Here is a 72,089-nt window from a genome sequence, read left to right on the forward strand (position 1 = left end):
GTAAGAGAGTCGAACTATAGTTCAACTGTTTTTTTTTTTTTTTGTCCAAATATATATATATATATATATATATATATGCAAACACTTACAGTAAAGACACCAAAAAACCAAACAAAGCAAACGACCAACACCCTTTTTTTTCCTATTTCTATCTTCTTTATATTCCTATACCTTTATACTATTAAGTATATGGATTATCCATCCTCTATCTTTACAAGTGTGTTTCCTGTGAATAATTTTCGAAACTCTGTATTGAGTACTGTCCATCATCACTCTATTCAATTGCTTGTTGGATGGGGTACCTTCATGTTCCATAAAGCATCATTTATGGCCATCCATATATTGTTTATAACAGCAGCTAATACACACCATACAAAACTTCTGCTCATCCTTCCCTTAGTTGCCTTGCCAATCCATATGCCTGCGCTTCCCAATTGTATATTACTATTCTTTAACTGTTGATCATCATAATAATACCTATTAATAGAGGAAAATGAAATCCAAGTAAAGATTCTTGGTTAAATTATTTAGACTTTCATATATTACGTAGCATTCTGTAATGGGATTATCACATACCATTTTTTTCTGTGACATTTTAAATATATCAGCCGAATTGATCCGTGTCTCATTTCCTCATATATAACATAACTCAAACATGAAATGAGATAATATATATATATATATATATATATATATATATATATGTGTGTGTATGTATGTATGTATATAGGACCATAATTTGTGCACTTACTATGATCCATCAATTTCAATAGTATCGATTCGCAGTTACACTGAGCATAGTACTAATTGTCACGTATAATTCATAAAAAATCATAAATTTATTTTGCTATTCTTAACAATACTATTTTTTTTCCTTTGTTATTCTTTTTTTACTAGAGAATATGCATATTCCAAATATAAATGTGATGGTTAAGTGATTATTTTTTCTTTTTAGTTAAACACGAGATCTCTTTTGTTAAGGACTAGGCAGTATTGGCTCGTGCCAGAATGGTTAGAAGTATCTGGAGATTCAATTGAAATTTTTTTTGTTTACGATGCGAGAAAATAGAGTTGGCTATTCGTACTTTAATGCTAAATGCATATAATTCTTGGAACTTACATTTTCATCTTGAGTTAAAAATGGTGTTGTAATTTACCTTCTTGAAGAGAAATACGGGAAAATTCTAACCCACGTCAACTTTCAACTTAGATGCTACTTTGAGACTTAATTATCATCAAGAATATGAAGGCATTTCTCAGCAAGGGAAGGCAGTTGAAGTATGACAAATAAGGTGAAAGTGAATGTATGTGTGAGAAGCCATGAGATGGTACTTTTAAGATGAAGTATCTATTCATCGATATTATGATTGGCTAGTTCTATATTGCCTACATCCATTACTACATTATTTACATCAAAAAAACCATTTACAGGCTATATTATCTACATAATGGAAAGGATGGTGCGTTTTCTGTTGCTTCTTTGTAACCTTCTTTTTGATAGAATTTGGTAAAAAGGTACATGCAGAGTTGTGAAGTAATGATCGATTGTTACCAGTTATATTTCAAAGAAAAGAGAGTTGAAAGACGATAAACAGCATAGGCATGAAGTACAAAATTGATTGCGTTGGTCTAACAATTGTATTCCAATGCGTGAAACTAAAGCTTATCCAGCTGTGTAAGTAGTAGTTGAGAATTTTAAGAAAAGTTAAAAAAGGCAAAGAAGAAGAGGAGAAACAAACATAAACAGATGCCAAGTCACGTTTTGCTACCCCTTCTTAGGAAAGAACAAAATTTTTTAGAAACCCATAAAACTTTTATACCCTTTTTGCTAACTCATTGTCACAAGTTATTTCAAGAGACGTGAATGTGACAAAAGTTATTGTATATTCTTATGTCAGTTCGAAAGTGTTATGGCTCGTCATTTTTTCTTGATATAAATTTCTTAACTTTGTTGACACTTGGTGTGAATGAGCTGAACAATGCCATTGCTACAACAAAGTATGGGTGTTTCATATTCAAATTTTTTGCCTCCACAAAATTTACACTAGGAAACCGCATTTAATATGACATAATTCACTGATGGCTGGACACTTCCCAAGCAGCGACCTTCTCTAAAATCATAACGTGCATGTGTAGACGATATCTTAAGGATATATTTAACATAATATGAAGATACAATCATTGTTATTTCTAACATAAATGTTTTAAACAAACTTAAATTTCTACTTATCTAGCCTGTTTTTGTCATAAGCAATGACTCTCTCGTAACAAGAGAACTTGCTCGTTTGAAACAGTCGCTACCTCGATGAACGATGCATTAGCTGATTCAATAATACTTGAGCTGGCAACAAGATGTCTGGTGCTAGTTTCAGCCTTGTTTGCCTCGTACTCATGCTAGAAGGGCCTCTATTTATGAGATTGCATCATTTTGTATAATTCACATTTTCTGCCCTTTTTGTTTTCAAAGTTCTAATTAGTTTATTATGTTTGCTCGACATTTTCAAAACACTTTTTTATTCCTTGAACATGAGATATAAATTACATCTTTAATTTTGCACTCGATGCTATTTCTTTCTACTATAATAGCCCAACAAAAAATCACAGCAAGAGTAAAAACAATTCATACAAGTGGACGATAAAAAATTACATTCTTTCATGACGAAGAGAAGTATGCACGAAAAAAACGCGAATGAAGAAAAGAAAAATATGACTGAAACTAATCAAAAGCCTCACGTACATGTGGTTCCAACACTGATGAAATCAATTCAAAAACCCCAATTTAATACTCTAGAACAAAATTTGAAAAACTTCAAAAATTAACCGGGAAACCTCAATTTAATACTCTAGAACAAAATTGCAAAACTTCAATTAGTACAATCAACCAAAAAAAAAAAAAAGATTTCAATAACATATAATTTAACGTAAAACTATTAAGACAAACCAAAGCAAGAATCTCGAAAAGCATGAGAATTTACTAAGCAACGTAATAGTATACCAAAAAAAATTCAGCTTGATTAGGTCAAAAACTCAAATCATGGTCACTACCGGGTTGAGATCGAGAACCCCACAATTATTGAAAGATGAATTAGCAAACACGGGAAAGACTCAAAAGAATTCTCTGAGAAAGAAGGCAAAAGTTAGATAAGAATGAAGAGAAAAATAGAGTAATAACATTGAAAGAGAACTAAGAAAAGCAACAATAGAGACCTAAAATAAATTGTTGCATTCAGTTGGAACTTCTTGAAATTGAAAAAAAGGAGAGAAAACTAAAGTTGGAGATGAATGGATTGTTCTTATATCTTCAGATTTAACACACAACCATTAGATGGCGAAACTAGTTCAAGGAAAAATAGATTAAGGAAAAGAGGAAAACTATAAAAAAGAAAGATACATGAAGCTAAACTCTGTTGAAATCAAGAAGAGAATCGAACAAAGTTTTGTGTATCTACATGCAGAAAGCACTAGAAAATGCTAATAAACGGAAAACCTTGTTTCCATTTACAAAGACAGTTGGATACATATTTAGTTTACATATAATGACTTGATTTAATAAGTGAAAGGCACGTAAGTAATGAAATAGACGATAATATAGACAGCAATCGGAAGACAAAAATGTCCTCAATTCTAAATTTATAGACATGAAGCATCCACGTAGAAACAAGGCTCTTCTAAATTATACTAAAGTTAAGTGTTCCGATCTCATTTCTTTTAATAAAGGAAGTTGTTACTAAGTAAGAACTTTTTGGTCAAAGTAGAACCACAGCAACACTGAAGTATTTAGCTCAAATAAGTTCCTTAAACATAGATATATTTTAGTTCTCATATTGTAGTATTAAGTATATATGATGATTAAAGCTTACAAAAAGTTAATATTTTTGTCCTAGTAAAAAAATAATCAGCTGAGTTTATTAAAATTTTAAAAAAGTACATTAAAATTTTGTTTGTGTCTTCATTTTTTCCAATTATCTCCGGCAAGATAAATATTTATTGGTAAGTCTCAACATATCCATTACATAGAAGAATTTGATAATGAGAATTCTAACTCATCATATAATCATTATTAAACATCCTTATCGCTACCATTTTTATTTACCTAATACGTTAATTTTCTTCATTGAATTTAATACACGTTGTTTGTCATATATGAATAAAAATAGAAAATATGTTGATTACACACCTTAGAAGAAAGTGCAACAATATTAAGAGTATTATTCTAATTAGGAAAATATAATTTTAATTACGAATAATCCTTTTGAACCTTAACTTCTTCTTGGTAACCAACCATATTTTATCAGAACTTTAAAGCATACATGCTTTCAAATTGACATGATAAGAATGAACGTTTTAGTTATTTATATTTATGTAGTTTGATTAGAACATATTTACATGCTTTCAATGATGATTTTTGTGCTTTTAAACTCTATACTTTGTCTCCTTTGCAACAGTAATTAGGTTGAGTTATACTATGAACTATGTTAAACCTCTATATTTCTTAAATTTCTCAATACATCCAATCCTAATATGATTAGCAATATTACACGAGATAGTCAATACAAGCACAAATCAGGTAGAACAGTCTTTGCAACACAAAGGAAGACAAAAGATAGCACAGAAGTGGCAAACATGGTGGAAACACACGGTACGGTAGGCTTTGTAGATTGCACAGAAGTTGCAAACACGGTGGAAACACATTGGAATCTTAACATTCATTTCCTAAATTATATGTTAGTTCACCTGGTTCTTTCACAATGGGTGGTATTAGTACTATTTTGTACTCATTCCCTCGAGCAAAAATTAAGGGGAATTAACATGAAACAAGCAGAAATTACATAGGGGAACCAATAAAAGCACAAATCAGGCAAATATCAACAACATTCTCAAGATGAAAAGAACGGTAAAAAGGAATCTACACATTTCGATTATGCTTAACTACGGCTGTGGAAGAATCATTTCAATATGGAAAAAGCATTCCTAGATCGAGTAAAATCAAAAGTGAAAAAAGAACAGGAAGAGACAAACAACAACATCAACATCACCATGAACAAACAACAAGCAAGTCAGAATCATGAAGATACAGAGAAGTCAGAGCTTAGCAACATACCGTTTAGAAGATGTATTAATGCAACAGGATGAAACAAGAGGTTAATCAATCACGACATTAACGTTCTTCAATTTCAAGCCTACACCGACAAGATCTAAGCTCACTGAGATGAAAATACACACAAAGAGGGGTTGATTTCATAGATAGAAACCGACGGAGAGACCTAGGAATGAGTGCATATACCATCTCCATCGAAACTTTACCAATTTGGAAGGCTTACTGTTTTATGTTTCGTGCGACACTATTTTGTTTTTGTTGGATTTTAATAAATCAATAAATAGTCATTGGGACCCACCCAGTGACCTTGCTTTTGAAAAAAAAAAATATGATTTGCAATTTATATGCATCCAAACATATAGGTTTTACTAGCTATCTTTCGATATATCGATGCTCACTTCTCTTATTTTTTAATATCATACCGTTCTTTGATTCGTATTTTTTTTTTTTTTTTGCTTTTAACTGCCGAGACCACCCCTCGCCTCTAATAATTCTTTACCAGACATATAATCAGTATGGCAGAATTTACTGTCTACCTCATCAATTCTTACAAAAAAGAAGTTCGGTCCCCAAAATGAAGTCCACTAATGTTCAAATAACTTAGAAGGAACAGGCCATTTCTTTAAATTAGTCCTTACTACATTATCTCCCAAAATCAGGATTCAATCAGGGTGTTAATTTTAACACGTTTTTATTAGTTTCAATGAATATTTTATGGAGTTTCATTACCTGAACAAAAAGTGTTTGTCTTTTTGTGAACTTGAAGGATCAAACCTGTTCAACTTCATCCTACAAGAACAAAAAACAGACTTGCCTTTACAACTTAAACCGACAATTTTAGAGCCCGTTTGGATTGACTTATAAGTTGTTTTCAGTTTTTTTGAATGTTTAGCTGGCCAGCTTAAAGTCATTTTGTGCTTAAAATAAGTTCAAAAAAATAATTGTGCCAATTTGACTTAGCTTATCTAAAGCAGCTTATAAGCTGAAAACAACTTATAAGCCAAAAAAATAAATTAAACTACCCCAACTTATTTTTTTTAGGCATAAATCCATCCAAACAGGCTCTTAAACATTTGAGTTAAAAGCTTGAAGAAAGTGCAAGATTTATAGAAGTACAAGGACTTAAACGAAGTATAACAAGCGGGGGTTGCATTTGTAATGTTGCGAGTGAGCGTGACGCATGTATATCTTTCAATTGACGAAATTGCCACTACGCAAAACTTTCGTTTTACGGAGCAAACCAATAATATGTCCCCAATGTACCACACGTTAAGCTAAAAAGTACCATCGTTAAGACAGCATTAAGGACCAAAAGGGCATTTCAGTTCAATTACACAACCCTTGCAAACCCTCTCATTGACTCTCTCAAAGTGATAGTAATTTTAGAAAAATCTCTCTCACAAAATCTTCTATTTTATCGTTTCGATAATAGCGATGTTTAGTTAACAGGTACGAAAACAATTTTATATAGATGTGCTCTTTTTATGATTTAATTAATTTTGATCGGGGAATTAAATTATTCTTATTTGGTTTAATTCGATATGTTTAGCGTTGATTAAGTGATTTTTGGTTTGATTGAACTGATGTTGTAGCTTTTTGAGCTGGATCTTAGGTCTGAAAGGTCTGGGTTGGGCTGGCCGGGTTTTGATTTGCTCGGGTCGGGTCATGTGTACTCCGAATAAGTTCAGATCTTTTGGGAGAATGTTGAACCAGTTAGGAGACTTGTTTTGTACATTTACTAGTGTGAAGGATTTGATTATTTATTTTTGGGATTATATGAAGTATTTGTGTTATGGTTTATAGGTTAGTTGAAAATGTAGAAAATCTACTGTTAGAGAATTCTAAGTTATTTAATATTGAAATGGGAATGGTCCGGATGAAGGGAACTGATAGTGAGGATTCGTAAAGACAACTCTAAATAACTTGGGAATAAAGTGTATTTGTGATTGTTGTATAACAATGTTGTCAAAGGCGCGCTTCAGCTCAAAACATGTTGAGCGCTTCGCCTCGCTTTATGTGCGCTTCAGTGTCATCATCAAGCCTCTAAGACATACTCTTCCCTTGCCAATGAGCCTCTCTGGAAGAGGTGACACTAGATAATTGACATTTCGCTTGATCGTAATGTTTTTACAATTTCTTTGTCCATGTATTTGTTATCCATGCTTATTATTATTAGTCTTGAACTTAACATATATACACACACACACACAGACTCTTTTGCACCATTGCGCCTTTTTTCATTAAAGCTCACGCTTCATTTGCGCTTAAAACCCCAACTGACCTTAGAGCTTTTTTGCGCTTTTCGCTTCTGATAACTCTCGTTGTATTTGTGTCATGATTTGTGATTGAATAGCGGTTGCTTTTCCGTTAGACCGCTGGAGTCATTTTTAAATGCCTTTGCTGTACTTTGGATCAGTCATGTCAGGCGTTTATTTTTCCAAATTAATCTTCACAGGCCAACTTAGTATGATTCCATTAATGAGAATCACTTTGAAATGTCGAAATCACTGCTTAACTACTATGTTTTACATTACTTTGGACATGGATAATGTTGAGCGTTCTCTAACCTTTCTCGTTAAACATGCTCTGATAAAGCATTGCTTTCTGTGCTTGCAGCTTCTGTTTCCTTACCCAACTGCAAGATCAAGGTATGACTGTAGAAGTTCTACGGGAATGTAGTGTAATAAGGAATCTGTTCCTGCTCTCTTTCATTACAAGGATCAGCTGTTAAAATGTGATCATGATACACCTGTAAAAAGTTCTGTAAGGGTGACTAAATAAGAAATTAGCTATATCTCATTTCTTTTTGGAACAGTCTTTTTAGGCTGTGAATGTTGAGATTTGTTTCATATGGATAGAAATGTTGGCAAAGGCATGATGGGACAGCAGAACTATGAACAAGGCCGCTATAGCTCTGTAGAGACTAGAAATGAGGTTATTGGTTCTACAAATCAGAGATTTTTTCAGGATCCATCTGGTTCTATTAATACAAACATAAGACCACCCGATTTCACTGCACCTGTTGGAGCTAGGCCTGTAAATTATTCTATTCAGACTGGTGAGGAGTTTGCTCTGGAGTTTATGCGGGAAAGGGTGAACCCTAAGCAGCATCTCGTTCCGCATGCTTCTGGTGGGACTAGTGGTGCAACTTCTTATATGGACCTGAAGGACATACTTGGAATATCTCATACAGGTTCTGAAAGCGGATCAGATATCTCCATGATTGCCCCAATGGAAAAAGGTCGAGATCAAAATCATGAGAGATCTAGGACTTCCGTAAATGATGAGAAGTCCTACCACCAAGTTGCACAATCTGTGCCCAGAACCTCATCAAGAAATAGCAACATCCGTGGGTATCAAAGCCACGTATCTTCTAGATCTAGCACATCAGAAAAGTTGAGGTTTCTCTGCAGTTTTGGCGGTAGAATTATGCCTCGTCCAAGTGATGGAAAACTTAGATATGTTGGAGGTGATACACATCTTATTCGAGTCAGCAAGGATATTTCTTATGAGGAGCTTATGCAGAAGATGTTGACAATATATAGCCATGCTCATACCCTAAAATATCAGCTTCCTGGTGAGGATCTTGATGCGTTGGTGTCAGTTTCTTGTGATGAGGATGTGCAGAATATGATAGAGGAATGTCATGTTCCAGAAGGTGATGGATCACAGAAAATGCGGATTTTTCTCTTCTCTAACAGTGACTTGGATGATACTCAAGCTGGGATTGAGAATGTTGAAGGAGATTCAGAGATGCAGTATGTTGTTGCTGTCAATGGCATGGACTTCGGGTCTAGAAGAAACTCAATTGCTCTGGCAAGCACTTCAGGAAATAATCTCGATGAGTTTCTTAGTTTAACAATTGGCCGGGAGAATGGTCGAGTTGCTGCTGATGCTTCTCATTCAGTGGCTGGTGTGCCTCTAACTGGTCAATCTGGTCATGTGATGGCGTCAGGTTCATTACCTGCCTCTGACTCCAACCAACAAGGGTACCATGGTCAAACTATTCATCACGGCGGTGCTGAATGGAGACCTTTACCCCCTTCCATGCCTGTTGACAACTTCCAAAATTTAGATGCCAAAAGCACTGGTTTGCCGCAGTACGGGCATGATCCTCATCCACCCAACTCCTCACAACTCACAGATAACTTTGTTGTTAGTTCTGGCCACAGTTACCTGAATGGGGAAGGAGGTTCAACTCACGAGCAGCCATATAGAAGTTCGCATATGAACAGCCAAGAAGCACCAGCTGAGGTGGTAAAAATGAAAAGAGACGTCTCTTTCCAGAAGAAAGTTGAACTTGCTAAAGATCAATCTCTGGAAAAGGAAGTGCTTAAGGACGCAAAGATGAAAAGAGAAAGCTCTGCACAAAAATTGAATGAGCCTGAGAAAATGCGGTGTGCGGAAACTGAGAAAGTTATTTCCTCGAATTCAGTTGTCAATTCTGCCCCAAGTCCTGTTTCCCGAGTTGAAGCATCAAATTCTGCTGCTACGGCAGTTTCTGGAAATTCTGTCTTGCCATCTAAACTGAATGGGAAGAGTCAGGAACAAGTGCAAGGCACAGTGTCTCTTGGAGCTGTTCAAGAAGAAAAACCCGATGGATATAGTGAAGATGGCCACTTTTCTGCATCTGGTAGAACTTTGAACGCAGTCTATGGCGATTGTGAAGCATACCCATATGACCTTAGCTATGAGCCACCTTCAATGCCTCCACGAGTTTTTCGTTCTGAACGTTTGCCCAGGGAACAGGCTGGCCTAAATCGCTTGTCCAAATCTGATGATTCCTCTGCTGCGCAGTTCATAATGACCCATGCACACTCCGAAGGCAGCCAGCAGATCCTGGAATCAGTTGATAAATTACATGATGGAAATGTGAATCCCTATACTGGGATGTTTATACCTTCTGATAAGAATCTGTCTGCTGATCAACCTGCTGCCGAAGAGAAAAAGGTTGAACATCAGCAGTCTGTAGAGTTAAGTGACAATGCCAAGGGAGTTAATTCAAAAGTTGGTGAAGATGTTTCTGAAGCAAATCTTGAGAAGCCAGAACTGAAAGCAGCAACTTATGCTGATAAAGTGAAATCGGGACCAAATAATCCTATCACTAGCAATACTGTTCATGACGTATCTGTTTCCAAGCCACCGGAGCTTCATTGGGGTGATGCAGCTGCAAATAGACCGGAGGAAAATAAACCTACAGGGCAAATACAGCCATTAGCTGAGAGAGAGCCTCAAGTTGCAGCAGTGGCCACAGGGAAGCCATCTGCTACCAGTGGCTCTCCTGAGTACGGGGACATTCTTATTGACATTAATGACCACTATCCCCGAGAGTTCCTCTCTGATATTTTTTCCCAAGCTAAAATAATGGGTGATTCATCAGTGCCTGTTCCACTGCGCGCTGATGGAACTGCTTTGAGTTTGAATATGGAGAACCATGAACCAAAGCACTGGTCTTTTTTTCAAAAGCTAGCCCAAGATGATTTCATCAGAAAAGACGTGTCTCTGATAGACCAGGATCATCTTACTCTCTCTTCTACTCGGGCAAATGTTGGGGATGAAACATCCATTGATTATGGTTATCCTCCTTTTAGTGGTGGAGCTATGATAGACCATATGGACTCCCGAATGAATATTGAAGGTGATATTCAACACCCATCACGTGATAATGTTGAACCATCCACCATGAATATGCCTTCAGATTACAATCCTTCTCGAACCACTGTCATTCAAAGCACACAGTATGATGGTGCAATGCATTTAAAAGTACCCGAACCCGATTATCAGGTATTCTTTTTAAATTGTTGCTTATAGCAGCGTAATTGTGCTCAGGTTATATTTATTGTCTCTTATTTTCTGAACTCGTACAAATGTGATTAAAAACCCCTTTCATTTAACTTGAAGGATGAGAACCAAGAAGTTCGGGATACTGGTTTTCCACTTATTGACCTCTCTATGGCAAATTTTGATCCAAACTTGTGGACTTAAGCCCTCGTAAATATCATAGATCAGGCATATCTTGTATGTATACTATTTGATAGTTGAGTCTTCAGTGAATGGGTGATGCATACAACCGAAGGTAGCATAGGTCACAGCCAGTAGTAACATTTCTTCATGCCCAAAGTATGGGATAAATTCAAGTTTTGATTTTCTGCTTACAATTTTTATATGACAATAAGTTTGACATGAAGGCTAAGAAATTCATGGTTATTGGAAAAAAAACACTCTGTTAGGAGCTCAATGTATCTTCACTTCTCGAGTCCTATCTGCGACATTGTTGCGTTGGTTGGAGAGGAGGGTGCTTTTGGTTCATATACTTGGCTTGCTCTTCTGTATCTTGAATTTATGCATTTATTTAGTGCAGATGTGGAGAGAGTATTTTTAACTTGTTGCTTTACTTAGAGATGGAGGGGGCTTTGCATTTATATGCATGGTGTGCTCTTCCGCTTCTTTAGTTTATGCATTTGATGTAGATATTGAGAATGCTTTTACCAATCAAGAATATATTAAAATGGAATACATTTTAAAACTCACCATTCCGTATTTCTATTTGGTCATTTGCATGTTTTGACTAGCCAGACAGATTAGACATCCTTTTATTTAAGCTGTGATAAGTACATGCAGCTGTAGTTTGAGTCAATTTACAGTTAACCTGTTTTACTTGCCTCGCAGATTATCAAGAATGAAGATCTTGAGGAGTTGAGGGAATTGGGTTCCGGAACATTTGGAACTGTTTACCATGGAAAATGGAGAGGAACTGATGTTGCCATAAAGAGAATAAAGAAAAGCTGTTTCACAGGTCGCTCATCAGAGCAGGAGAGATTGGTGAGCGTCTTTGTATTTGTATAATTCTGTCTGCCACAATATAATTAATCAGCACCAACCCTGATCAAAAAAAAATTAATCAGCACCAACCCATCCAAAAATAATTAACCGGCACCCGTTTTCCTGATTCATCAGCTTGAACTCCAACTTTGTAGATTAGAGTTGTTTGAGAAAAGTTGTATGAACAGCTTTTCGCTTGCATTTTTATTTTGACATAATACATAAATAAGCCCTTAAACTTGGCCTCAGCTGGCAAGTATGCCCTCCAACTTTGGGTGTGCACAAGTAGGCAACTCAACTTGTATAAAGTTGAACAAGTAAACACGAATGATGACATGTCACTGATGTGGCACATAATATTGGAGGGCCACGTCAGTGCCATGTCAACATTTGTGTTTACTTGTTCAACTTTATACAAGTTGAGGTACCTACTTGTGGACAGCCAAAGTTGAAGGGCATATATGCCAGCTGAAGCCAAGTTTAAGGGCCTATTTATGTATTATGCCTTTTATTTTTCATGCTGTAACTTTGTTAGCAGTATGGAAATAGATGTTGAGCAAATTTCATTGTAGTTCAGAAATCTAATTCTGTTTTGATCAAATTTAAACCCGTAGAAGCGTATTAGTTCATATATTTTTCATGCTATGAGATTTTTTATGCTAGCATTTTCATAATGGAATCATTGAACTATTTCCAGACTCATGAGTTTTGGTGTGAAGCTTCAATTCTTTCAAAGCTTCATCATCCAAATGTGGTGGCATTTTATGGTGTAGTGCAAGATGGGCCAGGGGGGACTCTTGCCACAGTAACAGAATTCATGGTGAATGGGTCTCTCAGACATGTTTTGCTTTGCAAGGACAGGTGTTATTTCTAACCTTTCAACCTTTTGTATTATTTCTTTTTGTATCTAGCTCTGTTTCGGTGTTTCCCCATGACGGATTTTCTTACTTCTGACTTACCAGACACCTGGAACGCCGCAAGAAGCTGATAATTGCAATGGATGCTGCATTTGGAATGGAATATCTGCATTCAAAGAATATTGTACATTTTGATTTGAAATGTGACAATTTGCTTGTCAACTTAAAAGATCCTTCCCGACCCATCTGTAAGGTGTGTAAAAGTATATAATGGTTTTTTATTTTTTTCTTTTAGAAATAAAAGGTCTGATGACTGTAATCACTAGCTGAGATATTTGGATCTAGGAGCACGTTTCCTCGGCTTCTTTTAATTGATCATTCATGTAATGATCTTAATAGTGCCTTTGAACTGTAAATAATTTCCTTCGCCACTAACTTTGTTATTTTCTCATCATGATCATTAGTACCAAGTTCTATTGGCAGAAAATTCATTTCTCCAAGAAATAAACAATAAGATGTGTAGTATCAAGCAAAACTAAAAAAGGTCCTGTCAATTTTATTATAGGTTGGTGACTTTGGACTTTCAAAAATAAAGAGAAATACGTTGGTCACTGGTGGTGTTAGGGGAACCCTTCCATGGATGGCTCCAGAGCTATTGAATGGTAGCAGTAATAAGGTTTCTGAGAAGGTAAGCTTTCAGATCCTAATCTTTACATTCACATATACAAGTCCGATATGTCAGTATATTTTTGTTTCTTTTTGTGGCATGGCGATGGGGAGAGCATATTTCTTGCTGATCAACTCAAATTTCTATTATTAAATTTTTATGCTAACCCGCCTTTAACTAGTGATGGGTAGGAAGTATGTTGATGCTTCTCTCCATCTGTTTTCCGAACCTTGGAAATCATTTGGATGGCCTCTTCTCTCTGTTTCGTTTTCTGTCTATTAAATTTCTGCAGTCAATAACCTGTGTCCTTTTGTTTTTCTATACTCCCTCTAATTTTCTTACTTGGTAATCTTTGTTTGACAATCAAATTGATAAGGACCTGAACCCATAGATACAAGAGATGTGAGAAATTAAATCAGAATGACCTTCCTCTTCTGAGTGGCATTACTGAAACTTTGCAGGTTGATGTTTTTTCCTTTGGGATTGTGCTATGGGAAATTCTGACTGGCGAGGAACCTTATGCTAATATGCATTATGGAGCAATTATAGGTTTGCTTTACTCAATCATCTTAGCTTTGTCTCTGCTGTTCAGTACTGACTTCTTCTTTTATTGCTTTCTTGAAATGAAATAAAGCTATCACCTGTCAAATCTTTTGTTTCCTAGTAACCTACAAATAGCTGCCTTTAAAAGTAAACGAGTGAGTGAGTGTGAGAGCTCATTAACAGCAAAAAAAAGCACCAATAACCGATTCTTTTGACTGGGAAAAAAAGCTGCATAAAAGTGTAATGCATCAAGTCAGGATGTTTTATTTTCATCCCCCTAATTACAGAATGATTGCTTTTATATTTAATTAAGAAATGTTCAGTCTCTTCAAGGAGCAACACATTAAATGATGTTGATACTATAGCTGAAAGGCACTCCAGAAAAGCAATTTAATGAATAAATAGAAGTATAGCAGGTCTAATTGCCTCTAGTTTCTACTCAGCTCGAGTGCCGCCAATCTTCTTGGGAGCCTCTTGGCATGTCTGGCTAAACATACAGTGTAATCTATAGTGGAACTCTATCTGCTTCCCTTAGTCCCACCCTCATAAATATCTTAATGTTGTCCAGTAAAATAGCTGGGAATTATAAGAGCCAGAGTTAGTTCGGAAATTCGTGCGTCTTGATATCTTGTGTTATATGCAGGTGGTATAGTCAACAACACCTTGAGACCACTTGTTCCAAGCTACTGCGACACCGAGTGGAGAATTCTTATGGAACAGTGTTGGGCTCCAGATCCTTCTGTTAGGCCATGTTTTACTGAAATTGCCAGACGCTTACGTGCTATGTCTGCGGCATGCCCAACAAGACCACTAGCTCATCCACCTCAAAACCAACAGTCCAAGTAACGACGTGGGCAATTTTTCTGCATTCCTGCCTCCATATTCTATAAGCTGTTTCTATAAGGATACTGGACATATCTGTATATCATATTTAGTGGGGAGAATTGCCTCCTTCAGGTTGTGAAATCACATTGTCAAAAAACTAATGATCGACAGAGTATATATATTATTACCGAGAAACATGAAAAAAAAATCATGATATATTGCAACTTGTAAAGCATCATTTGTATCTAAAAATGAAACCTTTTCCCTTTGAAAGAGACTGATGGTTCGTGTGATAAAAGAGTTTTCCTTTTTGCATTTTTGTACAGAAAGCCTAGATGTTTATCCCACCAATTATTTAGGTTCTTGATTTGTGTAGGAACTAAGGAAAATTCTTTTCTTTAGTTTGAGGGGAAGGAATAACAAAGCTAGAGAAATGTAGGTCTCCAGTTTTGGCAAATTTTATCCCAGAACAAATTTTCTTTCACTCTAGCAAGCTTCTCGTACGAACAGGGCTAATTCATCCAACATCATTGCCTTCTAATTGCCTAAATATTACAACCAGATTGAATGTACAAGCTTAAAATGAAAAACTGATTATTACAAACATTGCAAATGAATTTTTTAAACGGATAGAGGGTCAAAAATATCCCTGAAGTATGTTAAATTCACAACATTGCCCTCCGTTGCTAATTTGGTCTAATCATACCTCTACAATTACTTAATTGGACAAAAAATGACCTTATTCCGCACAAAATTTAATAGAGCATAATTAGAAGATTAATAAGGACATATATGGGCTTATAATCATACATTAAGGGCATATTTGGACATATATGTATATATTAATGATATATTTGGACCAATTTACTACATAACTGCAAGTTGCATTTATGAAGCAACTTGATTAAGCTATACTCCCTCCGTCCCAAAATTAAGTATTGTTTTAACTCATTTAACGTTCATTAAAAAAATAACAAATACAAGATATAGTTTATTAACTTTACCCTTATTTATTAGATGTTTCTTGAGAATTGAACACTATTAAGAAGAAGTAATTCTTTAATTTCAAAAGAGTAGTTTGGTTTTACAAAGATTGAGTTTTAATTTCAAATAAATAGGCTTCGTTTACAAGGCGTTGGTTATAGTTGCAAAGCTAAAGGGTTACTTTTTAAATGCAAATCTAAGCATTTTTTTTAAGTAGGAAGTTCTGCTTTCTCATTGCTCTTCTTGACTCGCTGCACCAAAGCAAGTAATAATTCAACTCTTCTGAAGTTTAAAGGATTTGTATTTAGAAAATCATGTCATAGTTATATTTATTTTTAGTTCAAATAACTGAATACAAAACTTCTGTATTTGCTAGGACATTCCATGTAGTACCTTAACAAAGATGTCTACTTCTATCTATTTATAAGACACTTTCATGTCCTTCCGGATTTGATGATAGACAAAGATTTCTCAAGGCGCTACTATCAAATTGATGTTTTCGATACAAAGTCTTCTACTTGGAGCGTTGTTGTGAAGTGTTTTACTGCACTCTATCATATGTGGATACGTGCCATGGAATTTATTGGAATAATGCAATTCATTGGGGTGAATCGATGTATTTTGACGTTGATAAGGGTGTGATTGGTACTTCTCCCAAGGTTCCGGCAATACACTGGAGGAGGCATAATGAAGGCTATTATATGCCTTTGGTTGTGGAATCTGGTGGCCATTTGCATTTCATTATTAGTAATTTCTCTAACCTGACTGTTTTGGAGCTGGAATTCTAAATGGTCTATCAAGTATCACGTTGACTATGCTAGAATTCAGGATGCCTTTCAGAATATTCGTCTGTTTGGTATTATTCGGAGACAGAATGAAGAACAATCATTCCTGCTATTTCATGTTCCAGGAAATTTGATGGCTTATAATGTAATTGATGAGAGTTTTCAGGAGCTTATTGAGTTGAAAAGAGAAGGATTTTATGATGAAAAATATTTGCAATATGATCGTCTCTATCTGCACCAGTTTGTTGAGACTCTAGCTCCTGTTCGATCTAGTCTTATAACTAAGTGCACATTGGTTTATCCTAGTTATTTCTGCTTGTTTTATCTAATGTTTATGTGCTGTAACGACTTGAATTTCTAGTGCACATTTAACTTGACGTTGCACCTTTCTCTGACTGATTACATAATTTTCATTCTGATACTTTTAAAATGTATGTTCTACATCTGTTCTTATTCTCTGTTTCCATGCTATAATCACTTCTCTGTAACTCACTAAATCTCTTTAAACGCATAAATACTCAGCTAATCGTAAGCTTAATTTCGCTGGTGCGGAGCATGTCTCAATATCTCAGCTTAGAGATAGTAGGCTGCATTTATCTGTAATTCCAAGTCTAGTTATTATGACTAGTCAGAATGATGCTATTTTTTGTATTACGACCATCAGATCAAAACACGCTTCTCTTCTTTGATAGTCTTGGGATATTTTATCCACTTCCCAGAACCAAATGAGTGGTCTGTGCACAATATACAAATAGTACAAACACAGAGGTCCCCATTTATATATAAGGAGCTAACAAACTCTATTGAAGTCATGTATCCAAAAAGACAAAAGATATATCTGTAGGCAGATTCAAAGCTATAAAATATACTTTCGACAAGTAAAAAGATCATTTTATTGATGTCTATGAATATCCCAGATTTAGGTATGCTGGGATTTCGCAGGAGTAATAGCAAAACCTCAGATCAGTAGTTACATTAGAAGTCTAACAAATTATCTACCTCCTGTAGCAATTTAAACCAATAAGTTTGCAAAACATACATTTATTGTTTCTCTCTTTCCATATAAGCTTAGAGGACACAAAAGGGAGTAGTATTCTAGACTTTCCTAATGCACCTATTGATTTTCTCTTCTTTAGCTATAAGAGGACTATTCAACAATATGATATCACCAAGTGAATGCTGAAAAGATTTAAAAACATACATCATGCTCTTTTACCCCAGAAAAATACAAGAGAACTGATTAACATTTCCTATTTCTTTCTCACAGATGTAGCATCTGTTACAAATTATGAGTCCCTCTTTACCATGTTAGCTTGAGTTAAGCAGCCTTGATGGTAATTCAGCCAAAATATGCAGCTCTAATGTGGGCTCTGGAATGAACTGCCATACTGTCAACAACAACAACAACAACAAACCCAGTGAAATCTCATAAGTGGGAGTCTGGAGGGTAGGATGTACGCAGACCTTATCATTGCCATACGACCAAAATATGCAACTGTTGGGGAGCCCATTGTTCAGAGCATTTGCTAGGACAATGTAGTAGTGATACTAACATGCTTGGACTGAGTTTTATAGCCAGTTTTACTGTATATATTCTTCTGTTGATTATTCAATCTAAATTACTCTGCCTCCTATCGGCTAGCCATTCCGTTTCCTCTAATTTGCAAATAACATGGTTAGACTTTTTAGGTCCCATTGCATTGATAAAAAGCTGAACAACATGGATAGTTCTCATTCGGAGGTGAATATGACTTAGCCATGATCATAACCTGAGGCCTGAGCTTCTGATGTGTCTACGTGGATAACGGACCAAACCATTAGAATGACCCTAGACTTCTAAATTTGAATACACATTTGAGTAATTAGATGTTGTATTAAGATTTGAATACCAAATAATTAAGACTATTTTTTTTCCCAAATGTATAAAACTTGTCTTTATGTAAAATTAATAAATATAAAATTCAAATAAAATACTAAAATAATATTATCCCATAACAACAAAATGCGGTTGTCACTTGTTTGAGACTAAGATGTAGTTATTATTATTTTTGATTATTAAAGGCTGGGAAAAAAGTAGAAGTTCATCCTTTCCAATCTTCTTCCTATGTCTCTTTTAACTAGAAACTTGACTTGGTTAATCCTCAGAACATGCTAATAGAGATTGGAACCTAATGCTCTATCTGCCAAAGGCAGATTGCAAAATTCAAATTTTGTTTAGGTGCTTTTGCTTTTTGCTTCTTCTTTCACAACCACTCATGAGCTCTTGGTAAGTCTGAATCATTCAGCTCTTGTATACAGTCATGATATCATTAAGTCGTTCCTTAGTTTTTTTTTTTTTTTTGGGTGACAATATATTTTAAAAAATTAGTACAAAAATAAACATTTTATATATGAAAAAAAGTTACACTAGAGTATATAATTGGTTTGATTCGGTTCACCCTTTGTTCTTTGGTTGATATCAAACCAAACAAATTACTATGGTGATTTTTTATTTATAAATTTAACCTCTCATTTATGAAGATTACCTTTTTTTTTCTTTAAACCTTTGATGTGATTCTTATTTTCCCATAAAGCCCCGCAAAGATCCCATTTGCTTTTAGCTATAATGACTACTCGATTTTCAGTATATAATGTCTCAGAACTAAGCCGAATGTTCTCTAATATTTTTAAAGCTAGGGTATGGAAACGAAAAACCAGGATGCCTTCTACAACTATAAACCAATAATCACTGCTTCAGCTCAATGCAATACATGAGGACTTGCAGCAAACTTTCAAGATGGCAGTTACACACTAGCATACATGTTAATGTTAAAAAGATGTCATGTAAAACTTCATTAATTTCAGTAACCATTTTGGTGTACAAGAGATCTCATGACCATACGCAAGGTTATCGATCAATAATATCCTTCGATTTGATCATTCATTTGCTGAAAAATAATAATTATACATAGAATATCTGTCCAACGTTTAACAGGCTCTCATGAGGTACATTGAAGATTACACTATTTTCCCTGCATATTTTCCTAAGAAACGCGTATATATAGTCGATAGCAATTTTCTTATAGAACCTAGAGTCCCTCCTTGCTCTAACTATAGTGTTTCCAAGAATGTGTACAACCCCAGCATCTCGACAACGATTCAAGAATTCCATTTCATCCACTTCTGCCTGGCTGCTCTCACGGCCTAATGATGTCACTGTGTTGTTCCCTTGATTAGGAGATTTTACAGGAATTATTGAGTCCACCGTCGAACATGTGAAGTCATTATTATTTCCTGTGGTTAAGTTTCCATTATTTCGCAGTAGGTAATCCATTGAATTCTGAGTTTGCTGTCCATATAAGCTGTACTCATCGGAGTCAGAACAACCTTCCATCATATTCTCCAGCCGGACAAACAGGAAGAGGTTATCAAATAGCTTTTTCTCGAACTCCTCATCTTTCTTATGTAGGTCTTTGTAACCATACCTCGCAACACAACGGAACATGTGAAAATTCTTGGGTCCTATGCGCTTCACAAGGAACCTCTCGTCTTCTGGAACTGTGTAAACTGGAAGATACTTCACACAGACAAATACGACAACTGAATGTACAGCTGGCAGATTTGTGATGAAGTGAGAAAAGATATGTGGAACTCCACTAGCTAGCTCAGTGTAGACAAGTCCTATCCCCGGGACACGTACAAGTCCTAAACTGGGGCCAAGCCCAAGAATCCATGCCATTGATACCTTGCTGTGCATTTCAAATTCATAACGTTTCACAGTTCCGTAATGCCAGACATACATGATGACAAAAAAAGCTGCAGCAATTACAAGTGGAACCCAACCACCCTGATCAACCTTAAATAGCACAGCGGAGAAGTAGGTACATTCAACCACCAGAGAAAAGACGGTGAAGAGGAGGACAAGTACCCAATGGCAGCGCCAGACTAGTAACATTATCAAGGTCATGAGGAACGTCGTCACCAACATGACTATCACGACTGCCGTTCCTGTTCAAGAAAATGCTATGTTAATATGTAAGTTTCAAGGTGAGGTGTTCCGCATGGGGTTAATGCAAAATGCAGGACTGTTTCAGCCATCCTATTTAATTTTGTGCTTTACCTCTTTCATTTAATACGTCATCCTACCTAATCTCATCTCAGCTTCATTTTTTTCTTTACAAGACAAAAGTTGGTAGGGTAGAGCTCGACGGGGGATAAGGGAATAAGGCAGGGTCCTGTCTTTAAAATTCAGATAAGAAAAGAGTTGGACGGGAGAATCCATGCTATTCAAGAAGTATTGCAGCAACTCCCCAATCCTAACGAAGTAGTTCCTCCAGCATCCAATGAACAACTCTAATGCTAATTAACCTTACAGAGCATATGTTATGTCTTACTTTTACTAGTTTAAAAGCCCACTCTCCAAATTGCTTGTCCACAGTTCAAACTTTTGGTTGACTTCCCTACTACTTTCATCAATTATATTATCTTCAATAGCATACACCATGAAACCCAATTGTATACTATCATGTCGATTCATCTATAATTAAGCAGCAGTCTCAGTACCCACAGAAACAACTGTATCACATTTATCTGTACTTTGCATCAGTAAAAGTCAAACAAAATCAAGCATTATTATATTCACCACACGTACTCACCATATGCGTTGCCAATTTGGCTTTGATTTCTGAATCCAGCAGTCACAGCGATGCAAAGGACCATAAGGATCCAATTTATATCAGGAATGTATATCTGGCCAAGGAACTTCTTTGATGTATGTACTACCTTTACTCTTGGGAAACAGCCATGTGCCAGAGCTTGCTTGATTATTGAAAATGTAGCAGAGATGGTTGCTTGACTTGCAACGATAGCAGCTAAAGTAGCAATAACAAAAACTGGCCAGTATATGCTATCTGCATTACCAAAAAGATGATCCGTCAAAGACGTTACAACTTCACACTTTAGCGTATGGTGTCAGCTTTACTAGTGCCACAATTTCCATTTTCTTTTAACCCTTGTTTTTCAAAAAAGGGCTGTAAATGGTAGTTCGTTCTAAAGATTGTAAAAAAAAAAAAAAAAAAAAAAAACCAATAACAAAAGTTCCTGCCCAAACCAGGGACCGACAACTATTCTTAGACTTTGAGCACTCATCAACGAAAAATAAGGGATTGTAGAATTGATGCATTATTACCTGGAATAGAGCAGGTCCTATGTGTCTTACACATCAATAGATAAAACGGATGGATTATAGTATTGGTATGAGTTTTCTAGATTCATCAGCTTCACTGTCAGAAATGGCAGTGGAATACGTTCTGACATTTGGTGTGGGAACTCAACTTGGAAAGACGAATTTTTCATAATCTACTTTTATTGCAACTGACAAGGAGGCTACAAGCAGATCTTCTCAGAAAAGATGGATGTCAAGTGTAATGAAGTATCTTTCAGAATACCCATCAACATTGGAGTTGGAATGATCTCGATGTCTTTTCTCCAGAAGATCTACAGTTATACTAGCTCTTGAGAAGACAGAATTTGAAAAGGGTCATCATCGAAGAACTTCTCGGTTAAGTTCTATTAAGATTGCTTACTCATGGGGGAGAGTTTTGTGGGAAGGGACTCGAGGCCAATGTGGAGACAAATATGGATGACATGAGTACCCCACGTGGAAGTGCTCTCCTAACGGCAGACAATATGAGAAGGAAGAAATGATAATAGTTAGTTAGCGCGGCTTCTGTATGGAAAGTGGGGAAGATACAATCACATATTGCTATACTGTAGCTTAACTATAGAGTTATTGTCTTAGGTGTTATTGTCATGTTTGATGTGGTCAGGGTGCTACCTAGAACTGTGGCAAACTGCTGGTGACTTGGAGATTGAGATAGGAAGCTAGGAAAAATGACTTGTGGAAAGTATCATGTCTCTGGATTTTTGCCTGATAATGAGAGAAAGGAACAGAAGAGTTTTGAAGGAATTGGAAGTCCGATGGGGAGAGACCGGGGAGTAGAGATCTCTTCTTTATTCCATCTGTACTTTTGATGTAGTAAGGATAGTCCATGTTATACAGATTAGTTTGATGGATTTGCTTTCAAAGCTTAATCTACTCTCAACATAGACCTTGATGTGACATCAACAAAAGCATCTTGACTTAAAAAAAGAATCTAGTTTCCATTAAAACGAAAACATGGAGTAGAATCTACATGTTATACAGATTAGTTGGATGGATTTCTTTGAAAGGTTAATCAACACTCAATATAGATCATGATGTGACATTGACAAAAGCAATTTTGACTTATAAAAAGAATCTAGTCTCCATTACAATGAAAACAAGGAGTGCAATCTAACATGTTAAACTAATTTCCAAAGGCAAACTCTAGTGGAGCAGGCACACCGAGGTATCTCTTCAGGTATAACTCAAGCAGGGTGCATTTTTCTTGGCCTAAGGGCACAGCTCCCTAAGACTGCCTCTCTTAATTTATCATTTTTAGGAGAAAAGGTTTTTAGCTTCAGTAGCATTCAGTGCATGATTCAAGATACCGCTTTTTGTAAAGGAACAAACTGGAAAAATATCCATTTGACAATAATTGGTCTTGGGTTCTCCTTTTCTAAACCAGTCTACCAACACAGTCTTACTTGCAACAAGTCCATTCTAGCCGTCTCACTTTGTGACCACAGTCCACATACTTTTCATTTACTTCTTCCAATTCACAAATAATGCTCTCTAACGACAAAATATAGATAAGCTAGGGACATATCAGGAATTTTTTTTAGAAAAGCTAGGGACAGTCTATTTTGATCTGAACTGACGGCTGACGATGAAAACATATTGTAAGCTCTATTGATATACAACTCATTAGCACTCACTCTATTAATCGAGTTTGACACAACCATGGACCAAAACCAATAAATATAACAGCATTTTATAAAGTTAAGACAGCACGCCATGCCTGGAATAGAACGGTAGAATGCATCGACAACATGTTCCTTATTTTGCATGAGGTATGCTGCTTGCCCCGTATATGTTAAAAGTAGGCAAGGGAAAACAATGACTGTGAAAGCAAGCTGTATTGCTGACACTGGAAAATGAGCGAGATCAGCAAAAAGTGCCTCTATCCCTGAAGTAGTCAGCAAGGTACTATCAGAGTTCAAACAGTCATTATTTGCCATCTAATAAACTATTGAGATATGACACCTAAAAGAGATGTTCGTTAAGAGGGAAGGGAAGAGGATAAAACCTGTGATGCTGAGCATTATTCCTCCCAGGGATGTCCAACCCTCTCTCTTTCTCCTCCTAAAATACCTATATATGTACACAGGGGAAAAGGCCCTCAAAACAGAGCTATCATATTTCCAGATGTTGAAGATGCCGATACCTCCTACTAAAAGAAACCAAAGCAGCACAACTGGAGCAAACAGCCAACCAACCCTGTCTGTGCCATAGTGTTGTAAGCTAAATAAGCCAACTAATATAATGACGGCAACAACCACTACAACATCTGCATCAAAGAACACCGAAATTAATTCTTTTTCATAGCATCAAAGGATGGATTTTAAAGTCATTTTGAAACAAAAAGATGGATATTAAAGTCGAGGTAAATGATCAAACAGAAGCAGCTAAGAATGAATCAACAAAGAAAAAAGAAAGGTGATATTAACAAGATAAGTGGAATAGTACCATTACTCATCTTTGGATGGTCCACCTTGATCCCACCAGAAGCTGAAAGAACTGAGAATTTTTTTCTGAATAAGTTCCTTTGTCACAAATTTAAAATGCAAAAACTAACACAAACATAAACCAAAATATAGAGAATAAATCTTCATAAGCTTTCTCATACTCTGTAAGACGCCATAACTACTGTTTTCCTTTTGACTAACATACTTTTTATTATACAGAAGTGGCATACAATATCTTTTATGTAATTTCTAAATGCATAAATTTTATTTTTTAAAGGATTAGCGTATTCTGAATTGAAAACAAACACTAGATAGATTAATTTCGTATTCTGAATCTCGTCATTCTTTTCGAAAGGATTTAAGTGCCTTGATCTCCGTACACAAATCCATTTACTTCCTTTTCTAATTCTGTGGCATTGGCAGGAAACATATATGGAGAGTAAAGATACCATATAAAGTGGCATGCTTTACTTAGCTGGTAGTGAAAAAGCTGCTCTAACCCAGGACAATCTAAGGAAAAGGGGTGTATCAATTTGTTCAAGGTGCTACTTGTGTGGCCATACAATCAGCCATTCGTTCCTATATTGCAAAGTGACTAGTCAGCTGTGGGAATTGTTCATCGACCTCAGGGTTTTTTTTTTTTTTTTTGATTAGCGCCGGGTGTCCGAGTCTCTTTGAGCCCCGACTAATCCCGGGGGTACACAGGCCCTCGGCAAGGAGTTTCCCGCAATTGCACCACGGGTAATTCAGGGTTTTCCCCAGTTCGATGGCCCTCAGAAATCGACCTCAGGGGTATTAGATGGGCAATGCCAGGAAGAACAACTGAACTTCTGATGTTGGAATGAAAGGGGGGGGGGGGGGGGGGGGGGGGAAGTACTACCAACAACGCCAGATGAAGAATTGCCCCAGCAGCTACTTGGTGGACTGTCTGGAAAGAGAGAAACTCAAGATGCTTTGAAGATACAGCTAGCGCTATTCAGAAGATCAAGAAGAACTGCATTCTCCTTTGTTGTTTTTGGTGTAAATCTGAATGTATTGATGATCTAGATTCTATTCTACAGGTATTAGATTCCTAGTAAGAAAAGCAGGGATTGTAGTTTGGTTTTTGTTGTAGTAAACACCTTTTGGTTTCCAGCACAATCTTTGTGCTGAAGATTCATATAATATACTGGAATATGTTACTCGCTCAAAAAGAAAAAAAAAAAAAAGAAAAAAAACAGTGGCATCGGCAGAGGACATTAGTCCTAATCGGATTAGAAACCTTTCTCTTTTGATCAGAATTACTAATGAACAACACTACCTTCAGTTATCCATCATAGGCTGTCTCATCTAGGTTGTCATCTTTATCGAGGGTTAAGCTAGTCCTTGATGGATTTAGGTCATTCATGTTGCAATCACATTCTACCGATTGGAAAGTTTTTCACCATAAACTAGAATAATGAACTTCCGTCAACATAGTAGACAACAAGTAAAAGACAAGCTTCAAACAAGTACCTGATATGGCCGGAGTAAGAATTCCATCACCTATTACCGTGCAAGTGCCAATAACTACAAGAATAAGAAGGGAGTTCTTCCTGAATGGATATGCCTCCAACCATCTTTTTGTTTTTGCAGCAAATGAATGCTCATGGAATGTGCTGCGACTATAAGTTGTCAGCTCTTCATCTGTCCGGTGTTGGTTGGGAATTGTCTTTATCTTAGCATGGCGACATAGCAAAGAATAAAGAGCAAAAGTCCCACCTGAAAAGACATAAAACTCAATTTTATCATCTCTAGCGTTTTAGAGCATTAATTAGAGAACACATCTTTCATGTTGCTCTACAGTTGGGTAGGTTGATTAATGAAAAATGTAAGCACAGAAGGAAAAAGGAAATTAAGTTGACTAAATAACAATATCAAATGAATGCATGCAAACTGCAAAGTCCTTAAATGTAATTGTAGAATGAGCTAAGTTTATTACCTTCATGACGTGTCTGTAACATTGTCAACATTAGAGTGATTGGTTTATCGCAGTAAATAAGATATACTTAGCAAACAACTATTATATCTAAAGACTTGAACTCTGAAATTAGCTTACCTTGGCCATTGTCGTTTGCTCTACAAACTATGAAAACATATTTGAGGAGAGGGATAAGTGTGAGGGAATATATGATTAATGAAAGTGCACCAATGACATCCTCTGTATCATCAATTCCATGGGGAAATGTATTATAGAAAACATACAAAGGAGACGTTCCCAAGTCTCCATAAACAACTCCTAGACTCTGAAAAGCAAGCCGCAGAAGCAACAACGCTGAGGTATTCTGAAAAAAGACAACTGAATCAGCAAACTGGGAGAATGAGTTGATCACAACTAAAACCGGACTCATAATTTACTCCAATCTGTAATCAGCCAAATACTCACCATCATGGATCATAAACTCATACAGCTAGTAAAAATGTGACTATAGAACATTTGCAGATAAGTACCAAATCAATTTTCATCTGTTGGTCATCAATAAGACAGCGTTTGCTTTTGAGTTCATCAAAGATGAAGTAAACAAGTCTTCAACATGAAAATTTATCTTCCCACAGCCTACAAATCTTCTTCTTTTTTCAGACTAGGATAGCAAATTAGTACTGGATAAGATCAAAAGAGTAACTCAACCAACATCAAGATGAATGAGAAGATAAAACTAACTATTCAATTACATACAACAAACTGGTCCCCTGACTAAAAAAATCATTAAAGCAAACAGAAAAAGAGAAAAGGTGCATCAATCAAGTAAACTAAAAGAAAAGCCACAGCTTACCTTTTCTCTATACATATTTTTTAGTCTTCCAGCCTCCTCATCCATAGGTTGATCAAGTTTTTGGTCTAAATCCCACATACCTCCTTTAGTTTCACCACTATCTCCATCAACTCCCATCCCAGAAATCCCAGAAGCCATCTTAAATACAAATATGATTTGCAAACTTAATAATTAGTACACAAAATGCAACCAACCAACCTTTCTAATCAACCAAAATGAATACTCAATTCAATTCAAAGAACTGATTAACTTCCAACCCACCAACAGACCAAAATTGGGAATGAAACAGTTCAAGAACACCAGTCATACATAAATCTAAAACCAAGATTCAATTTTTTTTCTCTTTTTTTTTTTTTTTTTTTTTGGTGTTTAAATTCAGCAAGCTAGTGCAAGAATTCTCATGATTAGAGACAACTCCAATCAATATTAAGCCACAGAAAATCAGAAAACACAACTCCCAAGTTTAGCTAAATACACAATTCTCCTTCTTTTTCACCCAAAAAAATGAATTTTGAACCCAAATAAATCCACTTCTGAGGAAATTAGCAAAACCCCAAATCTTGAACTGACACAACCAACACAACAAGATGAAGAAAAACTGAATTTATGTCTCCACAAAAAAAAAAGGTCAGTTTTTTGGGGCCTCTTTTTTTTTTTTTTTTTTGGTGGGCAGAGAACTCACATCCCCTTCATTTTGTCCACTATGTTTTTCTCTCCCAAAGAAGAATCATTTTTATTTTACAGAATTCCATGGCTTTAATATGCTTCATCATCTCTCTCTCTCTCTCTGTATATGTAGGAGAGATGGTCAAGAAAGAGAGAGAGATGTCATAAAATTTGTCTTTTTTTGTTATTTTTAATTTAATGGGATGTACTTGTTATGCTGACGTGGCGGACAGAGAAAGACAGACCAACGTTTTATAGCAATTTGTTTTGATTAAGATGACATAAGAATATCTACTGTAACTTTATAGTTATTATCATAAATTTATTCAATTAAAAAAACATAAAATAAGTAACCGTATGTCCGTATGTAGTTGATTAGGATCTAAAGAATGGCCTGGGGAAAATACCTTAGGGGCCGTTTGGTATGGGACGAGATATCTCATGGTATACTTTTATTCCATCTTCTATATGGAAAAGCAATCTCAGTATTTTAGTATAAATGATGAGATAAAATAATTTTAAGAGTAATTAATATCAATAACCAAACACAGAATAAATTAATCTCATGTCTTATTCTGTAATTACTATTCTTATCCCAACAATCAACCGCTTAAAGTTTTTTTTTTTTTTTAATGGCTTCTGATTTCAAGCTTCACGAAGGTGAATGTAAAAGAAAGAGAAAGTTCTTTTCTTTGGACATGATTTCATCTTATGAAATAAAATCATGTTTGGATATGTAATTTAGATTTCTTAAGTTGCAGTTTTTTTTATAAACATAAAAACCTCACAAGTTGTGAAACCATCAAAAAAATTTCAATTCTTATACAATCTTACCAAATGAGTAAATCATAGTTCATAATAAAATTAATACGCTAGTAGAAGGTCTTTCTAAAAAATACAACATCAATTGATCAAACTTGCAGATTAATATTTAATACAAATGGTTGGTAAACATGATTAGTAAATATATCTACCAACTTATGGGTCTTTTTTTTTACAAAATATAAACGTATGGGTCAAATTTTACATTTATATTTTTTGAAATCATGATTTCAGATCCCAAATCATGCCTTTTTGGATGATTTGAAATTTCATCTCATGAGATGAAATCAAAAATAAAATCGCATGTCCAAACACTGATTTTATCTTATGAGATAAAATCGCATGTCCAAACGCCTACCCAATTGTGTTATCTCATCTCTATCCTAATGGCTATATGCTATAGTCAATGGAGGTCAAGTATGCTTGTGATAGTTAAACAAATCAAAATAAGTTTTTTTGACGGATTATGATACGCTTAATATCAATCTTCTTTCATGTCCGTGAAAGGTATGAAGTAAACGAAAAACATATTGCTACGTCCGGTAAATTAAGAGTCTAATTTTATATTTATATAAAAGAATTTTTTCCTTTGAAATATAATTCAAATTATTTTATGGATTTGAATCAAATAAATTATTTCTAACTTTGTAATATTGTATTTATACAAACTTTCTAAATTATATATAGTTGTTAATAATCATCAGTAGTGAATGTAGAGTACCTGTAAGACTTGCAGAATTTACGAAAATTCAATAACTTTTGCTCATAATTTGTATATATAATTAAAAAAATATTTGAATATTTATAGATATTTGACTGTATACTCATTTATCGTTGTATATTAATTTTAGATTACCGAAGGAACCATAAATTTTGAATTTTGAATTTATCTTTGACAATCATGAGGGTATTTTTTGTTTCTTCATAAAGGACGCATAAGCCTTGGCATTTTATCAAGGAAAGAATACTTTTCTACTACGTACTGATTAATTAATTAAAAGATAGTACTCAATCACGCAATAGGGCAAAAAGATTTTGAATAAATATATTATCATCAGTAAAAGCACTAACTAGGTATTAAGAGGATGCATTTAGGTTTGATACGATTTGAAAACGGTTGATCATTTTTTTTTCCCCTTTAGCAAAAAGAAAGAAAAAGTACGGTCGTAGATTTTGGGTGTCCAATCTGGCAGGGCCTACCAATATTGTGCAATTCATGTCACGTTGTAGAACCTACCATTTTTGTAAAAATAATTCACGTCTTATTGCCTTCATTTGGTGGGAACATTTCTTCTCTAAATGGCCCTATCATATAATGATATACATGTTTTTGTTTCGCTACATTGGATTACATGTCGAATTCAATTTCTTCAAAATAGAAATGAAGAGAAAAGGTAGAGGCTTCGTTTGATATGCGGACTGAATTATTTCGGGATTGATACACGGACTGAATTATCTCGGGATTATAATCCTGGGACTAATTTATCCCGTCTGAGAGATGGGATAAAATAATCTCAAGGTTAATGGAATAAGGTGAGACATCTCATTATTAAGTTTGGACTTCATTTTATACTCTATTTGGTAGAAGATATAAATTAATCTCAGGATAAATTTATACCTGCTATCAAACATGGTACAAAATTAATCCCAAAATTAGTGATGGGATATCCAACCTTATACCATGCACTAAACGACCTCATAGAGTAAGATGTAAATATGGACAAATTAAAGTATACGACTCACAACATAGAAATTAATAAACATTTCAAATACATGTAAATTAAATATGAAGAAGGTATATCTTTGTTTCTTCTAAAGTTAACAGAGAAATTGGTGCTAGTAAGCAAATCATAAAACCCATATGGGTTGAAACTACTTTAGTTATTCAATATGATAAATGGTAGCAATAATAAAAAGAGGGCTTATCATGTTTTCATAATTTCATCCTATTAAATACAAAGATAAGAAAAAGACGTAGGTAGGATAATATAATATATACTAGGATGAAATTGACTGATGTTTACTAGAAACAGTATTGCCTTTCTCTCTTTGCTACACTTTTTCGGCAAAAGTCATAGACTACCCTGCTAACCTGTTACAATTTAATATTTAAATTACTTTGAATTTGTACCACATAAGCAGCTTTTTAACAATCAGAAACAAAAAATAAAGAGAGTGTAGTCCACTCGTGGATGATGTGGTAAAATTACGAATTAAATGAGGGCACATGAAATTTAGACTCAAAAATTGAATTGTGAATAAAAATAAAAATACTTTCTCTACACCCCACCCATCTCTCCGGCCATCCCCCATTCTTTTTCTCCATTCCATTTGATCCATTCACCGGAAACAGTGGAGTTTCGCCGGAAACAATGGGCTAGCCCCAAACCTCTTCATCCCGCTAACTTCATACAATTCGAACTCAAAAATCTCCATTCGTAACCGCAAAGGAAATTAGAAATCCAACCACGGTACAATTAGAAAAAATGGAAATCTATTTTGATATTTTTGTTCTTCTTGTGTTGTGGGTTATTTAAGGTTTGAATGCTTTGACAATTTCAAAGAAAATAACTTCAGAGTCGTACTTACATTGCCAGAAAAAGTGGATTTTTGCCAGAAAACTTTTTGACCCAATTCGATTTTTATTTTTCTGATGAACTTCTCTTCTGCGGCCTTAATGGAAATCTTTGCCAGTCTAACTCTTTCGATTGTTTCTATTTTAGCTGGCCAACTTTGTTTAATTGGTGCTCCATTTGCCTTAATTTATTCTGAATAAAAGGATGAATACGCTTCCCGTTTATTGCACCAAAATATAAAATGCATAGCAGTTCATTAGTTAACGTTTTCCGGTGAAGGTAACGACAGGATGATGGTTGGGAGAAGATGGGAAAGGGGTGTGACGTGGGGCAGTGGAGAGGGGATTTGGCCGGTGAAGAATTGGGGAAGACAAGGGAATTTTTCCCTTCTTTTTTTTGTAAATTCAGATTTTGGCTTTTTTTATTTGTTAGACGTGTCATTTTTTGATTGGCCCGTAAATATATAAATGCCCTTCACGCGCCTAGTTTGAGTGCAGCGCAGACGAGGTGTCATGTAGGCAAAAGGTGCTTATGTGATACAAATTCAGAGTAATTTAGATGTCAAATTGAAACAAGTTTGAGTTTAAATAGCCATGAGGGATATGTGGAAAAGTTTAGAGGCTGTCTATGACTTTTGCCTAGGGCTGAGCATAAATACCGAAAATTGAAAAATCGAACCGAACCGAACCGAAACTTTAACAAACCGAACTAGTTTGATTCGTTGTTTGGTGTCCACCGTCAAAAAATCGAAATAGTCAAATCGAAGTTTGATAAAATCGAACCGAAAAATCAAGCGCGCACCGAAATTTAATACATTACCCCAAAAAATAAAAATAGTCCAGGCCCATTAAGTTTAAAGCAAAAAAAATCCAATTGTAATAAGTCCTCTTTTGCATTTGTATCCCTAATTTTTTACTTCAATTGAGAAAATCAAATATCCTTAACAAAGAAAGGTAACTAGGATGTCTCATTAGGATTACTGTATGCCCTTTATGTGTTTTCTTAATTATTCTTACGGTATGTATATAACACCTAGTAATCCTATATCATGATTATAGTTTTATGTTCTTGTGTATCCTGTTTGTTTGATTTTGATTTCAATTTATCGGTTTTATGTTTTATTGCTTTTGAGAATATGAATTAGTGTCAATGGAATCGCTTCTAATATTATATCAAAAAAATCGAATTGAAAAAATCGAAACCGAACCGAACTTTAAAAAACCGAAACCAAAAGAACCGAACCGAACTAGTTTGGTTCGATATTCAGTGTTCACCTTCAAAAAACCGAATCCAAAATAGCCAAATCAAAATTTGATAAAATCAAACCGAAAAACCGATCGCTCAACCTTACTTTTGCCCACTTTTTCTGTCGTTGGAAATTCTGTTTTTCCATGTATTATAAGGTTGTGACAAAACCTTTCTAACTAAAAAAAGTATGCTTTAGAATTGTATATGTATTGTCTCTATAATTATTGTAGCTTAAAGAGTCCTATTCCTATAGCTTTTAGGCTCATATAGGTTCACATGCTTGGACCCACAAATATAAGGTTTTGATGATGAAAAATCATATGGTCGTACTTTTACATTAATTCTAGTTTTTTTTTTTTAATTTCCAAGTCTAAACCATATTTACTTGCATGACGTATTTGTTTTATATATGGCTACTTTCATTGTATTTGCCACATGACGATGTATGATGATGTATAGTTAGACACAAATCCAACTTTTTAAACCAATAATTTTCTCATTGATAAGATCAAAGTTTTCACTCTTATCTGGTCGAACTAAAATATTTCGTATGGATTTTCATTTTCTCTTTTCTCCATAAGGGAGGTAGCTTCTTTAATTAGTCTTTTCTGATTTCTTTTCTTTTGATTTCTTTTTTCTGTCTTTCTCCTTAAAACTAAGTAAGAAAATAACATATTCAAAAAAAAAAATTCAATCAGGAGCTGACATATGTTTGGATTACTGTACATGATTTTAATCCAATTTGCTTATTAAAACATTAATTATGTCACTTCTAATAACTTCATATCATTTCATTGAATTCGGAGCAGCACAAAGCTAACCATGTAAGTTAGTCTTGTTGGCTATTCGTGTGCTAATTGTATGCCCAATCACATTGATACTAATGTTTTGTAATTTGTACCAAAAAAAAAAAAAAACTAATGTTTTGTAATCATCCCAGATGTCACTTCGATTACCAACTTTTTCAAGGATATGATTGAGCTGCAGTATTAGAGGTCCCATGGTTGTAATGTTGAGGTTTAATAATTTCCTAATAAGTATTGACACCTAATTATATTAAACTTATGGATTCCTGTCCCTGAAGATACTAAAATGTGATGTATTTGTAAGAAAATTGGGCTTATTAAGAGCCTGTTTGGATGGGCTTAAAAAAAAGCAGCTTATAAGCTGAAAACAACTTATGTTGCTTTAGATAAGCTAAGTCAAATGAGCCCAATTATTTTTTTGAGCTTATTTTAAGCACAAAATGGCTTATAAGTTGGCCAGTCAAACACTCAAAAAAACTGAAAACAGCTTATAAGTTGTTTTCAGCAACTTATAAGCCAACGGTCTTCTCGTTCCATGAGGAAAAGGTCCGGACCAGACGGGCTCTAAATACATATATTTTTATACTTAAACAATCCGAATTTGATATAGTCCATAAACGTGAACTCAATCGTAAATATGATAACTAATTATTGGGCCATACACTTTATGTGCTTAGTGGATCTAGTTTGACGATGAGCGTAGGCTCAAACCGGTGATGCCCATAATTAATGAGATGCTTATAGCTAGTTATGTAAGTTATCCTTTATTAATTACAGCTAAGTTCGCTCGCTAGTCCTTTTTTCTACTATATTAAACTCGTGCTTCGTCGTCAGTCACTTAAAAAAAAAGAAAAAAAAGGTGGGCCCCAATCTTCTTTAATAGTAGAAAAATTGTTAAAAAAACAAAAATTAAGGTGGGGCCTAATCTTCTGTAATAGTAGGAATGGAAAAAAAAAAATTAAGGTGGGGCTCACTCTTCTATAATAGTAGAGATTAAAAAAATTAAGGCGGGATCCGTGGAGAATTAGGAGACAATTGCAAAAAAAAAAAAAAAAAAAAAAAAAAAAATTAAGATGGGGTCCCCGTGAAGAAGTAGGAGACAATCACTAGGGAAAAAAATAAGGTGGGGTCCACGTGAAGAAGTAGGAGACAATTGCAATAGAAAAAAAAAGGATATTTAAATAATGATAATAAGTTCAGAAAATGGTAAAGGTACGCTTAGAGAAAATGTAAAGAAGAGAAGTTCGGGAAAAAAGAAATAACGATTTAAATTTAACACAAAAATTGCTAAAGAAGTCATAAATCCAAAAGATTTACAACTAATACCATACGTCTAACACTAATAATGAGGAATAACATCAAGAAGGCGAGATATAAATGGTCTTCTATAATAGTATATTTAAAAAAAAAAAAAAAAAAAAAAGGTGGGCCCCACTCTTCTATAATAGTAGAATTTAAAAAAAAAAATTAAGTTGGAGCCCACTTTTCTATAATAGTATAAATAAATTTAAAAAACAAATTTAAGGTGGGGCCCACTCTTCCATAATAGTAGAGATAAAAAAAATTAAGGTCGGATCCACGTGAAGAATTAGGAGATAATTGCAAAAAAAAAAAATTAAGGTGGGATCCACATGAAGAAGAAAAAAATAGGATATTTAAATAATGATAATAAGTTCAGAAAATGATAAAGGTGCGCTTAGAAAAAATTTAAAGAAGAGAAATTTAGGAAAAAAGAAATAACGATTTAAATTGAACACAATACTGCTAAAGAAGTCATAAAACCAAAAGATTTAAAACACATACGTCTCACACAAATAATGAGGAATAACATCGAGAAGATGAAATATAAACGGTCAAGAAACGTATACACATATTTTCTTAAATTGATGAAGTTGGTCTATACTTAAAAATTTAAGACTACAGCAGATGCTGACACATGAAAGCGCTTTTCAGTGTTGTTGATTAGAAAGAGATGATGGCGTGAAACTCGGTAAGAGAAAGAGTATTTCAAATCTTTCAATTGGAGAGTCAAACAAGGAAAGTCATATATAGGAGAAGCGGACTAAGTAAAATAATTTGTTGATATTTTCAATTAATTGAATTATAATACTTTCTGTAATAAAAATTGCATAATTATATTAATAAAATGTATTCTCTCTGTTCTAATTTATGTGACTCGAAGTTTAAAAAAGAAAAGAAAGATCTTTGAAACTTGTGGTCTAAAACAAGTCATAGATATTTGTGTAAATTTAAATCATTTCATTTAAATCAAGTTAAATAATTTCTAAACATAAAAATATATCCTTCTTTTTTAGACGGTCTAAAAAAAAGGTGGTACTATTTTTTACCTCCAACTCATGTAAAAAAAAAAACGTGGACCCCATATTAAAAAATAAGCAATATCAAAAGAAAAAATGTGGACCCCATAATAAAAAATAAGCAATATCAAAAGAAAAAATGTGGACCCCATATTAAAAATCAAGCAATATCCATGTAATTATCAAAGTATCCCCTATTAAGTCAATAATGGTGGATTCATTCAGTTGAATTTCTATACCACGCGCTGCATTTGCAGCATTTTTTTATGATAGTCCAAAAAAAGTGGCCCCCTTTGTTGGTAGATCAAAGTATTCACTTTCTCTTATTATGTTGTTTTTCTAACGGTTTTATACGATATTCCATCTTTTATTTTGTGCTGTAGGTCCTACCAAAACTTTCTCCACATTTTTTAGGCTTATTGTCACTTATGCCCTTATTTTGTATTACTGTTTAATTTTTGTCCCTAAAAAAAAAATCTGGGGTATAAATTTATATTTCTGCATCATAATATCTTACAAGTTATGTTCCACACCATTAAAAACTTATTATCACTAGGCATAAAATTTAGGAAAAATAACAGCCTATGTCTATTTGGAAAAAATAGTTACCTGAAATGATTCATATTTTTAATATTACCCAAAATAACCCTTTTATACATTATTATACACTTTTATATAAGATCGATACATTATTTACAGTAAGTGTATAATGTTGTATATCATGTGTATAAACACTATTGTAAAAATAGTTGGCTATACAGATGTAAATTAAAAATATAACTACGTGGATATAATATTTTATGCTGGATTGTATAGTATTGAAATTATTCCTAAAATCAATTGCTAAAGGCAAAAATTAAATACTAGCCCATTTGAAGGACAATTCCTGCAATTTAATTTGTAATAGACAAATTCCCTTTTTTTTTAAACTAAACTATATAAAAATATGAGTTGAAGAAGTGGATCGTCGACCAAGGGCAACCAAGGGCAATTTGGTCAAAGCACTTGCCATTGAATAATTTCATTAGTTAAAAATAGAATCTTACTGTAGCTTAGTATTAAATATATTCGTACTTTTCCTATTTTGCCCCTTCTCATAAAAATTGCATCAGAACAGATAATATCATTTCAAGTGACAGATATTAATTATGTTTTTGGCCACGTGTCACTTTTACACTCCTTTTACTTTTCACTGTTTTTTCATGGTCACATAATTCCACTTAATAAACAAATAACATTTGTGTATATGTATTAATGTTCATCTATATATATGCATTGACAATGCAAATTTAGGTATGTTTATTAGCAGTATAAAATATATATATATACTATCACTATCCAATACATAAATCTTTATAATTGTACACAAACTACATACACATAGATACACTATATAATCCAAAGTATTGGGCCCATGCGCAGCACGGGCATACACCGTCTAGTATAAGCAAACAATGAGAGATTTTATTTTGGTGGTGGTATCATTGACACCTTTATATATTGTGAAAGATTAATAGAAAGGACGACTTAGTCCTTCACCAATTCACGGCATGACTCAGGCATGTATGCAATCATCCTTGTTGATCCACAATTCCACGTTATTTTTGTATCCTAGTATCATGTTTGGTCTTGATTTAGTGCTAATATTCTTACAACATTGACAAGAAAATTTATTAGCTTTATGATATATCATGGAAAAGCAATATTATTAATGCATCTAATAATGCAACTATGTTATAAAATGAAGCTAAAAGAGTAATAATATTAAAGGATGAAAATTATAAACATAGAGTGACAAAGAGGAGAGATTTTATTATTCTTCCAAAATGTGTTTCAAGTACATTACATATGAAAACTTATGCCTCTATTTATAGTGCTACATATGCATTCAATATATGAGATAATGGAAGAACCATTAATATGGTGGAAGATAACGGAAGAACTATTAAGATGGTGGAAGATAATGGAAGAGGCATTATATTTGTGTAGTGGACATCCATTCTATATTTCATAACACTCCCCCTTGGATGTCCATAGATGATGTGTATCGTTAAAAACCTTATTAGGAAAAACCCTGTGGAAAAAGCCTCAATGAAGGAAACAGAGTACACATATCTAGTAATACGCTTTGAGAGTTGCCTCATTAAAAACCTTACCAAGAAAACCCAATGGGACAAAACTTGGTTAAGGAAAAAATAGTACAACGCGTATTTCACTCCCCCTGACGAAGACCAATATTCAGATGTCGGAGTCTTCGCATTCCAATCTTGAATATCATCTTCTCAAGAGTTGAAGTTGGCAAAGATTTGGTGAACAAATCTGCAGGATTGTCACTTGAACGAATTTGTTGCACATCAATATCACCATTCTTCTGGAGATCATGTGTGAAAAATAACTTTGGTGAAATGTGCTTCGTTCTATCTCCTTTTATAAATTCTCCTTTTAATTGAGCTATGCATGCAGCATTATCTTCATATAATACTGTGGGTAATTTTTTATCACACTTCAAGCCACATCTTTCTCTGATGAAATGTATCACTGATCTCAACCACACACATTCTCTACTTGCTTCATGAATAGCTATTATCTCAGCATGATTCGAAGAAGTAGCAACAATGGACTGCTTTGTGGATCACCATGATATAGCAGTACCTTCGCATGTAAACAGATAGCCTGTTTGAGATCGAGCTTTATGTGGATCAGATAAATAACATGCATCTGTATAACCAACAAGATCTGTACTACTTTTGTTAGTATAAAACATACCCATATCGCTAGTTCCCTTCAGATATCGCAATATATGCTTAACTGCGTTCCAATGTCTTCGTGTAGGAGAAGAGCTATATCTTGCTAGCAAATTAACAGAGAACGCTATGTCAGGTCTTGTAGCGTTAGCAAGATACATAAGTGCACCAATTGCACTAAGATATGGTACTTCAGGACCAAGAAGCTCTGCATTTTCTTCTTGAGGTCGGAACGGATCTTTACTCACTTCAAGTGAGCGAACAACCATTGGAGTACTTAAAGGATGCGTATTGTCCATGTAAAATCGTTTTAAAACCTTTTCGGTATAAGCAGATTGATGGATAAAGATCCCATCTGTCAAATGTTCAATCTGCAAACCAAGACAAAGTTTTGCTTTTCCCAGATCTTTCATCTCAAATTCTTTCTTTAAATATTCAATCGCCTTTTGGAGCTCTTCTGGAGTTCCAATTAGGTTTATGTCATCAACATAAACAACGATTATAACGAACTCTGATTTTGTTTTCTTAATAAAAACACATGGACAAATGACATCATTTATATAACCTTCTTTTACCAAGTATTCACTGAGGCGATTGTACCACATGCGCCCTGATTGTTTTAGACCATACAACGATCTTTGTAATCTGATTGAATACATCTCCCGAGACTTTGAGTTAATTGCTTCAGGCATTTTAAATCCTTCAGGAATTTTCATATAGACTTCATTATCAAGTGAGCCATAAAGGTAAGCTGTAACCACATCCATCAGATGTATTTCAAGGTTTTCATGTACAGCTAAACTGATGAGATATCGAAATGTTATCCATAACGGGTGAATATGTTTCTTCATAGTCGATACCGGGTCGTTGAGAGAATCCTTGTGCAGCAAGGCGTGCCTTCTATCTCACAATTTCATTTCTCTCATTCCTTTTTCGCACAAAAACCCATTTATGGCCAATTGGTTTTACACCATTAGGCGTTTGGACTACAGGTCCAAAAACCTCACGTTTGGCAAGTGAATTCAATTCTGATTGAACTGCCTCTTGCCATTTTGGCCAATCATATCTTCGTCGACATTCTTCGACAGATTGGGGTTCCTGATCGTCAATGTCTTTCATAATATTTAGTGCAACATTATATGCAAAAACATTATCCACCATAATCTTCGATCGATTCAAATTTATCCCATCACCAGAAGAACTCAATGATAGTTCTTTATTTACTTGAGTCTCGGGTTCCCTAATATCTTCAAGAGTATCAGGATTAGTCAGATCTTGAATATCTTCATGATATTCTTTCATAGTGTCATTTTGATCATTTTTCGTGTTTCTTTTTCTAGGATTTTTATCCTTAGAACCCAATGGCCTACCAAGCTTCAGACGTGCATGAGATTCAGAGGCTATGACACTAGTAGATTTTCCCTTTGGGACATCAATTCGGATAGACACATTCTCTGCAGGGATATGTGACTTAGTTATCCTTTTCAAATCAGTAAATGCGTCTGGCATTTGATTTGCTATTTTTTGCAAGTGAATGATCTTCTGGATCTCCTGTTCACATATGGGGGCACGTGGATCAAAATGAGATAGTGATGGAACTTTCCACACAATTTCTCTTTTGATTTCTTTTCTCTCTCCCCCTAATTGTGGAAAATTTGTTTCATCAAATCGACAATCTGCAAATCGGGCAGTGAATAAATCTCCCGTCAATGGCTCAAGATAGCGAATAATAGAGGGTGATTCAAACCCAACATATATACCTAACCTTCTTTGGGGGCCCATCTTAGTACGCTGTGGTGGTGCTACAGGCACATATACAACACAGCCAAAGATTCGAAGATGAGCAATATTTGGTTCATGACCAAATACTAATTGTGACGGGGAGTATTTATTATAATGAGTCGGTTTGAGACGAATAAGAGATGCTGCATGTAAGATAGCATGTCCCCAGACGGTAGCGGGCAACCGTGTTTTCATAAGTAGTGGTCTTGCTATCAATTGTAGTCGTTTAATAAATGACTCGGCAAGGCCATTTTGGGTATGAACATGTGCTACAGGATGTTCAACTTTTATCCCAACTGATAAACAATAATCATCAAAAGATTGAGACGTAAATTCTCCGGCATTATCGAGGCGTATAGCCTTAATGGGATAATCCGGACACTGTGCCCTTAACCGTATTATTTGTGCCAATAATTTCGCAAACGCCAAGTTTCGAGACGATAGGAGGCACACATGAGACCATCTTGAAGATGCGTCTATTAGGACCATAAAATATCTGAATGACCCACAAGGTGGATGAATAGGTCCACATATATCCCCATGTATACGTTCTAGAAAAGCAGGGGATTCAATGTCAACTTTCATTGGTGATGGCTTAGCTATCAATGTGATGGCTTAGCACATGAAAATTCACCACTTTCAAGAATCTTCAGGTTCTTAAGTGGATGGCCATTTGAATTTTCAATAATTCGTATTGATCCAGGGTGACCTATTCGGTCATGCCAAAGCACAAAAGTACTTGAATCATTAAACTTCTGGTTTACGATCAAGTGTGCTTCAATTGTACTAATTTTTGCATAATACAGACCAGAAGATAAAGTTGGCAATTTCTCCAAAACATATTTCTGGCCGGAGACATTCTTTGTAATGGCAAGATATTCATCATTTATTTCGTTTAATGTCTCAGCGTGATATCCATTACGGCGGATATCTTTGAAACTTAACAAGTTTCTTGGGGATTTAGAAGAGAATAATGCATCTTCTATAACAAGTTTCGTCCCCTTAGTCAAAAATATAGTAGCTCTTCCGGAGCCTTCAATCAATTTCGAATTGCCAGAAATTGTATTAATATTTTCCCTTTTTCTACGCAAGTGAGAAAAGTATTTCTCATCTTTGAATATGGCATGTGTTGTTCCACTATCAATCACACAAATATCTTCATGATTGGTCATTGATCCAAATAAAATTTGAGGAATTTCCATAGATTCTTCAAAATGAAATAATAGATAAAGTGAATATCGAAGTAGATATTATGATTAGACAAAGCATTACACACATTTTATTACATATATTACTATTTAAACAAAACATTACACACACTTCATTTACATTAACATGGAAACATAACCACATACAAACGACAAGTATGAAATATCTAAGTTTTTACAGATCCATCACCGATCAAATGATCTATTTTCCCTTTAGGGAGTTCAAAGAAATCTGCCACATCTAGATGCATGGGCTCAACAGAAATAAAATTTGCTTCGGCATCCTTTTCTGCCCTTTTGAGAGAGGCTTGATACAACACAATTAGGTGCTTTGGCGTACGACAGGTACGTGACCAGTGCCCCTTTCCTCCACATCGGAAGCATGTATTTTCTGAATTTTGCTTTTGCACAACTTCATACTTTTCATCCTTCCTTTTACACTGCTGGTGGTGAAGGGTATTATTTGGTGCAAGGCGAGAATCATGATTAAAATTTCTTCCTCGACCACGGCCATGACCACGACTGGGGCCACGACCTCTTCCACGCCTAGAATGGCGAAAATTTGCCTCATTCACTTCAGGGAATGGGGCAGTACCAGTGGGTCGGCTTTCATGATTTTTCATTAATAATTCATTATGTTGTTCAGCCACTAGAAGATGTGAGATTAGATCAGAATATTTCTTGAACTTCATTTCTCGGTATTGCTGCTGCAGGAGCATACTCGAGGCAGGAAAAGTGGAGAATGTTTTCTTTCTCCAGCATATCATGATCAGTGATATTTTCACTACATAATTTCAACTGAGAAATAATTTTAAACATGGCAGAATTATATGATTTAATAGATTTAAAATCTTGTAGCCTTAAATGAAGCCAATCAAAACGTGCTTGTGGAAGTATGACCATCTTCAGGTGGTCATATCTATCTTTTAAATTATTCCACAGAGTAAGAGGATCTTTAACAGTGAGATATTCCATTTTCAAGTCCTCATCAAGGTGATGGCGGAGGAATATCATTGCCTTGGCATGGTCTTGGTTTGATGCCTCATTTTTATCTTTGATGGTGTCTGCCAGACCCATCGCATTAAGGTGAATTTCGACATCAAGAATCCAAGACATATAGCTATTGCCGGATATATCTAAGGCTACAAATTCACGTTTAGTAAGATTTGCCATTAGTAAAGGGAAATAGAAAGTCAATACCTTCGAGGCTTTTAAAGTATTTGCTCGGAACGGCAGAGTCTCGTGCTGATAACGTGTTATAAAATGAAGCTAAAAGAGTAATAATATTAAAGGATGAAAACTATAAACATAGAGTGACAAAGAGGAGAGATTTTATTATTCTTCCAAAATGTGTTTCAAGTACATTACATATGAAAACTTATGTCTCTATTTATAGTGCTACATATGCATTCAATATATGAGATAATGGAAGAACCATTAATATGGTGGAAGATAATGGAAGAACCATTAAGATGGTGAAAGATAATGGAAGAGGCATTATATTTGTGTAGTGGACATCCATTCTATATTTCATAACAAGCTACTATTATATAAGTAGTTGTTTAGTGCATACAATGTAACTCCAAATATTAGGAGAACGCTGAGACAACAGTACTGGTGCTCAAAGGAATAAGCGTATTAAAAAAGTAATTAATTATGTTAATTAGACAAATTGAGTCTAGTCAGAATACTACTAACTAATGGTGGATGAGTGTTTTACAATATTATAAATAACCAGTTGTCTGAATTAATTTAACATTGTTGGTGCAGTAACATCTAGATCTATATATTATAATGAAACCTTAATCAAGATTCTATTGAATAATTGATGGAAGATCTACCTAACTCTAAGCACGTTATTGCAAGATCGTGTAGTTTGACACTATGAATAATTAAGTCCAAAATAACATAATTTTAACCTTTTTTATTCTGTTCATGTTAACCAATCTTGATATCGTACATCGAATTGTTTTTTTTGTTTGTTTAATATATCATGATCGATGTTGATCTAATTCAATAAATGCCAAAAGCAGCCATAGGATCTTTTATCTATAAAAAATTTAGTTAGTCTTGGGCAATAAATTTGGGATTCGTATATATAGTACTACACGAATATAGAGCAGCAGTAGGGTTACACGTAAGTCACTCAGAAATTAAAAATGCTAGGTCAACTATTTAACCAAAAATAATTGAGAAGTAAAATGACGTGGTTTTTATGTCTTTATGTCCTATTGACTTTTTTTTTTTTTAATAAAAATTTTCTTTTAGCTTTTCTTACCAAATCTTTTTCTTTTCAGAATGACTTCCTTCCAAATATACACAATATTTTGATAGAAGAATACAGAACAAAAATAAAATAAAAACGCAATTGTTCTAGAAGTACCGAAGGTAACAACAAATTTTCTTTCTTTGCCAGAATTCAGTTATTAAGCAAATTTTAGATAGAAATGAGTACCTGTTTGCAGTTACAGCAGAAGTAGATGAGCTAATAGTGCATGGAAGAAAACACGTGTGACTCACGTGCTAGTAGAAAAGCCAAACAGATGTATGCCTCATGATGTCAGAGAAGAGCATGTGATAACTCAGTTCTGTTCATGCTTTGAACTCTCACAAGCCACACAACATGCAAGAATACAAATTTAAAAAAAAAAAAAGAGAAAAGAAAAGAATTATAGGTAAAAGAAGAAAAAAGAGCCCCAAAAATCACTTTGTACTTTTATTCAAGTTTTGGTAATTTGATTCTGAATGCATATTTTCCTTTTCCTTCTTTCTATTTCAAGTACATTTCCACTCTTTTCTTTTTGTATATTGAGCTAATTTATGTATTTTTCCAGAAAAAGAAAAGTCAAAAAATATTCTTTCTCTATCCTACTTTCTTTTATAATAGTCTATCCCAAAAAAAGTCCAACCGGAACAATAGTTGAGATGATCATCTTTATATATTTAAAATAATTTAATGTTAAAATTAATTTACTTTTAATGAAATAATTTGGCCATACAAATATTTAAGGTTTGTTTTAAATCACATAAATTGAAGCAAAGGAAATACTAAGATATTTCAAAAAAAAAATCAATCGAAAAATAGTGTATATAATAATAAAACTAATAATCAAACAATGAAGAAATTAAAAGTATTATCATTACTAGCTGGAGTAGTACTTTTCTCGCATTTATTTCATAGAAAAAGTTGGTTTAGTACAAAGGAATATCCAAAAAGGATCTAGATCCTCGAATAAGATTTAAGAGTGCTATTGATGTTGAAATGAGATGAAATAAGAGCAAGTAAATTTTGATTTTGCACGTTTGCTTTGAATACCAACAGGTAATTAAAAAATAATAAATTAACTATACATAGGCCATAGGCGTGATTTTATTCAAGAGATTTGGACGAATGGATCTTGGTATGTTTACATTCTCGTTAAATTAATCATGTCATTGCTATGGATTCAAAGGTAATCATGATTTCTGTTCTTAATTAGTTACTCTTAGTTGAGTCCTTGTTTTTAATTGTGAAGTTAGTTACACTAATTCGAAAATGAGTATCTTTTCCTTATGAATTTTGTAATAAATACCTTAACTGATTATGATTAGCAGAAAGTTTTTAAGGTTAACCTAGAAGCAATAGTGGAATATAATACATGTGCCTTGTAGTTGCTAATATGGGAGTAGTAATATCTTCCGACTTAGTTTTGGAATAAAAAAGAATGGGCCTTATGGTAGCTGAATTTTTAGGCCCATTTAGAAAATATCCCTCCGATAAAAATTTCATGCGGTACCCTATGTTGATCGCGCTATTTAAAATAATATCCGCCTTGTATTTTTTTTTTCCAATAGTACTCACTGCTCTTCTCGCTTCTTCCTTCTGAGGCGCACATGTTTGAAATTTCAACCCATTTTTACATGTAGTTCATGCATGTATGCTTGACTGAAGTTTAGTCATACTTGAAAAAAAGTGTGTTAGTTGGTTTGTTAGATTTGTTGTGTTTTCGATAGATTGAGGATTGAGGTTTGTTCTTTATGATATATGTAACTTATGTTTCAAATTTGAGCTTATTTAGAGTAGATTTGGGTGTTGAATCGTGTGTTGGATTGTTGAAATTCGAAGAACAAATTATTACTTTTTTGTTCACGTACTGTATGAAATTTCAACGTTTTAACATGTATTGCAGTTATGTATGACTGAGGTGCAGACATACATGAAAAAATTATTTTTGACAAAAACGATCCAGACACACATTACTGAAATTTTAGTCTATGAAGGTCAGTCATATGTGAGAAAAACAAACATGCATGACTGAAATTTTTAACCAATTTTTACACACTAAGTGAAAAATGTTTGAATTTTGTCTTGGCAAGCCGTAGCAAACAACAAGCGAAAACGTCTAATGTTTGGCCTTCACAAGGCCACACTTTCAGACGAGAATGTCTGAAGTTGCCAAGCTTCAGACACGAAGTGAGCACTTGTGCAAAAAAAAAAAACACAAGACGGATATTTCTTAAATGACGTGGCCAAAATAGAATATTTGTGTGCTTCCCACCCACTTTTGTTGGTAAAGCATATGGGTGACAGTTAAAAAATTGTGCCTAGATTATGGTAACAAAAAATAGCATATGTATAACTTATTGAATTAACCAACAGAAGAGCTAAGACGAATAAGCTCAAGGCTCAATTAGAACAGAGCATAGCCTACACAAGTGAATTAATAGCGTCGAGTCTGTCCTTTTTCTAATTATACTGTATTTATAAGATTAAAAATAAGAATTAAAATGTAGAGTAAAAAAATATTACTTGTTGGGGTTTCTCATAATTGTGACTTTTGTATTAGTAGCATAAAAACTTTGATGAATAGAAATCATAATTATGTGATCTTTTATGAAATTTACCTTAACTAAATATAAGTTTGCTTACTTGAATACGGCCAAACACCACAAAATTTCATTTTTGCCTTTTATCCTATGCCATTCTATTTGTTGTACTAGTATTAATTCTTTGCTTTTCTTTCCTTTTCCTCCGAGTCTCTATCAAACAAGAGACTATACATGCACAATACTCTGGGCATGTGATACACGAATTCAACTTTTTCATTCATTTTGGACACTAGTGTTAAATGCTCAACACAGCTGGCAATGAATCAAAATTAGTTGATCTTTTTGTTTGTATTTGGTGGATCACATCACAATTCTTTCTAGACTTTTAGGTCAATTAATAAAGTAATGTAATAGATTTAGAAGAAAATGAAAACAACAATAAATAGTAATAATTGAATGGTAGATGAATGAATCAGTACAAAGTTGGAAGGCTAAAGTCTGCTTGTGTTTGGGCACGATGACACCACCCTTCAAGTGGGAAGTTAGATTTAGATAATATAATGTAAAATCTTTGACTAATGGAGGCCCTATAGTGAGTATAAGATAAACGTTTTTTCTTCTTCTTTTTTTTGGGTGATGCAAGCAAAGAACGCGACTAGATTCAAACATACTGAAGTTGGCAACATGTAGTAGACAATGTCAACTATTACAGAGGTTATTATTTCAAGAGAATTAACAATATCTCAGCAAATATACCTCATTAGAGCTAAGTGAAAAACCATACTTGAGCTGGTTAAAACGTGCTAAATCAATAATTAAATGAGGAGTCATAGCTACCTCATTTTTTTGGATCAATTTGGGCTTCCCAGTGTGTAATGATAGTAAAAGTTTAATTGGATATCCTTTTATTGGGCCGATATTTATATTTTGTCATCTTTTTAAAATGAGGGTTATATGTTTGCCTTGGACGGTGAAGATGTAAGTGAAATAGGAAAAGAGAATTACGAAAGAGGAAGAGTCCCACCAGAATATTTCGTAGGAAGTTTAATCCAAACTCTTCTCTTCTACACCTCAACCCAAACTCTTCTCTTCTACACCTCAACACTGATGCTCCATTTTTTTAGTGTAAATACAATGTATTTGAGTGTATTCTTTATTTTTTGGGTGTAAATATGAGCTATATGTATTTGGTTGACTGTATTTTTTGGGCAAACTAGATGTATTCTTAAATAGATTTGAGTGTATTCTCCATTTTTTTTATTGTAAATACAGTGTATTTTGTATTTCACCCGAGATCCAACCGGATTTGATTATATTTTCCATATTATGAATACACTATGTAAATTTGGAAAAGAATACAATGTTATTTAGTAGACCAGATGTATTTCATTCCGATACATGTGTATTTGTATGTATTTATGCATTGCAGTATCTATGGAAGTCTGTATTTCATTCAGATACATGGTGTATTCTTATGCTCCAAATCCAAGTCCGATGATTTTAAGGGAAACCAACCTCCATTCAGTAAAGAATTGTGTGAAGCTGTTGATAAAACTTGCCCAACGGGTCTGATTGCAGGCTCTTTAAGGCATACATTGTTTTTTTTGTTGTTGTTGTTGGTAATCATGTGAATATTGCCATTAACAAACAAAACATTACACCTATAGAGCACCTACTCCCGTGGCCGTCTTCTAGGAAGGGTGCCATGAGCAATAAGCCTCCAACAAAAGAAACTAGTTCCAAGCAGTCAGTTGCCTATAGTGTGGTTCCTCTGAATAATTTGCAATTCCTGGCTCTCCATGTGTAATAGATCATAGCCCCTCCAAGCAGCTGCAATCACCTCTTTCTGAAAAAACTTCCAGTGCTTTATCTTAATGCTTTCTAGCACTTGTTTCATCTCCCCTACCTGAAGTTGAACATTGGTATTGATGAAGAGCAGCTCTCAGTGTAGTAATTCATAGACAGTCCACAAACAGATGAGAACTAGTCTCCATCACATGGTTCTCACATAAGAAGCAACGAATCCTCTACCGGGGTATGCAATTTGATCAATCTTCCTTTTGTCAATAACCTTCTATAGGTAGCCAACTTAATGAACCTATGTTTAGGTTGAGCCACTGAATTCCAAATGAGACCTGCCACTTCCAGTTTACTGTGTTATCCTACGAGTTTCAAATAGCTACTGGTGATTGAATATCCTCCACCAGCTGTAAAAATATACCATGTTTGTATATACCAGCTTTGCATCTGAGTCTTGAGTGAATTGGTCTTCCTCCAATACCAGCTACTGTCTTGAGAAGCCTTGTGAGCCCATATGTTTGGATCAGTTTTCATATATATGTCATGCACCCACCTCACCCATAATGATTCCTTTCGTATAATCAACTGCCATAAAACCTTTCCCATTGAAGCAATGTTCAAAGTCCTGCAGTATTTAATATTTAACCCCCTCTGCTTTAGGAAGACAGATCTGTTCCCATGAGAGTAAAGGTGTTTTTCTACTATCCTCTGATTTGCCCCATAGATACTCTCTGCATTTCTATTAATTTCCTTTAATATGCCCTGAGGAAGGATAACAACTGAGCCTCAAAAGCTATGTATTGAGAACAAAACAACCTTCAACATCTGCAACCTCCCTGCATATGAGAGTTGTCTTGCATAAGTAGTTGTTATCTTGCTTGTTATATTATCAACCAGTTGTTGACATTCTACTTTACTCCACTTCTGGAATGACAATGACAATCCTAAATATCTTATTGGAAATGTCCCTTGTGCAAATCCCATTCTATCAAACAATTGTGTCAGTCCAGCAACAAACATATGTGATTTATCTATGCTGCCTATAAGCCCTGCAGCAACAGTGAGATGATCCAATGCCTCTATCACTCAATTAACTGAATTATCATCCTCCTTATGGAACACGATCAAGTCATCAACAAAAATCAAATGGGTTAGGTTCAAAGGCTTACACATTGGATGATATTTAAGTAAAGTCAGGCAACAAACTCATACATTTCAGAACTCTAGTAAGATATTCCATCACCAATACAAACAATAAGGGAAAAGCGGGATCTCTTTGTCTAAGACCTCTCTTTCCATCAAAATATCCATGCCCCTCTCCATTTACTGTAACAGTAAAATTTGGAGTAGCAACACATGTCATGATCAGCTTAATGAATTTCTCAGGAAATCCAAACCCCTTCAATGCTTCCTCTAAGAATTCCCAGCTTATCATGTCATAAGCCTTCCTAAGATCAATCTTTATAAAACATCTTGAAGTGGTCTGTCTATTGTAGTGTCTAAGCAGATCACGGCAAGTATACATTATGGATCATAGATCTTCCTTGTACAAATGCAAACTGGTTTTTTGCAACTGTATGGCTCACTGCTCCCTTTAGTCTACCGCATAACATCTTTGATATACATTTATATAGCACTTTGCAGCATGCTATTGGTCTTTACTGACTGGAACTCTCCGGATGATCCATTTTTGGAATAAGAGCAATGTTTGTGGCATTCAATTGTCTGAGTAATTTCCCATTCTGAAAAAATTCAAGTACTGCCTCAGTTATGTCTTCCCCCTCAATATTCCAGGAAGATTTGAAAAAACCGTTACCAAAACTATCTAGTTTAGGGCTTTTATTTTTATCAATGCTAAACATAGCTGCTTTTACATCTGCTTCTGTGAACTCTTGTATAGGCTGAACCTGTTGTTCAATAGAGAGGGTGTTTCCTTTCTTGAGCAACTTTGGGTGAGCTCCTGTTCTAGTAGAAGACTTCTTCCTTAATAACTCTTTGTAGTAATCAACAAAAATGCTTGCAATGTTATCTGGTTCAGTCTGCAGTTCCCCCTGATCATTCTTCAATTGTGTGATTACTTGCTTAAGTACTCTGTGCTTAATAACAGAATAAAAGTATGAGGTGTTATCATCACCCAGATTTAACCAAGTTGCTTTACTTCTCTGTTACAGATACATTTCTGCTAAGTAACAGGATCTCTTAAATTTTAAATAACTGATCCTTCTCTGCAATCTGCAACTCTGTATCCAATGGATTGGCCTGCAATTGCACATGAGCTTGGTGCAACACTTTTCTGTCCTTTTCGAGCATCTTATTTCTTTTTTGAAATTGGTTTATTTTGTAGCTTTATTACATTAACCCACTTATTTTTAATTACTTCTGTGAAGTTTTCCTTATCGAATATTCCTTTTAAAAAGTATTAGTTCATCGTAGACTAATTTGTATTGTGATAAATTTGTAAAATTTAGTTTTCTTTGAAATGATTACCTTAACAAGCGAAGACAGTTTGGAAATTATTTTTTTTCTATAAAATTCATTTCTTTATTTAATATTTTTATGAATCTTTATTTAATTTTTCTGATCATATATATTGTCGTGAAAGTTTAATGCTGTTACATGCAATTTTTATTTATCACAATAATATTTTCTCATTTTATGTGATTTCTCTTATTATGAAGTTTTCTCCCCCACTAAAATAATGTCGAATCTTAATTTACGATTTTCTTATTCAATTTTATCTATATTGAGTTAGATTGATTCTTTCATGCTTAACCTACAATATTTTTCACGCATTCTTTCCGTCAATATTTTATACATAATTTTATGATTTGAATCATATTTTTAGAAAAATTATGATCGCGTGAAGCGCGAACAAATAAACTAGTATAATATATACTAAGATGAAATTGACTTTGATGTTAAGTAGAAACAGTATTGCCTTTCTCTCTTTGCTACACTTTTTCTGTTGTTGGAAATTCTGTTTTTCCATGTATTATAAGGTTGTGACAAAACCTTTCTAACTAAAAATAGTATACTTTAGAATTGTACATTTATTGTCTCTAATTATTGTAGCTTAAAGAGTCCTATTCCTATAGCTTTAGGCTCATATAGGTTCACATGCTTGAGGGCCCACAAATATAAGGATTTGATGATGAAAATTCATACGGTTGTAACTTTACATTAATTCTAGTTTTTCTTTTGCTAGTCTAAATCATGTTTACTTGCATGACGTATTTGTTTACATGGCTACTTTCATTGAGTTTTCCGTATGACGATGTATGATGATGGATAGTTAGACACAAATCCAACTTTTTAAAACAATATAATTTTCTCATTATAAGATCAAAGTTTTCAGTCTTATCTGGCCGAACTAAAATATTTCTTATGGATTTTCATTTTATCTTCTCTCCATTAGGGCGGGGACATCTTTAATTCGTCTTCTCTAATTTCTTTTTCTTTTTATTTCCTTTTTTTTTTTTTGTCTTTCTCCTTAACCTCATGTTATCTCCACTAGTTTAGTAAACTAAGTAAGAAAATAACATATTCCAAAAAAAAAAAAAAACAATCAATCAGGAGCTCACATATGTTTGGATCACTGTACATGATTTTAATTCAATTTGCTTATTAAACCATTAATTATGTCACTTCTAATAACTTCATATCATTTCAGTGAATTCGGAGCAGCACATAGCTAACCATGTAAGTTGGTCTTGTTGGCTATTCGTGAGCTAATTGTATGCTCAATTTGTCAATCAAATTGATACTAATGTTTTGTAATTTGTACCAAAAAAAAAAAAAAAAACTAATGTTTTGTAATCATCCATTCATCCCACATGTCACTTCGATTACTAACTTTTTCAAGGATATGATTGAGCTGCATTATTAGAGGTCCCATGATTGTAATGTTGACGTTTAATAATATGCTAATAAGTATTGACACCTAATTATGTTAAACTTATGGATTCCTGTCCCTGAAGATGCTAAAGTGTGATGTATTTGCAAGAAAATTGGGCTTATTAAATACATATATTTTTATATTTAAACAATCTGAATTTGATATAGTCCATAAACGTGAACTCAATTATAAGTATGAAAATTGATGATTGAGCCATACACTTTATGTGCTTAGTGGATCTAGTTTGACAATGAGTATAGGCTCAAACGCCCATAATTAATGAGATGTCTATATGGTATAGCTTGTTAAAAAGTTATCCTTCAAACCGATGAGGCCCATAATTAATGAGATGCCTATATGGTATAGCTTGTTAAAAAGTTATCCTTCATTAATTACAGCTAAGTTCGCTCGCTAGTCCTTTTATAAACAAACAATTAGAGTTATTTTATTTTGGTGGTGGTATCATTGACACCTTTATATATTGTGAAAGATTAATAGAAAGGAAACTTGGTCCTTCACCAATCCGTGACATGACTCAAACATGTATGCAATCATCCTTGTTGATCCACAATTCCACGTTATTTTTGTATCCTACTATCATGTTTGATCTTGATTTAGTGTTAATATTCTTACAACATTGACAAGAAAATTTATTAGCTTTATGATATATATCCATGGAAAAACAATATTATTAATGCATCTAATAATAATGCAGCTACTATTATACAAGTAGTTGTTTAGTGCATACAATGTAACTCCAAATCTATAAATATTGTAAAGTTAGACATAGAAAAAGTGATGTGGCACCTCTCTATGGCCTCCATTCATATTTATCTTTTTTCTATTTTTTTTGCATTTTTCACTCATTCTTTTCATTTAATTATTTTTTGAAAAATCCAAAATAATCCTTTATTAGTAAGAAACAGTTGGTTACCGAATCCAAAAGTCACTATCGAAGGTTACTAACGTTACTATAATAACCCAAAAAAGTCTATAGGTTTATGCTTTACTAATAGTTACAACCATTACTAATATTAACAAACCATTATTACAATTCTTTAACATTGGTTTTTAAGTCAGACCCACATTTTCAGGGATCATTATGCATGATTGGTTTTCTTCCTTATCGGAAAAGAGTAAGTTAGAAAGGCTTAACTTTAAGCCTTTGGAATTTAGCAGATCTTCTTCTCAAGGTTGAAAATGAAATCATCTAATAGATATTCTTGCTTCAATGTCTTTTACTCCAACAGATTATTTGTCAACTAATACCTCTTGATTTGAGTATCAATCTGGGTGTTTGAAGGAAAGAAGGGGACAACCGGACGGGACCAGATAGAGGGGAAGACAAGTTGGGTTACAATGGGACGGGACCTAATAGAAGTTATAATCTTTTACAAGTTTCTTTGACATGTAAGATTTTATCAATCTTTTCTTATTGAATTTCACACACATGTTTTAAACATAACAAATGCTGACAACGTCGTGAACTGGAACCGCAATCCACTACATCCCACATTTGAGTTTCATGTGATTATTGTCGATTGCATCAATTGTTTCCTCTTTATAATGTTTGTAGTTCACTGATAGTTGCATCAGCGGAGAACACAATAATAATTTTTTATTTGTATTTTTGCAATAATCATAGTATTTTGAATGGCTTGAAAAATATGTTTCCCTAAATTGAGATCATATATATATATATATATATATATATATATATATATATTATACTATTATATAAGTGCCAAAGTAATGATTTTGTCGTCCTTAGTCACATTCCAACCATCAGGTTGTGAAGTTTGCTAACCAAAGTGATTTGTTTTTTCACATATGCCCTTACATTTGCTATTTCTTACTTTGCAGACCAAAGTGTCTTTCCAGTAAATTGAAATGCTTCCAAACCCTTTTTACATAGCCCTTTAGATCGACTTTTTACAGGTTAAGTAGGACTATACTTTTTTATATGTTTTATTTTTATCCCTACTTTATTCCTTTATTACTTCAAGTTGTCACATTTTATTTGGTAAATATAGTAAACTTTGAGCCTCTTTAAAATGCTTCAAAAGTTATGAATAGTGATGATGTCATATAACATAAACACCAATGCACAAAGATAATAAAAATTACTATTATATATAAGAGCAAATGTGGGGACTTTTGTAGTCCTCACAATAATTTTTCAATTTTTTTAAAACTTTTTAATTAATTACTTTTAGGTCTTAATCTTATTTATTTAAGTTAATTTTTTTGTTTTTTGTTTTTAAGGTCTACTTTTCAAAAGCTATCGAACCTGGAGGACTTTTATAGTCCTCACAATAATTTTCAATTTTTTTTTAAAACTTTTTAATTAATTACTTTTAGGTCCTAATCTTATTTATTTAAGTCAATTTTTTTATTTTTTGTTTTTAAGGTCTACTTTTGAAAAGTTATCGAACCTCTTACCTCATTTTTCATGTTCTTTGATTTTCTGGTTGGTGCTCGATATCCGCATTTGAGCCCAATTAATCCAGATTTGGTAAGAAAAACTAAAAGAAATTTTTTATAAAAAAGAAAGTCAATAGTACATAAAGACATAAAAACCACGTCATTTTACTTCTCAATTATTTGGTTAAATAGTTGACCTAGCATTTTTAATTTCTTACTGACTTACGTTTAACCCTACCGCTGCTCTATACTAGATAAATACTGTATATACGAATCCCAAATTTAGTGCCCAAGACTAACTAAATTTTTTATAGATAAAAGATCCTATGGCTGCTTTTGGCATTTATTGAATTAGATCAACATTGATCATGATATATTAAACAAACAAAAAAAAAAAAACAATTCAATGTACGATATCAAGATTGGTTAACATGAAAAGAAGAAAAAGAAAGAAGTTGAAATTATGTTATTCTGGACTTAATTATTCATAGTGTCAAACTACACGACCTTGCAATAACGTGATTAGAGTTAAGTAGATCTTCCATCAATTATTCAATTGAATCTTGATTAAGGTTTCATTATAATATATAGATCTAGATGCTACTGCACCAACAATGTTAAATTAATTCAGACAACTAGTTATTTATAATATTGTGAAACACTCATCCTCCATTAGTTAGTAGTATTCTGACTAGACTCGATTTGTCTAATTAACATAATTAATTACTTTTTAAATAGGCTTATTCCTTTGAGCACCAGTACTGTTGTCTCAGTGTTCTCCTAATACTAGTGTACTTGTCCGCGGTTGTAAGAGATAATTATTTTACACATGATTTAATCTAAATATTCTCATGTTTTATTTTATGGGAAGGTTTACTGTTTGCGAAGTCAAATAATTTTTTCTACTACAATTTTCTCGATTGTTTTTAAATATGTGAAGCATTAGCTATATTGAATTATAATACTTTTCGTGTAGTTTTAATATGTAGATTTTATTTTAACACTATTAAAGAATCTATACCCAAATTCATAATAAAAATTAAATGTTTTAACCCCGAACCCCTGAACATTAATTGAGATAAGGAGAGTCTACCAAGAAAATAAGATATAACAATATAAATGCATAGAATATAGAACTAACATGCTACAAAGCATAAAAAAAATGAAGATATAGTGAAAAGTAAGAGAGAAATATGGAGAGAAGGAAAAAAAGTGAAATAAGAACAAAACACGTATTTATCAGCCTCAAATCTTTCTCTAAAAAGTAAAAACATCGGTGGGTACAAAGACAAAAACAAAAAGAAAAAAGTTAATATTCCACGGGTCACAAGATTTATAATGCAAAAATGGAAGTAACTGGTATCAACAGTAAGCTTCTCCTAAAACATATGGGAGAATTTTTGGAAATCTCATCAGAATAAAAAAGAAACACAAGATTTTCGGTTTTTTTTCAAAAGGCCACTCGTATAAGGACCACCAACAACAGTGTCACCATCCATTTTTTCTAACCACAACTAGATCAGCTATAAAAAAAAATTCTCTGCCCCCATGCCATGTGCCTAAAAAATAGTACTACTTCTTTCCAGAAGAATTTGATTTCCTACCTGTCAATTGCCTCATAATAATTCACCTAAGCATCATCATTACTACAATTTATTTACTCTTATATATACACTAGTTATGTGAGGTCCGTGCTAAGCCCGGACCAAAACTCAAGATATAAAAGTAAATATTTTAACTAAAGAAATATAATAATCTATACATAGTTAATGAACTTTTAAGACAAATACATAATTTAACTTGTGCAGCGGATAAAGTTGTTCATCTCTTAATTAGGGATTAGGGGTTCGAACATGGATATGGAAAAAATCTTTGGAGGAAGCGCTCCCCCCCCCCCCCCCCCCCCCCCGAATAGGCGCGATACAGTGCGAATTATCTGGATTAATTGGGCTCAAATGCGGATATCGAGCACCAACCAGAAAATCAAAGAACATGAAAAATGAGGTAAGAGATTCGATAACTTTTCAAAAGTAAACCTTAAAAACAAAAAATAAAAAAATTGACTTAAATAAATAAGATTAGGACCTAAAAATAATTAATTAAAAAGTTTTAAATAAAAATTGAAAATTATTGTGAGGACTATAAAAGTCCTCCAGGTTCGATAGCTTTTGAAAAGTAGACCTTAAAAACAAAAAACAAAAAAATTGATTTAAATAAATAAGATTAGGACGTAAAAGTAATTAATTAAAAAATTTTAAAAAAATTGGGAAATTATTGTGAGGACTACAAAAGTCCCCACATTTGCTCTTATATATAATATAATTTTGATAGAAGAATACAGAACCAAAAAAAAAAAAAAAAAAAAAACGCAATTGTTCTAGAAGTACCGAAGGTAACAGCAAATTTTCTTTGTTTTCCAGAATTCAGTTATTAAGCAAATTTTAGATAGAAATGAGTACCTGTTTGCAGTTACAGCAGAAGTAGGAGTTACAGAACATAACTCAGTTCTGTTCATGCTTTGGACCCTCACAAGCCACACAACATGCAAGAATACAAATATATAAAAAAAAAATAAAAAAAATAAAAAAAAGAATTATAGGTTAAAGAAGAAAAAAGAGCCCCAAAAATCACTTTGTACTTTTATTCAAGTTTTGGTAATTTGATTCTGAATGCATATTTTCCTTTTCCTCCTTTCTATTTCAAGTACATTTCCACTCTTTTCTTTTTGTATATTGAGCTAATTTATTTATTTTTCCAGAAAAAGAAAAGTCAAAAGATATTATTTCTCTATCCTACTTTTTTTTTATTATTATTTTTTATTATTTTTTTATAATAGTCTATCCCAAAAAATGGTCCAACCGGAACAATAGTTGAGATGATCATCTCTATACATTTAAAATGATTTAATTTCAAAATCAATTTACTTTTAATGTGATAATTTAGCCATAGAAATATTTAAGGTTTGTTGTAGATCACATAAATTGAAGCAAAGAGAGTACTAAGATATTTCAAAAAACAATTCACTGCAAAATAGTATAGAGAATAATAAAACTAATAATCAAACAATGAAGAAATTAAAAGTATTATCATTACTAGCTGGAGCAGTACTTTTCACGCATTTATTTCATAGAAAAAGTTGGTTTAATACAAAGGAATATCCAAAAAGGATCTAGTTCCTCATATAAGATTTAGGAGTGCTATTGATGTTGAAATGAGATGAAATAAGAGCAAGTAAATTTTGATTTTGCACGTTTGCTTTGAATACCAACAGGTAATTAAAAAATAATAAATTATCTATACATAGGCCATAGGCATGATTTTATTCGAGAATTAGGACGAATGGATCTTGGTATGCTTGCAGTTCTCATTAAATTAATCATGTTATTGCTATGGATTCAAAGGTAATTATGATTTCTATTCTTAATTAATTACTGTTAGTTGAGTCCTTGTTTTTAATTATAAAGTTAGTTACACTGATTTTAAAATGAGTATCTTCCCTTATGGATTGTGTAATAAATACCTTAACTGATTGTGATTAGCACAAAGTTTTTAAGGTTGACTAAAAAGCAATAGGGGAATATAATACATGTGCCTTGTAGTTGCTAATACAGGAGTAGTAACATGCTCCGACTCAGTTTTGGAATAAAAAAGAATGGGCCTTATGGTAGCTGGATTTTTAGGCCCATTTAGAAAATCGCCCTCCTTTTGGTAAAAATTTCATGGAGTGCCCTGTTTTGGTCGCGCTATTTAAAATTGTATTTTTTTTTTCGCACGAGTACCCACTGCTCTTCTCGCGTCTTCATGCTCAAGTGCACATGTTTGAAATTCAGCCCATTTTTACTTGTAGTTCATGCATGTATTCCTGACTGACTGAAGTGCAGTCATACTTGAAAAAAAGTGTGTTAAATGTATTTGTTAGATTTGTTGTGTTTTTGACAAATAGATGACTTGGATTTGTTCTTTGTGATATATGGAACTTATGTTTCAAATTTGAGCTTATTTGTAAACTTATACTAGATTTGAGTGTTGAATCGTCTGTCGGATTGTTGAAATTCGAAGAACAAATTATTGTTTTTTGTTCACGCACATGTCTGATTTCAGTCCGTTTTTACATGTATTTTAGTTGTGTGTGAATGAGGTGCAGACATACCTGAAAAAATTATTTTGACAAAAAAGATTTAGACATACATGACTGAAATTTTAGCCTATTTTACATGTACTTCAGTCATGTAGGATTCAAGGTCAGTCATATATCAAAAAATTCAGACATGCATGCCTAAAATTTTAACCAGTTTTTACACACACCTCAGTAAAAAGTATCTGAATATTGCCTGGGCAAGTCATCGCAAACATCTGGCGAAAACGTCTAATGTTTGACTTTCACAAGGCCACACTTTCAGATGCGAATGTCTGAAGTTGCCAAGCTTCAAACACGAAGTGAGCACTCGTGCAAAAAAAAAAAAAAAAAAAAAAAGACACAAGGCGAATATCACTTAAATGTCAAGAACAAAATAGGATATTTGTGCACTTCCCGCCCACTTTTGTTGGTAAAACATATGGGTGACAGTTAAAAAAATTGTGTCTTGATTATGGTATAAAAATTAGCATATGTATAACTTATTGAATTAACCAACAGAAGAGCTAAGACGAATAAGCATAAGGCTCAATTAGAACAAAGCATAGCCTACACAAGCGAATTGGTAGCGTCGAGTCGGTCCTTTTTCTAATTAAGACTATATTTATAAGATTAAAAATAAGAATTAAATGTAGAGTAAGAAAACATTACTTGTTGGGTTTTTCCATAATTGTGATTTTTGTATTAGCAACATAAAAACTTTGAAGAAAAGAAATCATAATTATGTGATCTTTTATGAAATTTACCTTACCTAAATATAAGTTTGCTTGCTTAAATAAGGCCAAACACCACAAAATTTGATTTTTGTCTTTTGTCCCATGCCATTCTATTTGTCGTACTAGTATTAATTCTTTGTTTTTCTTTCCTTTTCCTCCGAGTCTCTATCAAACAAAGAGACAATATGCACAATACTTTGGGCATGTGATACACGAATTCAATTTTTCCATTCATTTTGGACACTAGTGTTAAATGCTCAACACAGCTGGCAATGAATCAAAGTTAGTTGATCTTTTTGTTTGTATTTGGTGGATCACATCACAATTCTTTCTAGACTTTTAGGTCAATTAATAAAGTAATGTAATAGATTTAGAAGAAAATGAAAAAAACATTAAATAGTAATAATTGAATGGGTAGATGAATGAATCAGCACAAAGTTGGAAGGCCAAAGTCTGCTTGTGTTTGGACACGATGACACGACCCTTCAAGTGGGAAGTTAGATTTAGATAATATAATGTAAAATCTTTGACTAACGGAGGCCCTATAGTCAGTATAAGATAAACGTTTTTTTTTTTGTTTTTTTTTTATTGGGTGATGCAAGTAAAGAACACGACTAGAATCAAACATACTGAAGTTGGCAACATGTAGTAGACAATGTCAACTATTACAGAGGTTATTATTTCAAGAGAATTAACAATATCTCAGCAAATATACCTCATTAGAGCTTAGTGAAAAAACCATGCTTGAGCTGGTTAAAACGTGCTAAATCAATAATTAAATGAGTCGTCATAGCTACCTCATTTTTTTTGGATCAATTTGGGCTTTCCAGTGTGTAATGATAGTAAAAGTTTAAGAGAAATTTACACGGTTAGTCACACTTTAAAAGTTATAAACATAATTAGCATAACTTTTAAAGTGGAACAAAAATAGCAGCTTTAATTACTTTTAAGTACACTCACTCACTGTCATCTACTCCAATAAATCAGGGAGGATTAGTAAATCCGTTCCATTAAATTAGGGATCCACATCCACAATTATTATCTTAATATTTTATTTTAATTCTAGTTTTCAATTCATTTTCTCTTTCTTCTTTAATCAATACACCCTATTATCTCATTTTTCTCTTCTTTTATTTTTGGTGTCCAACTTCATGCTACTGCCCAGTAGTCATTAGGTTGAATCGTAGTTTTTAGATTGAGCAAAATAGATGGGAAAAAAAAAGATTGAGCAAAATAGATAATTATCTAATTCCATTATCATTATTTCAGATTGGTTATATATGTTATACCATGTATATTTTTATTATATCGTATATATTTTTGTGAAATACCGTGTATATTTATGGTATAAATATATTTTTGTGAAAATACTATGCATATTTATGGGATAAATATGCTACATGAAAAATATGTTTCAGTTGAAAAAATACCATGTATATCTGTGGTATAAATACTTTTTTTTATGAAATAACCATGAATATTTATGTTATAAATATATATTTTGCAAAAATACCAAGTATATTTCACTAGTATATGTTACGTATAAATATATATGTTTACGAGTATAATTGGATATATACACAAATGCTGGTCAGTTTTTTTATTTTTCTGCAAAATATACCTTAGAAAAGGAAAGGACCAAAAAACTTAAATGATTATTTCAATTATGGAAGATAAATACTGTGTCCAAAAATATAGGAAGGGTTTCGTATTGATCCTCATTCAACTTAATTCTAGGGATTTTTTTTGAAGTTGCTAATATTTAATTGCTATGAAATGAAAACTAATTAATGTTGCTACGATCCTGGAATTATTTTTCAACTATTGCCTAGTTATGTTTTTTCCCCTCCAAAGTTTAATTGGATATCCTTTTACTGGGCCGATATTTATATTTCGTCATCTTTTTAAAATGAGGGTTATATGATTGCCTTGGACGGTGAAGATGTAAGTGAAACAAGCAAAGAAAAGAGAACTACGAAAGAGAAAGAGTCGCACCAGAATATTTCGCAGGAAGTTTAACCCAAACTCTTCTCTTCTACACCTAACCCAAACTCTTCTCTTCTACGCCTCAACATCAATGCTCCATTTTTTTTAGTGTAAATACATTGTATTTGAGTATATTCATAATTTTTTGGGTGTAAATATGAGCTATATGTATTTGGTTGACTGTGTTTTTTGGGCAAACTAGATATATTCTTAAATACATTTGAGTGTATTCTCCATTTTTTTAATTGTAAATACAGTATATTTTGTATTTCACCCGAGATCCGACCGAATTTGATTGTATTCTCCATATTATGAATACACTATGTAAATTTGGAAAAGAATACAATGTTGTTTAGCAGACCAGATGTATTTCATTCCGATACATGTTTATTTGTATGTATTTATGCATTGCAGTATCTATAGAAGTCTGTATTTCATTTAGATACATGGTGTATTCTTATGCTCCAAATCCAAGTCCGATCTCGATCAGAAACTTGATTTTAAGGGAAACCAACCTCCTTTCAGTAAAGAATTGTGTGAAGCTGTTGATAGAACTTGCCCAACGGGTCGGGTTGCAGGCTCTTTAAGGCATACATTGTTTTTTTGTTTGTTGGTAATCATGTGAATATTACCATTAAAAAACAAAACATTACACCTATAGAGCACCTACTCCCATGGCCGCCTTCTAGGAAGGGTGCCATGAGCAATAAGCCTCCAATAAAAGAAACTAGTTCCAAGTAGTCAGCGTGATTTGTATGTATTCTAGGTACCAAGTATTCTATGCACAAAAAAAAAAAAAAAACTCTACTTCTATGTGCCTTTTTTGATGTTCTAAGTAACTATACTCTTTGTATAATTTCCCTCTTTATCTGTATAGCTATCTCAGCTGCATGTAGTGTGGTTCCCCTGAATAATTTGCAATTCCTGGCTCTCCATGTGTGATAGATCATAGCCCCCCCCCCCCTCCCCAAGCCGCTGCAATCACCTTTTTCTTAAACAACTTCCAGTGCTTCATCTTAATGCTTTCTAGCACTTGCTTCATCTCCCCTGCCTGAAGTTGAACATTGGTATTGATGAAGAGTAGCTCTTAGTGTAGTAATCCATAGACAGTCCACAAACAGAGATGAGAACTAGTCTCCATCACCTGGTTTTCACATAAGAAGCAACGAATCCTCTACTGGGGTATGCGATTTGATCAGTCTTCCTTTTGTTAATAGCCTTCTATAGGTAGCCAACTTAATGAACCTATGTTTAGGTTGAGCCACTGAATTCCAAATGAGACCTGCCACTTCCAGTTTACTATGTTATCCCACGAGTTTCAAATAGATGTTGGTGATTGAATATCTTCCACCAGCTGTAAGAATATACCATGTTTGTATATACCAGCTTTGCATCTGAGTCTTGAGTGAATTGGTCTTCCTCCAATACTAGCTACTATCCCGAGGAGCCTTGTGAGCCCATATGTTTGGATCAGCTTTGATGCACCCACCTCACCCATAATGATTCCTTCCTTATAATCAACTGCCACAAAAGCTTTCCCATTGAAGCAATATTCCAAGTCCTGCAGTCTTTAATATTTAATCCCCTCTGCTTTGGGAAGACATATCTCTTCCCATGAGACTAAAGGTGCTTTTCTACTATCCTCTAATTTGCCCCATAAATACTCTCTGCATTTCTATCAATTTCCTTCAATATGCCCTGATGAAGGATAACGACTAAGCCCCAAAAGCTATGTATTGAGAACAAAACAACATTCATCATATGCAACCTCCCTGCATATGAGAGTTGTTTTGCATAAGTAGTTGTTATCCTGATTGTTATATTATCAACCCGTTGTTGACATTCTACTTTAGTTCACTTCTTGGATGATAGTGACAATCCTAAATATCTTATAGGAAATATCCCTTGTGCAAATCCTGTTCTATCAAACAACTATGTCAGTCCAGCAACAAACATAAGTGACTTATCCATGCTGCTTATAAGCCCTGTAGCAACACTGAGATGATCCAATGCCTCTATCACTCAATTAACTAAATCCTCATCCCCCTTATGGAACACCATCAAGTCATCAACAAAAATCAAGTGGGTTAGGTTCAAAGGCTTACACATTGGATGATATTTAATTAAAGTCAGGCAACAAACTCATACATTTCAGGACTCTAGTAAGATATTCCATCACCAATACAAACAATAAGGGAAAAGCGGGATCTCTTTGTCTAAGACCTCTCTTTCCATCAAAATATCCATGTCCCTCTCCATTTACTGTAACAGTAAACTTTGGAGTAGCAACACATGTCATGATCACCTTAATGAATTTCTCAGGAAATCCAAACCCCTTCAATGCTTCCTCTAAGAATTCCCAGCTTATCATGTCATAAGCCTTCCTAAGATCAATCTTCATAAAACATCTTGAAGTGGTCTGTCCATTGTAGTGTCTAAGCAGATCACGACAAGTATACATTATGGATCATAGATCTTCCTTGTACAAATGCAAACTGGTTTTTTGCAACTATATGGCTCACTGCTCCCTTCAGTCTACTGCATAACATCTTTGATATACATTTATATAGCACTTTTGCAGCATGATATTATTCTATACTGACTTGCACTCCCCGGATGATCCTCTTTTGGAATGAGAGCAGTGTTTGTGGCATTCAATTGTCTGAGTAATCTCCCATTCTGAAAAAATTCAAGTACTACCTCAGTTATGTCTTTCCCGCAATATTCCAAGAAGACTTGAAAAAACCATTGCCAAAACTATCTAGTCCAGGGCTTTTATTTTTATCAATGCTAAACATAGCTGCTTTGACATCTGCTTCTGTGAACTCTTGTATAAGCTGAACCTGTTGTTCAATAGAGAGGATGTTTCCTTTCTTGAGGAACTTTGGGTGAGCTCCTGTCTTTATAGAAGCCTTCTTCCCTAATAACTCTTTGTAGTGATAAAAAAAAATGCTTGCAATGTTATCTGGTTCAGACTGCAGTTCCCCCTGATCATTCTTCAATTGTATGATTACTTGCTTAAGTACTCTATGCTTAATAACAGAATAAAAGTATGAGGTGTTATCATCACCTAGATTTAACCAAGTTGTTTTACTTCAAGTATGAGGTGTTATCATCACCTAGATTTAACCAAGTTGTTTTACTTCTCTGCCGCAGATACATTTCTGCTAAGTAACAGGATCTCTTAAATTTTAAATAATTGCTCCTTCTTTGCAATCTGCAACTCTGTATCCAATGGATTGGCCTGCAATTGCACCTGAGCTTGGTGCAAAACTTTTCTGTCCTCCTCTGCCTCAGTTATTATATTCCTTGAATGCTGAGAGTACAGTTTCTTTAAATTCTTCTTGAGCAATTTCAATCTCTTTACTACCTGGAACATTTTGCATCCTTGAACACTTACTGCCGATCCTTCTACAACTAGTCTTTGAAGCTGAGGATGCAGGCTCCAATTATTACAATAGAGGAAGGATCTAACTAGTTTGGCCCTTTTTTTTCCAGACATATCACTTTTATCAGGATAATGATCACTGATTCCTTCTGGCAAAAATATAGTTTTACTTGAAGGAAACGTGCCCAACCATGCTCCATTGATGAACACCTAATCTATTTTTGAAAAAATTGTGTGCTCATGTTTGTTATTCCATGTAAATTTTCTCCCCTGAAAAGGCAATCCAATCGAGCCACACTCTTCTACACAGCTTGCAAAGTCCACCATCTCTGACCATGAGACGAGATTACAACCCATTTAGGTTAACCAAACTACTCCTTAAGCCTCTTCTTTCTTCCATTGTATTAAAAGCATAAACAAAAGTCACCACAAATGATACCTGTAAAGGTATGTGGAGCACCTCAATATGTGGAGCACCTCACAAGTGATCATCTGTGCATTCATACTTAGAGGCACTACTTGAAAGTAGTATGGCCTCCATGTGACCCAAATTCTACCATTGTAATGATAGTCAAGATTTGTCAAGTACTGCCATCCTCCAAAAAGCTTAATTGCTACTTGATCTATCTTTGTATTTTTTATTTTGTTTTCCAGTAATCCAATCAATCCCACCTTTTCTGTATTATAGAGAAGTTTCACATTCTTTTGCTTATTAGGGGCATTCAGCCCCCTAGTATTCCAACTAAGGATGCTATCCACTCTCGGAGTGAGGCATAGGATGGCCTCCCTCTTTCTCAACTATCTTATTTGTCTGAACTAGACTCTAGCCTGTTTAGAGCTTGAAAATTGTTATTCTGCACTACTTGATGATTAAGCACACGCTGTTCTCAATATATTTTTATGCCGTCCATTTTCCTGCCCTTTCAATGTTAGTAGTGAGTGTTTCGGGTGCAGCAGAATGCTTGGTTGGTGGGACTATAGCTGCTTTGAGTGCTGGTTTAGATGTCATGCAAAGTGTAGCTGTAGGGATTGCAACTGCTAAATTCTCTCTTGAAATGGAAAGCTATGTGCCCACAGAGTATTCCTTGGACAAAGTCGCAGTTGGTGGAGGGTATATGTACTCTTGAAAATCAGCATCAATTGGACCACTGCCTAACCAAAACCAAGATCTTGCTGCCCGGCCAACACAAAACAAAAAAAAAATCCACTACTATATCATTCACTAAAGTATTGCACCACAAGAGAAAGATCAACAATGTACATACACGGAAGTACTGAGAAGTAAACGCCCACCTAAAGCAATCCATGAGGACAAAAATTGAAGTAGAGGAGGGAGATGCCCTGTCGCCTTCGTTGAAATTAAGTCTTTAGTTATATACCTTTTGCATTTTTGATATCCCGAATCCTTTTCCCTAATTTTTCCTAGCTAGTTTTGGATAGTCAATAGTGATGCAATCTCGCCGGGGTGGTTTGCCACACGTAATACCACTTTCTTCTCAGATTATTAGCAATTTAAAGCGGTCATTGTTTGTCCTCTTTTCCTGACACTTTGTAATCTCTCCTGGACTTTCATTTTGTATCTCACTCTTTTATATATTGGAACACAAGACATGAGGAGCTTGTGAAAAATTAAAGTTAATTTTTAGGAAGAATAAATATCATAGATAATTAGAAGAGTTTCTAGAAATTTATATTATAATATCTTTGATATTTATTGTTGACACCCAATTTTGTCCCTCCTTTATTTAATTCTATTCATTCAGACGTCTAAATTTATTAACGAGCTAGATACTTTATTTTCACTGCTATTTATATTCACTACTTTTATTTTAACATTACAAATATTAATTTATCACAAATTTTAAATGTTCATCGTCATTTCACTTTCGGGTTTAGAATCGTTAAATTAATTACAAGACAACACTTTATAAATCCTTACTTTCTATATACTGTTGACACCTAATTTTGTCCCGCATCTCCTCCGAAATTCCTTTTTATACTTCTGGTATTTCGAGAAATTAAAAAATATGCATTTTAAGTTTTGCTATAATTATTAGTCTTTTATTAACACCCACGTTTTATTTATTCTTCTGCAGTTTATTATTATCATTATTATTATTATTATTATTGTTATTATTATTATTATTATTCTTAAATTATCATTTATTACTAATTGTCATTTATTATTATCATTCTTGTTATTTCCATTATTATTATTATTATTATTATTAGTATTATTATTATTAATTACTAATCATTATTATCAGCGTTATTTTTGTTATCAATTATGTGTCATCATTATCATCGTTATTTTATTATTAATTATTATCATTATTTTATCAATAATTGTTATTTATCGTTATTTTTTTAATTTTTTTAATTTCTATCATCTTTATTATTATTATTATTATTTATTATCAATGTTTGTTATTTACCATTATTATTATATCTATTATTATTTTTTATTACCATTATCATCAACATTATCATTATTACCATTATCATTGTTATTTAGCAGTATTGCTACCGCTATTTATTTACTACTATTATTCAGTATTATTGAAATTTGCATTTCTCAAACGTTTCTACCAACTTCCGCACACACATCGCATTTATTTCGTACATTTAAATGATAGCGTTTGTTATTAAATATTATTGCACGGTCATTTGCGACATCATATAATTTTTACCCGGGTCTTTTTATAATTACATATTTCCGTATTAGGTGATATTCTGGCACCCTTAGTACATCGTTAATCAAAATGTGTCTCTTATTCAAATTTAGAAGCCAAACTATTTCTTACACTCAGTCCGTATTTTGACTTACCGGACCCCAAATCAAAGTCCGATTAATTCTTAATATTTCTGGACTAGACCATATTTTTATCTCAGTTTTTTAGATCAGTCCATGTTTAATTTACTAGTCCATTCTTTTAAATACCCAGTCTAAAATTCGACCCGGTCCACAAATGGACCGGGTCCAATTCATTTTTTTCCAGCAAATTAAGGGAAACCCTTTTAGGGTTTCCCCTTCATTTTTCGCCTCTTTCTTTTCCTCTTCTTTTCTTTTCCCTTTTTCTCTCCGCCTCGTCGCCTCCATTCCCGCCTCTCCTTCGCCACCGCTCCCACTCACCCCCCTTTCCCTCCTTCTTCTCCGCTCCCCACTCACCCTTGTCCCCCATCTTTTCTCTCTCTCCCGCTCCTCCTTTTTTTTTTTTTCAGTACAAGAACAACGAAAACAAAACCTATAAAAAACCAGAAAAGAACGACAACACGAGGAGAGGGAACAACGAGGAGGAAAGGGAGAAGAGGAGGAAAACCCAGGGCTGAAAACAAAAATCCCCCTACCAAATATCAGTTCTAAACAACAAGAAACAGTCGACAATAACTTTATTTGACTTTTTTTTTTTACTCCTCTGTTTTAAAACTTTAATCACTTTGATCGGGTTTAGATTCGGATTCTTCGAGTTCGAGGGTAGATTCGACGACGTCGGCATCCCCTTCACTGCACCCACAAAAGGTTAGTACGATTTTTTTTCCTTTCAATTCTGAAGTTTCGAGTATATTCGCGTGTTTGTTTCAGGGGGTTGAATGTTAGTTTATAACTTGTAGTTATGCGTGTTCAGATTTGTTTAGTTTTGGGTTTTGCTTTTAAGGATGTTTGTATGTTTACGTTTTAATTCAGTTCGGGCTTTGTAGTTTAATAGTTGTTAGAATTTATATGTTTATGCCTTAGCTATGTTGGGTTTTGTTTTCAATTTTTGACAGCATTTAGATGTTCATATGGGCCGGTTTTCTGAAGTTAGTCAATCATAGTCTAATCTTACTCAGTGATTTTCATGCCTGCTTAATGTGTTAATCATGTCGTTTGATTGTTAGTTGATATGTGTTAGGCATCAAACTTGCTTACGATTAATATGTGTCCTGTTTTGAAGAGTATGATAAAATCATATTCAGTTAACGATGCTTTCACGAATGCAAATCTGGTTAACGGAGCTGTTTGGTGTGTTAATAATGTTATTACCCCAGTTTAAGTATGCATATCTTGAATTTAATCCTGTCCAGGTTTTTTTTTTTTTTTTTGGTTTATTGAAAAGTCCAAATTTGTTGGCAAAAGGGTTCTGTAGAGTCAATATATGATCATGATATGATTTGTGTGACCAAACTTATCCTGTATGCTCGAGAATTAAGATTGAAAGGGAGCTGTGAGTCATCATAGTAAAAAAAAAAAAAGATTTGCAAATAATTTATGCTCAGTATGATATCCTCTAATTCCCCTCCTCATCTCAGTTTGTCTATGCTTAACAAATCAGTTTCTGAAATCCTTTAAAATGTTCCACACTTGGCTGTTGGTTTGTTGGCAATTATTTTTATTGCTGCCCAGAGTTTGTTTGATTAAACACGTGCAATGCGTTTAAATTTAGTTCATGTTTCTATTTATGTAAGATCATATTGACGTTCATGCAATATGTTTTTACTTCTGATAAGTCGATGAATCATGAAAACAGACGTTACACTTGAACTGTTACTCGTTGCCATTACCATGAATTATTGCTCTTTGGCTGATGATATGCTCTCTGACTGAACCACTATTATATTTGAGATGTTGTCCTATATCGTTGCTTCGTCACTGTTTGCCGTGGCTGCCCTTCATTAAACACCTGCTGTCAGATAGGCCATTGATGGGCTGTTGTTATGTTTTCTCTGGGAAACAAAATGTTACCTAAAAAAAGGGAAATAAGCTTCTCCTCGCTAGAAACAAACAAATTGGTTTCTCTGTTAAAAGCTGTTGTTTTGGCTTCGGATATTATGAGGTTAAACGTTGTCTATTACCTGATGGAGTTGATCACCTTCTTTCTCATTTCTGTTTTCATAGTGTTTTCATAGCAGCCCTCGTTTGGTTTGAAATCTGTTGAATTGTACCACCTGCCACTGTGGTTGAAATATGTTTTCTGCTATAATTAGTTGCCGGTTCAGAGTGATATATTCTTAGTTGTCATTTTGTTATTCAAAGCTGCATTGTTGTTTGTTCACTGTTATGGCTCTGATCCTAGTAACTGCTGTTTTTTTTTCTAAAGATTGGACCGTATGCTTCTGAAGCTCCACAATACTTTCTTTCTCCTCCCCCTTTTGTTTTTGATTGACTATGTATTTATACATAAGATATGCCAAATATACACAACATATCCATAGTCCATTGATTTCCTTTGAGTTATATCTTACATGTTTGACTTTATTTATTGATCGTGTACTAATTTTCCCTTTCTTTTGTGCATGAACATCGCATACGAGTCCCTCGGACTCATCACTCCTTCCGCATTCGGTGTTGGGCCAAAGCCCAACAATATAATGCTCTCTCTGCCCAGTCTTTAGCTGTTAGTGATGGGTAGTTAATTTTACAAATTACATTCACTTCTATTTTCTAAACTATTTATAATATCTATAACATTCATTCGAGCAATTGATTTTCAAATAATATGACTACATATTTTGGGTTAAAGCAATCATTTTTCACTCTTACTATCTTATAAATTTCAAAACGTCGCTAAATAGGGATCCAATTATATTTTATAAACATTTTTAAGATTTACCTAATTATACATATATATTTTTTAGCCGAAATTGGTTAAATAATGAGTGATAAAAAATAGAAAGAAACTTATGGACTTTTCATCATATTTAAGAATATAAGTCTAGGCATTTCTACACCACCGTATTCATATAACATCATTTTTATCTGAAGATCACATTTGACGAATCATCTTTTAAAAGGCTATCAACCATAAGCAAATTACTCTATTTTTTACGAGTCTTATTTTTGAATAAATTTACTATATTTTCAATTTAGGCTTTAGCAATATCTTTGTACCACATTTAACATTTAGAATCTTCTGTTACACAAATTATTATGTCTTCTATAAGTATTATTTTAAACAATACTAATTATACTTTCGTTTAAAACTTTAACAACATTTATAAGTCGTATTACAAAATAGCATTAAAGATACACTTTTCATACAAATTATTACTTTTCCACAAATCCCATTTTTTAAACAACATTTTTTATATCTATCTGTAACTTTAACTATATTTACCAAGTTATTTTTTTTATAATACTATATTTACACTTAGCCTAATTAATCATAAGTCCGGTCGGTTAGCCATTGTTAATGGGTCTTAAAGGGTGCCTAATACCTTCCCTTTAGACTAATTGAACCCTTATCCAGAATCTTAAGTTTCGCAGACCTTAAACACAGCTAACTTTAGATGATCACTTTAATTAACTTTAGGTGTCCTAATTCACCGTAAATAATTAGGTGGCGACTCCTTAACAACAAACACAAAAAATAGGAATCTCCAATACGTCATACTTCTAAAATTAACTCTCCCGCGGTTAAAAAGGGGTGTGACAGCTTGGCGACTCCGCTGGGGACTCACTTAGGTTCTAACCATAATGGACTTAGTCAAATAGGCTTTGTGTGCTTATTTGAAATTACTTTATTTATTTGTTAACTGTTTTTTACATGCTATTAATTGTTTGTTGATATAAACTGTTTGTTTGATATAAACTGTTTAAGTGTTACTGCTTTGATAAATTGTCATTCCGTTCATATTTCCTCCATTTCTGGAAACCTCACACTATCACACGTACACGCGAGGTGTGTTTTGCGCACCCGCAAATTTCTTTCGTAGAATCCAAATTTTAGGAGAGTTGGCATATATGCGCGGGGAGCCCGAGTAACGGGGACCGCGTAGCCTTCTCACTCGAGTAGTCCGCTCGGGAACCTTGCGTCTAGTAAACCCACTCTTAGTCAACCTAGGATAGAGCTAAACCAACACCCTTTATTAAGAGCATACATTTCATGACCTAGGAGGTTTAATACCCGTGGTGTATTAAACCTATTAGACGACTTTACCCAAGCGTCCAAGCGGGTTCACAACCCCAAGCGACAATAATCATACTTTATATGCATATTTGAAGGATAACTGTGCCTAAATATTGACCATTTGCTCTAATTAATTAAACTTTAGGAGGGAGGGAATGACTAACGTTTCTATGACAGGTATGGATTTGCATTGGAGTACAACAAATGACGAAGATCAAGGACATCACAAATGGAACCAGAAGTTAAACATAGGAAATTTTATTTACTTTATTTTAGGAAACACTTTATGTTTTATTCATTGGACATGTAATAAATATTACATTATTTTGTACTTTATTTTTTGAGAAATAGAATATGTTTAATTAATCAAAGCAACGGGATGACATATTATGACACATTTTACCCTTCAAATAACGTTAGGCCCACCTCTGGCACAAAGAGGTCACATGCATATTAGGACGCGTTGTTTGTTTTGATATAATCGTTTACATTTGTTTGACAACTTGTTCGACTCTACTTGATGAATTATTTGCTACATGCCTTACTTGACTTTACGTGATCGTGACTTTACCTAGATATGTTCATGAGACTAACATCGTTTATACTTTATGTTTCTTTTTTTTTTATTCCCCAAAAGAGAGTTGATTCGTGTTGACAGTCGATGGCCGACCATCCTTACATCACAAGGTCAAAGACGGCATCGTTACCGGAACGTAATTGGGTTGTTCAAGGAAATGAAATTACTATGTCTGATCCGGCCGCATCTATTTCGACTGGTGTGGAAAACATCGTGATCTCTAGCGATCCGCCCGAGACTTCCGAACACGGAACTACTATTCAACGGGATGAACATATCGCC

At 33.9% G+C, this 72,089-nt stretch overlaps 2 protein-coding genes across 3 annotated transcripts; one reads left to right on the forward strand and one right to left on the reverse strand.

Moving 5' to 3' along the window:
* The first annotated feature begins 6,323 nt into the window (after positions 1–6,323).
* On the forward strand, positions 6,324–15,085 carry LOC132621926 (uncharacterized). The gene is made up of 8 exons (XM_060336402.1): positions 6,324–6,547; positions 7,715–10,882; positions 11,768–11,920; positions 12,618–12,781; positions 12,883–13,030; positions 13,343–13,465; positions 13,906–13,993; positions 14,631–15,085. Exons 2-8 carry the CDS (start codon positions 7,949–7,951, stop codon positions 14,831–14,833), a joined length of 3,813 nt encoding a protein of 1,270 aa, XP_060192385.1. The 5' UTR covers positions 6,324–6,547; positions 7,715–7,948; the 3' UTR covers positions 14,834–15,085.
* A 4,315-nt stretch (positions 15,086–19,400) lies between these two features.
* LOC132622569 (potassium transporter 11-like) lies at positions 19,401–27,837 on the reverse strand. Of its 2 annotated transcripts, XM_060337189.1 has the most exons (8): positions 27,021–27,837; positions 26,306–26,531; positions 25,723–25,968; positions 24,230–24,280; positions 23,790–24,050; positions 23,502–23,669; positions 21,216–21,470; positions 19,401–20,568 (listed from the first exon to the last, which is right to left on the reverse strand). In XM_060337189.1, the coding sequence occupies exons 1-8, from the start codon at positions 27,156–27,158 to the stop codon at positions 19,523–19,525; spliced, it is 2,391 nt and encodes a 796-aa protein (XP_060193172.1). In that variant the 5' UTR covers positions 27,159–27,837; the 3' UTR covers positions 19,401–19,522. The 2 variants fall into 2 exon arrangements, with proteins under 2 accessions (XP_060193172.1, XP_060193173.1); XM_060337190.1 differs by lacking the exon at positions 23,502–23,669.
* Positions 27,838–72,089: the final 44,252 nt, after the last annotated feature.

This window comes from Lycium barbarum, chromosome 12 (assembly GCF_019175385.1).
Source record: "Lycium barbarum isolate Lr01 chromosome 12, ASM1917538v2, whole genome shotgun sequence".
Taxonomy (NCBI): domain Eukaryota; kingdom Viridiplantae; phylum Streptophyta; class Magnoliopsida; order Solanales; family Solanaceae; genus Lycium; species Lycium barbarum.

Excerpts from the sequence above, each read along its gene's own strand:
- LOC132621926 (XM_060336402.1), top strand. The coding sequence starts at position 7,949 with ATGGATAGAAATGTTGGCAAAGGCATGATGGGACAGCAGAACTATGAA. Across the intron at positions 10,883-11,767 it reads TACCCGAACCCGATTATCAG|ATTATCAAGAATGAAGATCT; the intron begins GTATTCTTTTTA and ends CTTGCCTCGCAG. Across the intron at positions 13,031-13,342 it reads CTTCCCGACCCATCTGTAAG|GTTGGTGACTTTGGACTTTC; the intron begins GTGTGTAAAAGT and ends ATTTTATTATAG.
- LOC132622569 (XM_060337189.1), bottom strand. The coding sequence starts at position 27,158 with ATGGCTTCTGGGATTTCTGGGATGGGAGTTGATGGAGATAGTGGTGAA. Across the intron at positions 24,281-25,722 it reads TCTTACTCCGGCCATATCAG|TTCTTTCAGCTTCTGGTGGG; the intron begins GTACTTGTTTGA and ends AAAAATTCTCAG. Across the intron at positions 21,471-23,501 it reads ATTCTACCGTTCTATTCCAG|ATAGCATATACTGGCCAGTT; the intron begins GCATGGCGTGCT and ends TTGGTAATGCAG.